We start from the raw sequence: 72,089 nt of genomic DNA on the forward strand, positions 1-72,089 counted from the left end.
CTACAGGGGGGGCAGGTCAGTGCGGGTGGAAGGCAGGAGGACCCAAGACGTGGTGGGGAAGGCCAGAGAGCCCAAAGTGTGGTGGGAAGGGCTCGCAGTTTGTAGGCCAGTGTGCAGCGGGGGAAACAGGACCAGCAGGGAGGACAGTGTCGGTGGAGGGCTCCAAAACTTGGGTGGTGAGGGCCTGCAGAGCTTGTGGGCAGGGATGTGGTCCTCCAGAGAGTGGAGGTTAGCTCAGGGTGCTGGTAAGTTTAGGTCCCTGAGGAGAGCTGGCTGGGCAGGGGGCCGTGGATGGGGAGTAGAGAAGCGAGCATGGGGTGGCAGCTGTAGCTTACCAGCGGGCCTCGTCGGTGCTCCCTCGTCAGTGCGGCTCCAGGATGTCTGCAGCTGGTGCTGGCTGTGTCGCTGTTTTGGAGGGCAGGCGGCTGGCGGATTGCTGGATGGAAGCCCGTGGGTGGCGCTGGTGCAGCAGCAGCAGGGGAACAGTAGTTGCAAAGTCTAACTGACAAAATAGTGTGCAAGTGAGTAGGGAGGCTGGCTGGTATCTTACTATTTTGGCAGTTAAACTGTTAAAGTATGGGAACCCCTTTAGTATTTTGTGGATCATTGAGCTTTCAAAGTTGCAACATCCTTTTAATATGGCAATGCCATACTGAAACAGTATTTCTGCATTGAAATTGCATTTTATTGAATTAACATAAAATACTATGCAATATATATCCTAACAAAATTAGACAGGTGCATACATTTGGCATCCCAATGGGAATATGAAATCAATACATAGTTGAGTCTCCTTTTGCAAATATAAACAGCCTCTAGTCACCTCCTATAATCATTGATGAGTGTCTGCATTTTGGATGGAGGTATTTTTCAAAATTTTCCATATAAAGTCTCTCCAGCTTAGTTAAATTTGATGGCTGCCAAGCACGGACAGCCTGCATCAAATCATTCCACAGATTTTAAATGATATTCCGGGTCGGGGACTGTGCCAGTCAGTCAATCTAGAACATTGTACTTTTCCCTATGCATGTATGCCTTTGGAAAAAAATCAACCTGTGTTTTGGGCCATTGTTTTGTTGGAATATCCAACTTCTGCATGACTTCAACTTTGCCACTTGATGCTTGCACATTACCCTGCAGAATTTGTTAGTAATGGGTTAAATTCATCAAGCCCTTGGCTTTAAGAAGGGTCCCAGTCTCTAAACTAGCTACAGTGATATTGTTTCCAGATTTTTGAAGAGTTGCTTTGAAGACCCCATGTTGTCTCTCTTCAGAGGGAGTCGAAGAGAAGAACAACTTGCAATTGGCCACACCTGTCTATGAAGTTCAAGGCCTAACAATTTGGTGTGGCACGTAATCAGTATTGAGCAAGTACATGCATTCAAATCAGCAAAATTACAAGGGTAGACAAATGTTTCAACAGCCAATTTTTCTGCATTCGATTAACCATAATTTCATACAGCTCAATCACTAAAATATTTTTGTTAAGTCACAATACACAGATGTTGCTAGGAAATAAAAGATATACCACTGTTATTCTTTTGATGACAGTAAAGAGTAAGTAATAAAGCAGGTAGAAAGTGGTTTCCATATGACTGTATGTGGCAGCAGGTCTTTGCTGAAAATGTGCAAGTATGCTTTCATAAGTGTAGTGCTGTATGTATGGGTCACAGAATTCATGTTGGTATAAAAAAAACAAGAAACAGAAGGTTCAATTTCACTGCATATTCGATTGATCTGCAGAGAATACAGGGAGTACAGAATTATTAGGCAAATGAGTATTTTAACCACATCATCCTCTTTATGCATGTTGTCTTACTCCAAGCTGTATAGGCTCGAAAGCCTACTACCAATTAAGCATATTAGGTGATGTGCATCTCTGTAATGAGAAGGGGTGTGCTCTAATGACATCAACACCCTACATCAGGTGTGCATAATTATTAGGCAACTTCCTTTCCTTTGGCAAAATGGGTCAAAAGAAGGACTTGACAGGCTCAGAAAAGTCAAAAATAGTGAGATATCTTGAAGAGGGATGCAGCACTCTTAAAATTGCAAAGCTTCTGAAGCGTGATCATCGAACAATCAAGCGTTTCATTCAAAATAGTCAACAGGGTCGCAAGAAGCGTGTGGAAAAACCAAGGCGCAAAATAACTGCCCATGAACTGAGAAAAGTCAAGCGTGCAGCTGCCAAGATGCCACTTGCCACCAGTTTGGCCATATTTCAGAGCTGCAACATCACTGGAGTGCCCAAAAGCACAAGGTGTGCAATACTCAGAGACATGGCCAAGGTAAGAAAGGCTGAAAGACGATCACCACTGAACAAGACACACAAGCTGAAACGTCAAGACTGGGCTAAGAAATATCTCAAGTTATTTCTAAGGTTTTATGAACTGCTGAAATGAGAGTGAGTCTTGATGGGCCAGATGGATGGGCCCGTGGCTGGATTGGTAAAGGGCAGAGAGCTCCAGTCCGACTCAGACGCCAGCAAGGTGGAGGTGGAGTACTGGTTTGGGCTGGTATCATCAAAGATGAGCTTGTGGGGCCTTTTCGGGTTGAGGATGGAGTCAAGCTCAACTCCCAGTCCTACTGCCAGTTTCTGGAAGACACCTTCTTCAAGCAGTGGTACAGGAAGAAGTCTGCATCCTTCAAGAAAAACATGATTTTCATGCAGGACAATGCTCCATCACATGCGTCCAAGTACTCCACAGCGTGGCTGGCAAGAAAGGGTATAAAAGAAGAAAAACTAATGACATGGCCTCCTTGTTCACAAGATCTGAACCCCATTGAGAACCTGTGGTCCCTCATAAAATGTGAGATTTACAAGGAGGGAAACCAGTACACCTCTCTGAACAGTGTCTGGGAGGCTGTGGTTGCTGCTGCACGCAATGTTAATGGTGAACAGATCAAAACACTGACATAATCCATGGATGGCAGGCTTTTGAGTGTCCTTGCAAAGAAAGGTGGCTACATTGGTCACTGATTTGTTTTTTTGTTTGTTTTTTTTTTGAATGTCAGAAATGTATATTTGTGAATGTTGAGATGTTATATTGGTTTCACTTGTAAAAAATAATAATTGAAATGGGTATATATTTGTTTTTTGTTAAGTTGCCTAATAATTATGCACAGTAATAGTCACCTGCACACACAGATATCCCCCTAAAATAGCTAAAACTAAAAACAAACTAAAAACTACTTTCAAAAATATTCAGCTTTGATATGAGTTTTTTGGGTTCATTGAGAACATGGTTGTTGTTCAATAATAAAATTATTCCTCAAAAATACAACTTGCCTAATAATTCTGCACTCCCTGTAGATTACCCAAAAATGTCAGGAGCTAGGTTGATGGGAGGCAGAGCAGGAGCGGTGGTAGATCAAAAGCCCATAGCATGCAACGCTACAGGTTCAATTACTTTTCATTAGATACCCTAATGGAATCTATTGCAGTGTGATAGTAATCGATTCCATCCTAAATCAATTCCTTTCAGAGAGGAATCAATCATCTGGCACAAGGGGTGGCAATTTATAAGTGTATGGGCAGCTTATGTTTTCTGAAAGCAGCCAAGGAAGGTGCATTATGTGGAGACTAAGGTATTGCCTGATAGGGAAACTAAACATGCTTTTATATTGATTGTGTGCTCTATAATATACAGGTTGGAGTGAGCTTGAGATGTCTCCCAGTGCATCACTGCTGAATATATGCAAATTAACCATTGTTGCCATTAGAAGCTAAACACACCTCCAGAACCGCTGGAATGCAATAATATGTCAGCTTGTTAACTACCTGCGGACCGGCGTAGTTGAAGTCTACGGCGGGCAGGGGGCGCTGCGGTTCTGACCGGACGTAAACTCTACGTCCCATTCACCACGCGCCCCCGCCGCGCTGTCCGCTCTGTCTCCGCCGCAATCAGCTGCCCTGCCGCCTCTATGACGGCAGAGCACTGTGAGCCAGGCACAAGCCGTTTTCATTGGCTCCTGGCCCTGTCCTTCATGTAAGCCGTTCCCATTGGCTTACATGGAGTGACAGGGTCAGGAGCCAATGAAAGCGGCTCCTGATCGGCGCACAGCGCTCTTCCGTCATAGCGACAGTAGAGAGCAGCCTGCGGCGGGGACAGAGCTACGTGACCAGCGGGAGCGGCAGATTTAAGCAGCGATTCGTCGGGAAGTGGCGGTTTACTGTACCAGCACCCTCTGATCCTTAAGGGGGCAGAGGGTGCTGGTACTCAAGTGGTTAATTTGTACAGAATCATAATAATCCAACATGCATACAGACTGTTTCGGATTGTTTGATCCTCATCAGTGCATGGCATTGATCAATTTGGCTCTATGCAGTAGGACTTGTAGGTGTGTTTAGCTTCTAAAGGCAACAATGGTTAATTTGCATATATTCAGCAGTGATGCACTGGGAGACATCTCAAGCTCACTCCAACCTGAATTATCGCAAATTCTGTTTTAAGAAAGCAAACTATTGTTTTCCTTAGTATTTTAGTAAGGGGGCTTTTAGGACCATTGTAGCTCCTCACACACTCCAATGAGTTCTGATTCACCATGAGCTTGCTGGTTGGTCTGTACCTATAATATACAGTACACCAAATGGAAGTTTGCTGGAAACACATTGGCCCTTAGTCAATTTACATTTCTCTCCAAGTTTTCTCCTAGGAGATACAGATTTCATAGTCAATTTTAAAATCTGCCATCTACAACTGAAAAAGTACTGAAAGTGAATGAAAAAGTACCGTTAAAATGATTTTTTCTTTCTTGCTGGTGGCTTAAAAGGCATTTTAATGATAAGGTGTGAAAATATCACTTAGGATAAAAAGTAAATTGAATAAGGGCCATTGTGTAGTAAATACGACTCCCCAGATAAAGAGGTCCTCACAAACAATGATCATCTTACAGCGAAGAGAATGCCAGCGCATACTAGGATGCAGGACATGCATTTTTCAGTCTGACAGAGGCGGTGTATGCCTGTGCAATTAACCATTCAATTGCAACATGTGTTTAGGGACGCGCAGCCTTTCCCCCCACCTTTTTTTTTTTTTAATGATCATCTTACACCTAACGATTTTCCCGCCGATATACAGCAGATTCGATCACTGATCAAATCTGCTGTGAAATCGTTGCGCAAATGCTGACAGAAGGATAGATTTCCATCTGAAATCAATCGTTCACGTCGATCTGTCCGAAGTTTTTGCTTGATTGCCGGTGGGTCGGGAGTGTATCGATAGCGGCGTTCGAATGCCCGACGACCGACGCTAGCGGCAATAAATTACCTGCTCCGCCGGCGCGACTCCCCAGGTCTCCGCTGTCTTCTTCTCCGCGCTGGGCTCCGGCTGGCTTGGCTTCACTGAACTTCCTGTCCCGACAGGAAGTTTAAACAGTAGAGCATCGAGGAGAACGCCAGCGCATACCACTAAGGCTGCATCTGAAATGACCACCAGCTCAGTGTGCAGCACCTAAATAGATTTTCTGCACACTTCACATTCAATTCAGATGCAAATCATATGCAAATCTGCTACTACTTATCGTGCAAACAGGAAACTCAGGAGGAGGGGCTGGGAGCAGCTAACCTGACAGTTACATAGTTACAAAATTAAGAAAAGGTGGGGGGGGAAAGGCTGCGCATCCCTAATCACATGTTGCAATTGAATGGTTAATCGCACAGGCATACACTGCCTCTGCCAGACTGAAAAATGCATGCCCTGCATCCAAGACAAGTGCTAACATTTATTAAACTAGGAGGAACTTTAGCTTCCAATATGGTTTGCATGCAAAGTATATTATACTTGACACTTGCGCCACGGTGAGGCAAACCGCCGGGCAAGTGACCTAACCTACATTTAAAACCTTGGGAGCAGCTAAGCAAAAAAAGTGTAACTTACATTTGGTTGAACAGCGAGGAGACCGCCAGCGCATACCACTAAGGCTGCATCTGAAATGACCACCAGCTCAGTGTGCAGCACCTAAATAGATTTTCTGCACACTTCGCATTCAATTCAGATGCAAATCTTTTTTTGCTTAGCTGCTCCCAAGGTTTTAAATTTAGGTTAGGTCACTTGCCCGGAGATTTGCCTCACCGTGGCGCAAGTGTCTAGTATAATATACTTTGCATGCAAACCATATTGGAAGCTAAAGTTCCTCCTAGTTTAATAAATGTTAGCACTTGTCTTGGATGCAGGGCATGCATTTTCCAGTCTGGCAGAGGCGGTGTATGCCTGTGCGATTAACTATTCAATTGCAACATGTGTTTAGGGATGCGCAGCCTTTTCCCCCCACCTTTCCTTAAACAGTAGAGCATTTAAACTTCCCCTAGCAGGAAGTTCAGTGAAGCAAGCCAGCCGGACCGGTGACCAGCGGAGAAGAAGTTAGCGGAGAACGGGGGAGAGTCACGCAGGCCGGATCAGGTAATGTATGCGGGGGAAGGGGGCGGCGGCAGCTCCACAGATGGTGAATCTATTTCATGCTGAAATAGATTCACAATCTGTTTGCCGTAAAGGCAGCCATACGATCCCTCTCTGATCAGATTCGATCAGAGAGGGATCTGTTGGTTGATCTGATGACAAATCAACCAGTGTATGGCTACCTTTATAGAAGTCCAGATCATTGACAATGTTAAGATCCAGACAGAGATTGATATATCACCCGTAGGCCTGGTGCACACCAAAAACCGCTAGCAGATCCGCAAAATGCTAGCAGATTATGAAACGCTTTTTCTTATTTTTCTGTAGCGTTTCACCTAGCATTTTGCGGTTTTGGGAAGCGTATTTGGTGTAGTAGATTTCTTATATTGTTACAGTAATGCTGTTACTGAACAGCTTCGGTTTTGAAGGAGTTTGTTACAGCTCTGAACTGCCGTTTTTCAGAGCGGTTTGCGTTTTTCCTATAGATTACATTGGAGGCAGAAACTCTTCCGCAATACAAAATCTGCAGCAGCCCGGGAGTATGCGTTTCTGCAAAACGCCTCCCGCTCTGGTGTGCACCAGCCCATTGAAATACATTACCCTAGCATTTCCACATCCGCAATCGGATCTGAAACCGCGACCGAACCGCTCTGGTGTGCACTAGGCCAAAGTAACCGTTTTGTATTCAGAACATTCAACCTTCAATTAATTAGGCTGGATTGTTTTTTATTTCCCTGCAACACTCTACACCATGATAAAAAAAAAAAAAACCTGGGTGGGGGGGGGGGTCGGGAGGGGGGATGGTTGATGGGCTAAGGGCTTTGGAGACTAGCTGCACAGGGACAGGACATCTGGGGGACCATTGGAAGCCCCAAGTAAGTTCAACTGTTTCTCCCCTAAACCCCATACAGTAGTCCTTTAACAGAAATATCTAAGCATGTTCATTACAGTAAATCACAGATTTGGGTTGGTGCATGCCTGCACATCCTGCCACTCAAATAGGGGATTTGAGCCTAATAATTGCTAATGATGCTGCACTAGTGGATATAGGTCAGTACAAAACACCTAAAATCCAATGAGAACACAAAATAGTATAAAATATTGCCAACGTGAGGGGGGGCAACATTGTAGGGGATATACTACAATCAGGGCGCTGGATTTCACAGAAATGCCCACAGAAGCCTGGGTTAAAGACAGCTGACACCCAGGGGTTGGCTGGACATGGAAATGAAGTTGCTCCTTATGGAAAAAGAAGTCTTCAAATGGGGACCACCACATGGAAAGAGGGAAGCTGCAAATAAGAGTCGCTGCTGTACATGGGTGTTACACCTTTATAAAAAAAAAAAAAAAAAAAAAAAAAAAAGAAGGGGTAGGTGTTGTGTAGAAAAGTAGAGCAGGATGTATTTTTAAAGCCATTGGAGGTCATTGTAAAAAACAACAACAACAAAAAAAAAACAAAAAAAAACAAACAGATACTTACCTAAGAAGAGGGAGGGCTCTGGGTCCTATAGAGCCTTCCCAGTTCCCTTCCAGCACCGGTTCCCCGTTAGCAGCATTTAACTAATTTGGTGAAATACTGCTGACTCTGGCTTAAGGAGCCCAAGTGCTCCCATAGTGTGCCTGCGTGAGCGCCCTCGCAGTAAGGAGCCACCTATCTTTGGAAGAACTCAGCTCCTGAAGACTTCCGAAGTCCCCGCAGTGGGGATTCAAAACGGGACAGCTAGCGCTGCATTGAGAGGAGAGAGAAGACCCTAAAGGAATAAACTGAATAACCTTGCATGCGAGGAATGTGATGAAGGCTAAGGCTGCTTTCACAGTGGGACGTTACAGGCGCACGTTAGAGCAGCCTGAAACTCACCCCCACCGCACAGCAATGAAAAATCAATGGGCTGTTCACAGTGCCCACGTTGCGTTACACAGTAACGCTTCACGTCAAGACAATGTACTGCATGCAGTACTTTAGACTGTTTGCACATGCTCAGCACGGTTGTTTTTTCTATTTTAGGGGCGGAGAGGAGGCGGGGAGAGGCCGCTACGTAGCCAAGCACATGGCTACTTTATATTCACTACACTTGCAGTGTTTACTTCCAGGAGCGGCCGCTGATTGGCTGGCGGGACCACGTGATGCGGAGAGCTCCGCTCACGTGGTCTCCGCAGTGCCTCCGACAGAGCAGGCGCACCAAGAGCTGCTTGTAACGCGGCTCTTGGTAGCGTCCTGCTCCAACACCGCCAGGTGTTGCGTTAGGGGCACGTTATGTGCCCTATAACGTCCCCTAAACGCAACGTCCTGGTGTGCAAGTAGCCTAAAACATTATTTTTTCTTATAATTAAGTTAATACTTGAGGACTCTTATAAGTAGTGCTGCTAACATTCAAACATGGAAATAGTAAAGCAGCATGGAGGAGAGATTAGTTTGGACTAATCCACTATAGTTTCAATTTGGATAAGGCTAACCTCTCACTGCGTAGTGTAATTACAACCCCCCTCCCCCCAAATATACAAGCCCACATGATTCAAACCCTCAAAAAACATGGTTCTTCATTGGGGAACAAAGTGATACGTGTCAAAAGGTGCCTAGTGCTAAGGAGCAAGGCTATCTAAAACCATACATTCATATATTGTCATATTTTAGTAAGCCTATCGGCTCAAGTAGCAGGCTGTAGGCTACTTGAGCCAACAAGCTTACCAAAATGGGACCATATGTGAATGTACTGTTTTGTAGATCGCTTTACACCACTAGGCATGTATCCCTTTGTTCCCCTGACAAAGAACCCCATTTTTGAGGGTTCGAAACATGAAGGGTTGTATATGGGAGGGGGGGTGTATTTACTACAAAACATGGCTCTCCACCATTTACATTTTTGTATGTTAGCAGCTCTACTTGTCAGTGTCCTCTCAAGCACCATTTAATATATTAAATTAAAAAGGTATGTTTTAGCATTCATCGCAAGCAAGGTTGTTCAGTTTATTTTAAATTCAGGTGTGTGTAATTTAAGGCTCTATAGGAACCAGAGACCCATTTCCTCCTTCCGGTTTGAAGCAGGAAGTGCTTGTAGTGAGGCTTGCAACGCATCCAATAGGATGCTTGCAGCCTCTCTGAAACACAAAGCGGACAGCAGAATTATAGGTAATTAACACCTTATATCCCCGCCGCGCACCTGCAGCTATGAATCTTCATTTGAATCACAAGTAACCACTGGTGGTTACACGTGATGAGCTTGCTTGATTATTAGCGTGCACCTCGAGAATTTGTATCCGTTTTTCCTACCTAAATAACCTGAAAATAAAGGAAGGAAGGATAAGGGCATCTGAGCCAATGATCGCCTCTCAGATTAAAATAGTGGGGTAGACAAATTATGATACCTACACATCTTTCTTAAATACTTTAAAAAAGGATAACTACTGCGAAAAAAGTAGGCAGTTAAAATCTGACAGAACCGACAGGTTGTGGTCCAATCCATCTCCTCATGGGGGACTCAGTGTTTTGTTTTCAACAGCATTAACTGAACAGCAGTTTAACTGCCAAAATAGTAAGATACCATCCAGCCTCCCTACCCACGTGCACACTATTGTGTCAGTTATGCTGGGTACACACGTTACGTTTTTCTGCTCAATTTTCCCGCTCAATTCTGCAGTTGATTCTCTTATCTTTCTCCATTCACTTTTATGAGAAAGCGAGCACAAAATTGATCGAAAGGAATATCGAACTTGACGTGAATTATCTATCGGATCCATCTATCGAGCGGAAAAATGTAACGTGTGTACCCAGCATTATGGTGGCCATACATGGTACAATTTTTTCATACAATCTTACCATTTCTATGTAATATAAAGGGAACTGCCTAAATTATCCTTTCAGTATATTCGCTTAATTTACCCCTATACTACATAGAAATGGTAAGATTGTATGAAAAAAAAAAAAAAATTGTACCATGTATGGCCACCATAACTGTTTTCAACAGCAAGTGATTAGGGAGGCTGGATGGTAGCTTACTACTTTGGCAGTTAAACTGCCATTCAACAGCCACACACACCATAGCTACTTACCTGGGGCTTCCTCCAGCCCCTGGAAGCCTTTATGTCCCTCGCCACAGCTTCGCTCCCAGCCACCAACCCAGCCTGGAAGCGTTCTGCACAGAAGCACATGATAGCCACGCTCGCTCAGAGGCCGATGACCTAGCCAGCTCGCAGCTGCTACGGAGGGGACCCAGGAGAGTTTTGGAGCAGAGCTGCGGCAAGGGACACGTAAGCTTCCAGGGGCTGTAGGAAGCCCCAGGTAAGTAGATCTGATTTTTTTTTTTTTTACAGTTGCGCAAGGTTTCCTTTAAAGAGGACCTGTATTGAGTAAAAATATTTAAAATAAACACGAGGTAACTTCAAATGAACATTGCATAGTTACCTTGCCATCAGTTCCTCTCAGAAGCTCACCATTTTCTTCTGACAATAATCCCTTCCAGTTCTGACAATATTTTGTCATATCTGAAATATATCAGTTGCTGTCAGTAAAATGTCAGTTGCTGTCAGTTATAGCTGAAAGGAAAACTGATGTACCAGGTAATGTCCATGTTTCCCTATGGCTCAAGTGGGCGATGTTACAGTTTAACTGTGTGCTGACCAGAAAGCTGGTATGGGTAATGGGCATTTTCAAAATGGAGGACGGAAAATTCCCTTGATCACAGTGAACAAACAGGACGCAGGACAGGAGAAAGACACTGAGGAGTAGACTACAATGAAGGCAAGTATGAGTTGTGTATGCTTATTTTGACTTTTAATTTTCAGTTCAGGTTTTCTTTAATAATTCCAATTACTGAAGGACTTCTGGGGGAAAAGGAGTTCAGAGTGCAGCAAACTGTACTGTCTTCTCAGCTGCACAGAATAAAAAAAAAAAAAAAATGTGAAAAATCCTAGCTGGTTGAAAATATAGGTAAGACACGTAACAAAAAGGGAACGGCACTTCAATTCTTTTGTACAAAAGGTAGAAAACAAACAAGAAAAAAAAAACACCACTTCAGTATCTGGACTGCCAGTCCTTATAATGCTGGACCCCCACTGAGAGCAGCCTGAGGTTATAGGACAGCCATAAATCAGAGGTAAGGATTGTAGGCTCCAATTCCATTTACATGAAAGCTGTGCTCGTGTTTGCAAGCATTTGTGAGATATTCTTAGAAGCCCATTCTCTGCACAGAGGGAGGCAAGGAAGTTCAGCTTTTCCCACTACACTACTTAGCAGCAAAGTAATTATAGGACTGGGAAGAGAACCGCACAATGCCAAATAAAACTGCAGGTATTTTGGGCAGTAAAATGTTGGAATTCTGAGGATTACTAACTCCCTGGGTGCACCCAAAGATCTCAAACACACAGCTACTTGTCCTATTCTAAATGGCAGCAGCTGCTCCTTAACAGACTCTAGAAGAAGCACCTGCCAAACCCTCCCCCCTACAGCTGCCAGAGAGCACCCCCACAGGTGCAGGAGAAGCAGTGATGAAAGGATGGACAGCCCAATGGGCACATGCTTTCATCTCAGTTCTGTTGCTATGAACTCCCAGGCAACACCAGCTTATCAACCTCTGAGATAAAATGCACCGTGTTTATAGAACATATCTGCATGAGCAAAAAATAGATTTTATTTAAAAAAATATAAATTACAGTTTATATAAAATATTTATACACAAACAAATTTAAAAATGTACAAACATTTTTCTAAATATTTCATAATACATATTTACAATGTACAAAGCAGTGCGAGATAGAGGCAGCCATTCTCCCAGAGAAAGTTCCAGTACAGTTTATGGGAAACTACCCACAGACAGGAAATGGCAGCTTTTGGCAAAAGTCATTCAAATGTACCGTATGTCTTTACCTGCCTTTGAAAAAAAAAACAAAAAAATAATAGTCACAAGGAAAGGAAAAAACAAATGCCAAGTGGAATTTTAAAGCAAAGCCCTCACACCCCGTGACCTTTGGCTCGAGTCACCTTCTCTAGAGCATTAAATTAAGGCTCGTCAACCAGATGCCAATAATTCTGAGATTATGCAATATATATTTTGTAACTATATGCAGCTTGAAAATGGATGGAATGCAGCCTCTACTACATTTCATTAGTTCATTTTCAAGCTGCATAAATTTGCCTCTGCTTTTATTGTAGGGAAGGAGAATAAGACGGCCATACTTAGCAAATTGTGTAATGCGCCCCTAGGAAGAAAAAAATAAAATATTAAAAACAACCCCTCTGTTGGATATGCCGGGGCTGCCTTTGTGGCACAGCCTGTGCAAGTTGAATTGTAGTCAACATCTGATTTTTATTCATGTTTTTTTGGGGTACATCCACTTTAGAGCATCAGGCCAGATGAGTCGTTGGATGTAACCAGATTACACAGCTGCACTCTGGATAGTTGGATAATTAGTACCTGCATTTCCATGAGATACTTAGAAGTACTACAGTACATTGTTTAGTAGTCAGCTGAAGTTATACTTGATCTACTTGCAAACATATCGTTCCACAGTCCGCTCACACTTCTTACACATGACATAACAGCACCAATAGTATTTGCACTGGCAGCGCTCGACAATTGTTTCTGTGTAGGCGTTGTATCCACGGCCACAACACATCAGATTACAGCTGTCACTGCCCACTGAGGTTTTGTTGCAAAGTCTGCAAAAGATATTAGAAAAAACAGCAATTAGGAGGAAGAATTTAACAGCAAGGCTATCCTTAGTTATCAAGTGGCTGAACTAACTTATACTATGAATGCTTTTGAACTTTGAACAGATGACCATACTTCTACTGTGCATGTGATACCATTGCATCTGTTTTGTAACAGACCACATTATCCAAATATAGTTTCTACAATGCGTTTCTGGATTATGTGTGAGAAGAGCAAGATGCATATCAATTCTTCAGGCTATGACAATAACATGCTTATTAGAAGATTTAGCGTTTGCATTGTGTTGTACCGGAGTTAGACCCAGTTCACACTTACGTTTAAAAATGGTCCATTTCCGGAACAGACCATATACTGTACATATGGAACGGAAGCAAATGGATCCAAATGTTAACCTATGGAACCGTTCACATGCGTCCGTTTGAAGGAATCCAGTCCGTCCTTTCAGCTGAATGGACCACAACTTTCTTGTAGGACCACATTTTCCAGACCGCTGAGCCCAGCGGATCGGAAAAGGAAGCTAAAACCCTGCATTGGGAGCAATGAGAGAACGGAACGTTTCTTCACACTAGTGAAAAAACAGACTGTTCTAAGGGCCAAAATTCACTGGGGTTGGGGGGACATGTTGGAACTGGGGATGCTAAACTGTACCTGAGTGGGCGGTTGAGGGAGGGAGGGTTTCTTACCCTGGCTTCAGTCTGACGTCGTGTCATGGGACTACCATTCTCCTCCTGTGGTAGTCACGTGACACGGTACGCAAGCGGAAGAGACTGGAGCCTTGGTAAGAAACCCTCTCTCCCCCACCCGCTCACCAGACAGGAGTGGCAAAGGAGTGAAAAGTGATCTGATCGACCAGTGATCAGATCAGTTTACATGGATCCATTTGCCAATGTGGACCAAGCCTACGGATCCGGTGAAGCGGAGACCGGATCCGCTTTACTGGATCAGTTTGGCGTTAAAATACCAGTGTGAACAGGGAGGTTATGCAACGCATAGTGTGTGAACGTAACCAATTCACTTCCTCTGACCTGCTGGACCATGCAAGGAACAAAGAAAAAAAATTAACTTAGAACATGAAGACTATACAGGTTGGAATGTCAGTTAGAATGCCATAGGTGACAAGAATAGTCAGAATTCCATCGGCAGCTATAACGGCAATCTGCACAGTAGGTACAGTGTTCTCCTCAGAATCTTAGCTGGGTGCTCCACCCGGCTAGTTTTGATGATGAGCACCCAGCTGTTATCGGCTCACCTCCTCCTATGCTGAAAGCAGAGTTGCACACAGAAGCACCGGCCCTGCATTCTCTCATCTCGCCCCACCCAGCTACTATTTCATGCTACCCAGCTGGAGAAAAAAAAAAAAAAAAAACACTGAGGTAGCCTTGGTGCCTGCTATTTTATTGGGAGCCTCTAGGATCCCATATTTCCAATCATTGTCGCTAATACCGTGTTTCCCCTAAAGTAAGACATCCCCTGAGAATAAGCCCTAGCAGGAATTCCTAGCATGCAAAAAAAAAAAAAAAAAAAAATCTTTGCACGCTTGCATGCAAAATGTTCAAACAAATGCATTCACAGATTCACTCATCCAGGCACTACTGTTATCCCTACAGCCAAATTAAAAGCCGGGGGTCTTAGATCACAAAGAAATGCAGTCTTTTGCTTAGTCACCTACACTGCGCAGAAGTACCCAGGTAAACGAGGTAAAAGAATGCATTCCTTTGTGAACTAAAACCCCGGCTTTTAATTTAGCTGTAGGGATAACAGTAGTGCCTGGATGAGCGAATCTGTGAATGCATTTGTTTGAACATTTGCATGCGAGCGTGCAAAGGGTTACTGATTTTTGCTATTTTTCTGGTCACACCTGCTTTAGCATTTCCCTTTCCTTAAATTACTTATTTAAATGTCCTAACTAGAGGCGATGTGCCTGGATTTATGTGTTTTTTTCTTGCTTGAAATAGAAGACATCCCCCGAATTTAAGCCCTAGGAGCAGCCCGCATGACCGCAGCAAAGCCTGGATACAGGAGAGCAGTATAATGTGAGTTTTACAGTCCTGTATATGCGGGTCAGGAAATTTGTGTTTTTGTTGGAACCAGCCCTCCTGATCTGTCGTGATAAGCAGCACTTCACCTTTTCCCAGGACACACAGCTCATCCTATCATAGCTCTGGGGAGCCTGACAGAGTTCTCTGCCTGCAAGAAATAGACTCTTACCCACATGATCAGCAGAATCAATTTCTTGTAAGTGAGAGCCAATATCTGCAAACCACAGGCTCTGTGTATATACATTTTGCATAGGAAAACTACCAGTGTTTCCCCCAAAAATAAGACATCCTCTAAAAATAAGCCCTAGTACATCTTTTAAAGCAAAAAATATATTATGTGTGTCTTATTTTCGGGAAAACACAGTATGTGGTGGAGATAAAGGTTAAGCCACACCAGGATGTTAGGCATCGGTAGAGGAAGGGTAAATAGTTATGTATTGGTAGAGGGAGGGTTTTGTGTGAGAGTAGGGTTAAGGCGTCCATACAGTGATCGATATGGCCAGGTAATAGATACCTCTCCAAGAGAGAGATCTAGAGGTGCTGTGACACTAAAGGCCCCTATGGTCTATCCTATAAATCAGGTGTTTGACATTGTCAGATCTGACAAGATTAGCTGCATGCTTGTTTCTAGTGCAATTCAGACACTACTGCTGGGGTCCTTCGCGATATCATTCCCGCCCCACACAAGATTTGTGACCATGTTTTTTCGGCTATTCCCTAGAACAGGGGTCCCCAACCTTTTCCGGCCCGGGGACAGTGGGGGGGGGGGGCATTGCATAGCTACCATAGTTGCCCCAGGATGGCTAGTATAGTTACCCCAGTATAGTCCCAGTATGTGTAGGTAGTGCCCCAGTATGGCTAATATAGCACCCAGTATGGCGCCCTAGTATCTCCCCCCCCCCCAGCCGGCGGCCGCTTAGTCTATATTCCTTCTCCTACCCGTGTAAGTGATTCCCAGCAGCGCTGCTGTAATAAGCAGGAAGCCGGCTGAGGTAACAGCAGCGGCGGCCGCAGGGGGTTGAAATCGGGCAGGAGGGGGGGGGGGGGCGCAAGAGGACAGTCCCGCGGCCCAACTGCAAATGTCCCATGGACTGGTGGTTGGGGACCCCTGCTCTAGAACACAAAATTGCACCTAAGATGTATATGTAGCCTTACTTTCTGTGTACACTAAATAGGAGCAACACAATTTTGACTAGGGGGGGGGGGGGGGGGAACCACAGACCTTGAACTAGCTACTCCATGTTATTTCCTACTGTTTAGGAGAAATTTTAGACTGGTAACTGACCTGTCTTGTGTTCCATATGATCCCAGCTTGGGATTTTTGGTGCAGTAGTCAGGAGAACTATTCAGGTATATCAGTTCCGATTCTCTTACAGGGCGTATGTCAAGCTCCTTATGAACAAGATGCTTGCGACTTCCCATTTGTCTATGGATTACTTTGGTAGCAGCCAAGTATTTTGATTTCAGCTCATCAGCAATATGCGGCAAATCCTGGAGCCCTTTCCAGCAGGTCTTCACAGAGCAAGACCCAGATACTCCATGACACTTGCACTTTGTCTCCATGGAATCCATCAACACCTTCAAACGATAAAAACAAATAACCACTACATCAATATACTCGACTACAGATGTAAGATCAGTATGCATGACTACAGATGTAAGAATATTAACTGTTTTGAATGGGGGGGGGGGGGGGGGAGGCATACCTTATAAGTCCACTGGCACAAAGACCAGGACGGATCTATTGCATCTGCAGGATATTACAGCTCAAAACCCTGCCACGGTACAATTAACTGGATTGTCCTGGTCACTGCGGACATTACCCTTATGCACACCTCTATACTGGATCTTGCAGCACTGGAAAAGGTTCAAGTAACACCCACATACAGGTTTTGTGAGCTCTGTCGAGGCTAGAGTCCTTTCGCAGTGCATTAGTTGTGTAGCAGAATAATTCTGCATGTCAACTCACTGCCCATACAGCTCTATGGGCCCGTTCACTTCTCTGCATTGTAAAGGATTGTGTTATTCTAACTCGCTGCATGCAGGTTTTAAATTGTCTTTGTCCATTGCAATACACACTATAATGCATGTTATACAGCTTTGATGTATTAACCACTTGAGGACCAGTCTTTTTACCCCTTAAGGACCAGAGCCTTTATCTCCATTCAGACCACTGCAGCTTTTACGGTTTATTGCTCGGTCATACAACCTACCACCTAAATGAATTTTACCTCCTTTTCTTGTCACTAATACAGCTTTCTTTTGGTACTATTTGATTGCTGCTGCAAGTTTTAGTTATTATATTCATCAAAAAAAAAAAAAAAATTAAAGAATTTTGTCAAATAAATGATTTTTTTTACTCTGTGCTGACATTTTTCAAACAAAGTGTAATTTCTGTATACATTTTTTGTCCAGATTTATTGTGCTACATGTCTTTGATAAAAAAAAAAAAAAAAAAATCCATTCAGTGTAAATTTATTGGTTTGGGTAAAAGTTATAGGGCTCGATTCACAAAGCGGTGCTAACCCAGTTAGAGACTTTAGGCATGATAACCATTGCACCACTCTGGTGAAAAGCCAGTTTAGGTGTGATAAGTTTAGGCATGCTAAGTTTAGATAAGTTTAGATCGCATGCAAAGTCCCGCACGCAAAGCAGCGCCATTAAACTTTATACGAAGTGCACCAGACTTTGCTGGCGTAAAACTTTTGATCAGCTGTGCACTGCGGTGCTAACGCAGTTGGCGCTTAAACTTATCATGCCTAAACTTATCACACCTAAACTTATCATGCCTAAACTGGGTTTAGGCATGATAAAGGGCTTTTCACCAGGGTGCTAACTGTTAGCACCGCTTTGTGAATCAGGCCCTTAGCGTTTACAAACTATGGTGCCAAAAGTGAATTTTCCCATTTTGAAGCATCTCTGACTTTGACCACCTCTCATGTTTCATGAGGTGCTAAAATTCCAGGATAGTATAAATACCCCCAAATGACCCCATTTTGGAAAGAAGACATCCCAAAGTATTCACTGAGAGGCACGGTGAGTTCATAGAAGTTTTTATTTTTTGTCACAAGTTAGCGGAAAATGACACTTTTTTGGTCACAAAAAGTTCCATTTCTTCTGACTTGCGACAAAAACAAAATGAAATCTGCCACGGACTCACTATGCACCTCTCTGAATACCTTGAAGTGTCTGCTTTCCAAAATGGGGTCATTAGTGGGGTGTGTTCACTGTCCTGGCATTTTGGGGGTGCCCAATTGTAAGCACCCCTGTAAAGCCTAAAGGTGCTCATTGGACTTTGGGCCCCTTAGCGCAGTTAGGCTGCAAAAAAAGTGCCACACATGTGGTATTGCCGTACTCAGGAGAAGTAGTATAATGTGTTTTGGGGTGTATAATTACACATACCCATGCTGGGTGGGAGAAATATCTCTGTAAATAAAACTTTTAGATTTTTTTTCTCTTCACACACAATTGTCCATTTACAGAGAGATTTCTCCCACCCAGCATGGGTATGTGTAAAAATACACCCCAAAACACATTATACTACTTCTCCTGAGTACGGCGATACCACATGTGTGGCACTTTTTTGCACCCTAACTGCGCTAAGGGGCCCAAAGTCCAATGAGTACCTTTAGGATTTCACAGGTCATTTTGAGAAATTTCGTTTCAAGACTACTCCTCACGGTTTAGGGCCCCTAAAGTGCCAGGACAGTATAGGAACCCCACAAGTGACCCCATTTTAGAAAGAAGACACCCCAAAGTATTCCGTTAGGTGTATGGTGAGTTCATAGAAGATTTTATTTTTTGTCACTAGTGAAAAATGACAGGAGGTGATTGATGGGTGTCTCAGGGGATGGTTAGAGGGGAAAATAGATGCAATCAATGCACTGGGGAGGTGATCAGAAGGGGTTCTGAGGGGGATCTGAGGGTTTGGCCGAGTGATCAGGAGCCCACACGGGGCTAATCAGGGCCTGATCTGATGGGTAGGTGTGCTGGGGGGGAGGGGGGGGGTGACAGGTGGTGATTGATGGGTGTCTCGAGGTGCGATTAGAGGTGGGAAATAGATGCAAGCAATGCACTGGCGAGGTGATCAGGGCTGGGGTCTGAGGGCATTCTGATGGTGTGGGGGGTTGATTGGGTGCCCTAGGGGCAGATAGGGGTCTAATATGATGGGTAGCAGTGGCAGGGGCTGATTGATGGGTAATTAGTGGGTGTTTAGAGGAGAGGCTAAATATGAGCAATGTGGTTGGAATGTATCGGTGTGGTAACTGTGTGGCGTGTGAAAGAATGACACCTACAAAGGTTTTTCATGATTCTCTGAAAAGAAGAGAATGGAGAATAAAAAGTTTCATAAATTGCAACACTGAATGGGTAATCTATAGACTGAAGTGCCCTTGCCAAAAACTTTATGTAGGACTGACCACTAGAAAATTAAAGACCCGGGTGATGGAACAGGTTTCTAATATATGCAGTGGATTACAGAAAAATGGTGAATATAAGAGTGCAGTGGCAGAGCATTTCTGCCTTGAACATAAGGGTGATCCAAGTGGTCTTACTGCAATTGGAATCGTTCAAGTACCAGTGGATAGGAGAGGGGGGGAGATCGTTTGAGGAGATTGAAACAATTAGAGAGTAGGTGGATCTACTTACTAGGAGCCCTGAATCCTGATGGTATGAATAGTGAATTGGACTTTGCTCCGTCTTGCCACAATAAAGTAATAAGACTATACACTCACCTTGAGGTATTGCAATTGAATGAAGAGAACAAATTTAATGGTTTAAATCGGATAAAGTGGATGAAAGATGTGCATCCCTGCTGTTAGTAGGACTGCTACAGGGATGTGCGCAGATATATGAAAAGAGGTCTAAGTAATGGCTCTGGCAGTAATGCTTCCACTGAGAAGGTATAAGAGAAATATGCTAGATGTGCCGAGTATACGCGTCTTGTTGACATTGGTTGCTATGGGAATGGTCCGGGGAGGAAGGAAGGAGATACGAAGGAACTCCACGCCCTGCAGGCCCAATAGAAATAAAGCTGGCAGTTCAGCCAATCACCAGCCACGCACATCCTGACAAAGCTCGCAAAGGGGCGGGCGCAACGCGTCGATGGGCGGGTGCAAATCCCATAGCCTTTGAGTGCATACACGCAGCTGCAACACTAACTGAACGAGTGGAGGTTGGCGTCCGCTCCCCGCTACAGCGTATGCGGAATGGGTTGAGCTGACTTGCCGACTACTAACCACGGAGGCTTCCCGGCTGAGTACTGCTGACCCTGATATCTGTGGGGGACCTGTTCGGAGCAGTCCGGAGTACTGGACGACTGGACGGAAGTACACACGTGTGGTGAGATCCTAAAATGCCGGCTTAAAAGTTTTGTTATGTGCTTGCAAGCTGAAGACTAACAATCACGCTTACTGCTGCTGCAATCCTTTCCCTCTCTGAAGATAGTGATATTGGTACCGGTACCAGAAGGGGTGAATGAGTGGTAATGCATGCATGGTGAGTGGTTGTTGTGTTGCGCTCCAAATGGCTAATTTTAATTGTTTTTAAGGTGTTCTGCCACACATATGCCAGCCCTAAATAAAGTCTATTTTCTACTTTTGATACCCAAGAGGGACCGAGTTATTTTTCATTTTTATAGGTGTTTAGAGGAGAGAACAGATGTAAACAATGCACTTGGGAGGTGATCTGACGTCGGATCTGCGGGCGATCTGATGGTGTGGGTGGGTGATCAGATTACCCGCAAGGGGCAGGTTAGGGGCTGATTGATGGGTGGCAGTGACAGGGGGTGATTAACAGGTGATCAGTGGGTTATTACAGGGGGGGAGCAGGGGGCAGTTTAGGGCATAGAAAAAAAATAGCGTTGACAGATAGTGACAGGGAGTGATTGATGGGTGATTAGGGGGTGATTGGGTGCAAACAGTGGTCTGGGGGGTGGGCAGGGAGGGTCTGAGGGGTGCTGTGGGCGATCAAAGGGAAGGGGGGGGGGGTCAGTGTGCTTGGGGGCAGACTAGGGTGGCTGCAGCCTGCCCTGGTGGTCCCTCAGACACTGGGACCACCAGGGCAGGAGGAAGCCTGTATAATAGGTTTTGTATACATTATACGCTTTGTCAGCGGCGATCGGGCAGCTAGTAACCCTTCCGAACGGCCGGCGGGTTACAGCGCGAGGGGGACGGAGCCTGTCACCGGCGGCTGATCGCGTCACGAATGACGCGATCGCCGCATAACCACGCCCGCCGCTGCCCCTGCCGATGGGGGGCGTATTGCGTTTTTTTGGCCCAGCCTTTGCCGCCGCCCATCGGCTAGGGGCGGTCCTTAAGTGGTTAAGACCAGTAACCCCCCCCTCCCCCCAAAAAAACCTTTGGTAAACCATCAACCTTCAGACTTAAGTTTAACTATGCACTACTTGCATTGCGTTTATCAGAAACGTAAGGTTCCACTTAGACCCCTTTAACACTTAATCAGTTGGTGTGCGTTAGTACGAGTTTTTTCCATAGCAGTGCATTGGGAAAAAGATTTCAGTTAAAATGCATTAAGTGTGAAAGGTGCAATAGGAAAACATGGGACTTACTTTGAAAATCAGTTTTCTTTCCGTTTTAACTGAGAGCAACTGATTAAAGGGAACCAGAGATTAACGATTCACACAAAATAAACATATCAGTTGATAGCTTGTAAAGAATAAATGCTCTACCTGATAATTTCGCCACTCTGGTGTGCCTTTTTGAGTGTTTTTTTTATCCATTATTGCTCCAGGAAATATCCAATATGGCCGCCGGCTCATACCTGTTCTGCTTCCGTGTTTTAAGTTGTTCTGGATGTGCTGTCTAGCTTCTATGAGACTATAGACAAGCAGGGCTGCTGCAGCCTTTCATCTGTCTGCTTTCAACTATTATTCTGGTATGCTGTGTGGCTGCCTGTAGGAAGTGTCTCATAGAAATGAAACTGCATACAGTAGATAATGACAGGCTGCACACTGCACAGAGATACACTGTTTCAGAGCTTCTTTCTCGGCAGCAGCAGCCCCTCCCATGTCAACAGCTCTGAGTATGAAATCTGATCCAGGAGGGGGGGGGGGGGAAGGCTTGGGCTTGAAAAGACTCCACAGAAGAGTGACTCAGCTATAATGATTCCAGGTCAAACCTCGACTGAAGTCGGTGGATTCTTATCACAGTTGATAACAGATAGATTAGACTGAGAAGAATAAAACTAAAAGCAGGGTAGGTGTTTACTGTCATGTTCCCACTGATAAATGTAATAAAATACATGAGGGTGCTTAGTCTCTGGTTCTCTTTAACCTCCTTAGCGGTCTGGACGAGCTCAGCTTGTCCATCACCGCCGAAGGCTACCGCTCAGGCCCTGCTGGGCCGATTTCTTTCAAATAAAAAGCAGCACACGCAGCCGGCACTTTGCCAGCCGCGTCTGCTACCTGATCGCCGCCGCAGCGCGGCGATCCGCCGCGTGCAGAGGCGAAAGAGGGTCCCCCCAGCCGCCCAAACCCAGCGCAGCCGGAACAAACAGTTCCGGCCAGCGCTAAGGGCTGGATCGGAGGCGGCAGACGTCAGCTGACGTCACTCCGCTCGTCGCCATGGCGACGAGGAAAGCGAAACAAGGAAGGCTGCTCATTGCGGCCTTCCTTGTTACTTCTGATCGCCGGAGGCGATCGGATGTACGCTACAGGTGCGCCCTCTAGTGGGCTTTCATGCAGCCAACTTTCAGTTGGCTGCATGTAATCGTTTATTTTATTAAAAAAAAAAAAAAAAAACCCTCACGCAGCCGCCCTGGCAATCTTAATAGAACGCCAGGGAGGTTAAGAGTAAAAGGGCCCTTAGGGTCTTTCACACTGAAGCCATTACATTCCATCACAACAGACAATATCATTGCATCCCAACACAATGTAATAAGATTTCTATGGTACCTTATCTTGGGCTGCAGTGCAGCTGGTATCTGAGTAATAAAACGTGCACAATAAGGAAGGACTCTAAAAACTCAAACCCACTAGAAGCCTTTTCTAAGCACTAGTGGATTTGAAAAAGCTCTTGCTAATGCAATCCTATGGGGGATTTTTATAAAAATCACATCCCTCAAGTAGGATCACATATAGGATAACATTAGGAAGAGCATTTCAAATCACAATGCGCTCAGAAAAGCAATCCTAGTGGGTTCCAGGACTACACTGCTCTGCGTCACCCAAGATTATTTAAACACACTGTGGCACATCTGCTGGCCACAATTCAATGCAGCCAAATGGCAACAATTTGACACACTGTACAGTTACCCAACAGCAAAAAACTGCCTCATGCCACATCTAGGTGCAACTGCAGCCACACTGAGATATGACTCCATACAAAGGATGCCTCTCCACTGCTTATTTTGAGAGCTAGCCAGCTCCTGGCTGGTGCATGGGAGCAACTGGGAGGCAGTGAATGCACTGTCTGCAGCTACCCGTGCCCAGGTCACTGACAGTCTCAAAAAAGTGCTGTTTAGGGATTGCAGAGTTCTGCATGGCTTATTTTCCCCTGCATTGAAAGATTCAAAGCCATTCTGCTGAGGGCCACAAAAAAAACAACAAAAAAAGTTGTACAGTGAAAGGAACATTACCTGTCTACCAACAGCATTATTGTGCAGGTTCATGAGTTTGGTTGCTTGGTTCCCGGACTTGCTTGACTTCATTGGGGCATCAACAAAAGCAGATCCCATTTGGAGGCCATAACGCAGGTTGTCGCCACATCCTCCCCATCGAAAGCTTGGTCCGGGTACTTCAGCTGGTGTAGCACCACAAGAACACGTGGGTAATTCTCCTGAAGCACAGGCCCGAGCAATGGTATGACTTATAGTCGCAGAAGCTAATGCATAAACGAAGGCCGACTCTCGAGTTCCTAGGGATGGAAAAAAAAAGTGTTTATGCAACCATAAACTAGGGGGAAAAAAAATATATACACTAAACCTGATGCATCCATGGTGAAGGGGCATCTTGTGGCTAATGCCCCTTTTGTACCTCATGCCCCTTGTACCTCGTGTCTCCCTGTGTCCATGTGTCCACCTCTATGCCCCTGTGTGTTCCCTTGTGTCCTCTGCATGAGCACAGTACAGGGAGTCCCCAACATTGCGGCGGGTTGGAGGTTCGTATTGGCAGGTGTTCAGGAAGTTCCTGCATTTGGACTATAAGACGCAGTGACTTCCATCTCCCCACACACACACTTTTGGGGGAGAAAGAGTGAGTCTATGGGCTGGTGCACACCAGAGCGGTTCTATAACGTTTTTAAAAACGCTTAGGGATAGAAAACCGCTTGGCTAATGTATTTCAATGGGCTTGTACACACCAGAGCAGTTTGTTTTTTCCACAAACGCTAACTCAGGGGCTGCAGCATTTTTTAGATTTCTGAGGCATTTCTGCCTCAATGTTAAAGTATGGGAAAGTGGAAAACTGCTCTGAAAAGCGCTAGATCAGAGTTGTTTTCCAGGCGGTTTTGTTACAGAAGCTGTTCAGTAACAGCTTTACTGTAACAATATTTGATATCTGCTACACAAAAACGCTCAAACAACAAAAAAAAAAAAACGCTAGGCATGTTTAGAAAACCCTCTCTAAACATGCCAAGAATCTGCTAGAGGTTTTTGGTGTGCACTGGGCCTTATAGTCCAAAAAAAAAAAAAAAATATACAGGATTTCCTTTTAAGCAGTACTAGTTGCCTATCCTGCAGATCTTCAGCCTCTGAGACTTTTAGACACAGACCCTGAACAAGCATGCAGCAGACATTGTCAGATCTTACAAGATTAGCTGCATGCTTGTTTCAGGTGTTATTCAGACACAACTGCAGTTGAATAGATCAGCAGGGCTGCCAGGCAACTGGTATGGTTTAAAAGGAAATAAATATGGTAGCTTCCATATACTTCTCACTTCAGTTTCCTTTTAACCAAACTGCATAAAGCTGCAGCTTGACAATGGGGCAACATCCCGAAACACCAATCTGTTGCTGCCTGAAGGGCTATGTCTTTACTTTATGTATTGATCCAATTAAAAGCTTTATACACTTTGGTTTCGCCAGTCCTGAGCTATATTACATTGAAGGGGTACATTGAAAGGGAGGACCGAGTCTAGACCCCTTGAATCCAGTATTACCATTTAAGTGCTCCAGAACTTTGATTATTGCACCTTGTATGCAGTAATTTTATAGAATCAGAAGAGAATCTGTCCCACAATGTGGCCGCCAAATTAATCTTTAAATCAATTTACATCCGAAATTGAATACATCAATTGGGAATGGTTTAGGGAAAAAAAATTAAATAAATAAATCTTGGTTGCAGGGGCTCGATTGGGTGCATGCCGTAATGCCAGTGTTTGATTTTGACAGACTCCCCCTCCCCCCCCCCCCCCCCCCAAGTGTAAAGCCCCCCGATCTCCTTCCTTGTACCCAGTGTTTTAAAGGAACCCTGACCTGTTGCCTGGCTGTCATGCATCATGACATTAACAGAACGTTAAAAAAAAAAAAAAAAAAAAAAAAAAAAAAGCTCAACATGGATCTTCCCACTTAGTGTATGCAAATTGCATGCAGTTTCCCTACAATGCTTTCATATGGGGGTGGGGAAAAAATAGAAGCGTTTTGAATGCCTTTTTTTACAAAATAAAGATACTATATTTCTCTCTATTGAAGAGGGGAGATCATTAAGCAAAAAAAACCCAAAACACAAAGCCAAAGTCGCAAACTGCAGAAAACTCCGGTTTTCCACAGACAAGCGAGACCCCAGCCAAAAAGAAAGTTTTTAATTACATTCACTTTAAAGTGGATTCGAGGCAAACTTTTGTGGCAAATTGTTGTGCCCCTTACATATAGTTTCTGGGGCATTCTTCCCCCCAAATGCTTATTTTTATTACACTAATAGATTATACATCTAAAAAAAAAAAAAAAAAAAAAGAAAAAAAAAAAACAAACAAAAAAAACACCTATAGGAGCCCCGCCCCCAATGACTCGGCGTTCAGTCCCATGCTGCAATTACTCATGGGAGCGGAGACTGGCGAGGAGGATCGTCTCACTTACATTTGCCTGCCCCACTGTGTGCTGATTGGAGGCAGACAGTGGGGCTGGAACGGAGGCAGGAAGCAGATGTGCGAGGAGGGGGCCATGGGCAGCGTACACTGGCATCTAGGTGGGCGGCAGATTCTCCTGTAACTGTCGCCCTCTGCCTCCTCTACTTAGACCGCATGTCACTGTCAGACCCGGTGCGCCACTATGACAGGACAGCGGGTCGTCTATTAGCACGTATACAGGCAGTCTTCCTGTATGCGCGCTGATAGGCGACCTGCTGTCATGTCATAGCGGCGCAGCGGGTCACTCTGACATGTGGTCAGAGTAGCAGAGGCAGACAGTTACAGGTGAAGTGGCCGAAGGTAAGACGATCGGTGGCCCCCCGGGAAGGGGGGGGGGAAACCACACCATACTACCTCTACAGACTGGGGCAACTATACGATCTATACTGGGGGGAAACTATACTAGCTATACTGACTTGGGAAACTATATTATCTATACTAGGGGCAACTATACTATATACTCTGCACACTGCTTTCAGATGCAAGGGGGTGGGGGTGGAGAGGAGAATGAAGTTCACAGGCTGAGGGGTGGAGATACAGAGCAGCTTTGCCTGTGTGTGATGATAAGCAAAACATGACCACAGTCAATGTATCACAAGAAGAAGTCATGTACGGTTGAAGCTGTTTGCAGCTGGATTTACTGTGTAAACCATCTACATAGACAAGTTTTTTGCTATAGTACATTTTTTCATCTCGGACCCGCTTTAAAGGAAATTTGGGGTGAAAATTTTAGTGCGTAGTTACATACCTGGGGCTTCTTCCAGCCCCCTAAAGTCTTCCTGGTCCCTCGCCGTCATCCCATGCTGCTGGGTTCCCTTGATGTCACCCTCAATGCTGCATGCATGGCCCCGTGCCTCCTCATCACAGCCCTGTCGCTAGCAGCATACTGCTTATGAGCAGTAGGTACATTTTTTACGGCACATGCGATCGAGTAGGCGCAGAGTCAGTACCACGCATGAGCAGTGGCAACTTGCCGAGTCGTGCAGCTTATGAAAAAGGGACACCAGGGCAATGGAGCAGCACGGAACATCAAGGGAACAGTAAGACTTCAGGGGATGGAAGAAGCCCATATGCTGTAAGTAACTTAACATACCCTTAAAGGGAAGGTTCAGGGACAATAAAAAAAATAAAAATAAAATCCAAATCCACTTACCAGCCCGTGGCAGGCAGGAGGTGCTGCGCAGTACAGCCCGGAGGACGTCCAATGACGTCAGCGCGCCGGCGTGAAACGCATAATGGAGCGCAGAAGAAGCCCGACCTGGCCGCCGGCCTGGCCAGGTCGGCCACCGGAGAACACCGGGAGCGGCGCCGAGGGCACCTCCTGCCTGCCACGGGCTGGAGGAAGCCCCAGGTAAGTGGATTTGGATTTTTATTTTATTTTATTTTATTTTTTTATTGTCCCTGAACCTTCCCTTTAAAAAGGACACCCGAGGCGAAAAACTAATGAAATAAACGATTGCATCTATCTTCCTTCTCCTAAAAATGACTTTTAAGATATTCCAGAGTGTTATTTTATGTTTAAATCTACTTAAGTTTAAACTGTTTTGTTGTTTTTGCTCAATGACACATTCATTGAAAGTATGCCAGAGCTTAAAATCTAGGAACTATTAACCCCTTTCTCTTTCCTGCTCTCATTTTATGCTAGGAAAGTGTTTTATAGTTGAATTTCTCATCAGTGAGGGTCACACTAATCACTTCCAGCCTGAGTCGAGACTGATGAGGACTGATGCTACGTATACACATGCGACGACAACGATCGTTCGTTGTCAACGACGAACGAACTTTTAATTGATGAAAGAACGACCTAAGTAAAGTTTTAAAAGGTGTGTAACGATCTGATCGTTAGAACGAACGTTACATCACGTAAAAGCAACTATTGCGCATAAATGAAAAGTTCCATGGAGAAATAGTGAAATGTGCATGTCAAGCCTAGTACGAACGATCGTTTACAACGATGTACTACTTTTGCAAATGATAGTCGTTGGGAAAAATCCACCAAGCTAGATCATTCGTTTTGAACGATCTAGCTCGTCCGTCGTTAGACTTCATGGTCGTTGGCTGCTTTTTTTCAAACGATCGTCGTTTGAAATGATCGGGGAACGATCGTTTCAAACGACTATAGTCGCATGTGTGTACGCACCTTGAGTCAGCCACTGACATACCTGATATTTAACCCTTTCAGGCAGCATAGTCATTTGTGTGCTAGGAACTGTACATACACGTTTATCTCATATCACATGTCACCTCAGGTATCCTTTAAAGCTTTTTTCACACTGCATTATGTTCCATTCACAACGGACAATATAACATGTATAGCGTGAAAGTAGTTACATGTTTATTTGCAGGGCTGTGGAGTCGGAGCAGAAACAATTTTTTGGGTACCTGCAGTCAGAGGTTTCAGTAAACTGAAGAGTCATGATTTTTTAACCAAATCCATAGCCTTTGTAAAAATTAGACTAAGGGCCTGTTCATACTTGCTGCGTTTGTAGAACGCGTATAAATTCAAAGAAACGCAAGTTGAAAAACGCATGCGTTTTTCTTGCGTTTGAATGCGTTTTCTATTGCGTTTTGCACAAACACGTGACCCAGGGGAAAAAAATGAATTATGGGAACCGCAGAGGAAAACGGACGCTAAAAACGCAATAGTACGCGTTTTTGATACGCGTCCATAGACTTTCATTGCGTCCGTTTCTATGCGTATCGCACAGAACTGCGTGCAGCAATGCGGATGAGAAACGTATGCGTCTCATACGCATACATGTGAACTAGCCCATTCAAAAGCATTAGGAGCCGTTTCTATGCGTTTTTTGTTCCAGTACGCGTTCCCTGAAAACTGCTAGGAACGCATATAGTGTGAACAGGCCCTTAGGAGTCGGACTCTAGGAGTTGGAGCAATTTTGGGTACCTAGAGTCGGAGGTTTCATAAAATGAGGAGTCTGGCTTAGTGCACACCAGAGCGGTTCGCAATCCGCTTGCAGGTGCCAATCCGCTAGGGTAATGTATTTCAATGGGCTGGTGCACACCAGAGCGGGAGGAGTTTTGCAGAAACGCATACTCCCGGGCTGCTGCAGATTTTGGATTGCGGATGCGTTTCTGCCTCAATGTTAAAGTGACTCTGTAACAAAAATTACAACGTTTTTTCTACCATCCTACAAGTTCCTAAACCTATTCTAATGTGTTCTGGCTTACTGCAGCTCTTTCTACTATAACCATCTCTGTAATAAATCAATGTATCTTTCCCCTGTCAGACTTGTCGGCCTGTGTCTGGAAGGCTGCCAAGTTCTTCAGTGTTCAACTGTTCCTCTATGCACACTCCAGTGTGTGTTTTATTTACATAAGCCAGCAGCTTCTCTGCTATCTTATCAGTGATAGAAGAGAGCTGGATAAAAATCCGCCTCTGGAGGCTGTGAAAGGAGCTGGTCTGTCACATACTGAGGAATTAACGACATAGGCAGAGCTGTCTGCAGGAAGCCTGTAATGTTCAGTGCATGAGAGAAGCTGGGGACAGAAGGTAAACACACACAAGTGATCTCTTGAGATTCAGAAGTAAGGCTGTATACAGCCTGCTTGTGTATGGATGTATTTTCTATGTGTGGACATGCTGTACATCAACCTACTTCCTGTTTTGGTGGCCATTTTGTTTGTTTATAAACAAACTTTTTAAAACTGTTTTTGACTACTTTTAATGCGGCGGGGAGCGGTGAAATTGTGACAGAGGGTAATAGGAGATGTCCCCTAACACACTGGTATGTTTACTTTTGTGCGATTTTTCTCTTTAAAGAGAATCTGTATTGATAAAATCGCACAAAAGTAAACATACCAGTGCGTTAGGGGACATCTCCTATTACCCTCTGTCACAATTTCGCCGCATTAAAAGTGGTTAAAAACAGTTTTTAAAAGTTTGTTTATAAACAAACAAAATGGCCACCAAAACAGGAAGTAGGTTGATGTACAGTATGTCCACACATAGAAAATACATTCATACACAAGCAGGCTGTATACACTCTTCCTTTTGAATCTCAAGAGATCATTTGTGTGTTTCTTTCCCCCTGCAGCTATCTTCCACTGAAGTGTCAGGCTGTTTCTTCCTGCAGAGTGCAGACAGCTCTGCCTGTATGTAATTCCTCAGTATGTGAAAGCCCAGCCAGCTCAGAGGATTTATCCAGCTTGTAAGAGAGAAGAGAGAAGCTGCCCTAATCTAAATAATACACAGGCAGTGTGCAGAGAGGGGCCTGGAGGGGGGAGATGCATCACAGAACCACAACACTGAAGAACTTGGCAGCCTTCCAGACACAGGCTGACAAGTCTGACAAGAGAGATAAGTTGATTTATTACAGAGATGGTGATAGTAGAACGTGCTGCAGTAAGCCAGAACACATTAGAATAGCTTTTGGAACTTGTAGGATGATAAAAAAACAGGATGCAATTTTTGTTACGGAGTCTCTTTAAGTATAGGAAAAACGCAAACCGCTCTGAAAAACGGCACTTCAGAGCGGTTTGCCAGGCAGTTTTTGTTACAGTAGCTGTTCAGTAACAGCTTTACTGTAACAATACATGAAATCTACTACACCAAAAACGCAAAATGCTAGCTGAAACGCTACAGAAAAGAAAAAGCGTTTCAAAATCTGATAGCATTTTGCGGATCTGCTAGCGGTTTTTGGTGTGCACCAGGCCTCTGAGTATTTTTTGTACTGGCTCCACAGACCTGGTTATTTGGGTTGAAAAAACAAAACAAAATATATACGTCCATTGAGTTCAACCAGAAAACAAAGCACAACACCAGCCTGTTCCCTCACATATCCCCATTGTTCCAAAGGAAGGAGAAAAACCCTTACAAGGCATGGTCCAATTAGCCCCAAAAGGGAAAAATTCCTGGATCAACAGCACTGGGCATTACCTAGTAATTATAGCCATGGATGTTTTTCAATGCAAGGAAAGCATCTAAGCCCCTTTTAAATGCAGATATAGAATGTGCCATAACTACTTCCTGTTTAAAATGCATTCCACATCTTAATCACTCTTAGGGCTCTTTCACATTAGACAACGTGTGCAGGAGCCGTTCTCCTGCACGCGTTGAATAGCCTGCGGCGTGTCGTTGGGAATCTGCGGTGCGACGCAATCAGCGGCGGTAACTATAAATTGAACCTGACAGGAAAACACCAGTTCCCGGCGTTTCAATGCTCCCGGGTGCGCCGAACCGCAACGCAGCGTCGGGTGTGAAAGTCTATGGACTTTCATTTTACCTTGGTTAACGCAAAGAATTGCCTTTGCGTTGAAAAGCAGGAAAAAGGGCTCTGGCGTGAAAGAGCCCTTACTGTAAAGAACCCTTTCCTAAATAAATGGCTAAAACGTTTTTTCCTCCATGTGCATATCATGTCCTCTAGTCCCCTGTGAAGGCCTAGGGAAGGAAATCTCATCTGCCAAGCTTTTATATTGCCCTCTGATGCATTTATAAATGTTAATTAGATCCCCTCTAAGGAGTCTTTTCTCTAGACTAAATAAATCCAGTTTAGCTAACATTTCTTGGTGAGACCTTCCATCCCACGTATCAATTTAGTTGCTCATCTCTGCACCTGCTCTAAGGGCTCGTTCATACTAGGGGCGTTTTTGCCCTATTTTCCAGCGCAGGCACATAAAATTGCTAAACGCTTGCGATTTTAGATGTGAATGAGGCCTGAAACTGGTGTTTTAGATGAATCCATTCAGCTATGTATCAGGACTTTATAGAACAAACAATTTCATGTAAATAAGGCAAGAGTGATGCAGGCTAGTGATGAAAGCCACATTACCTTTTACCAAGTCTGGTGTGAAGTGAGGGGCTAGTTCAATGGATGAGCAATTCCACCGCATGTCAGAGAAGGCCATCTGGCAGGTTAGTTTGGTCCTTTTTGCTGCTGCAACCACACTCTGCATAAGTTCCATGTTTCTTCTGCACAGCTGTGTCTGGTCAGGAACCAGTCCTTCCAACAGTTTGCAGTGTGCACTTTCATTCCAAGCTACAGAACTGCCATTTATTGTCAGACCCCTGTGAGGCAAAAATACATAAATAAATAATTATAGACTGAATTAATAGCAATGGTGTGACAAGAGATACCACTAAAATTCCAAAAATAAGCTATAAAAATGGAAACGCTCTAGCATACCAGGTGATCATTCTCTAAGGCCCTGTTCACAGTGGTCAGTTGCGTTGCACAATAATTCTGCATGACAACTTACTGCCCATGGGGCTGTTCTCAATACTGCCTTGTAACTGAGCATATTCTAATTCGCTGCATGCCGGCTTTGTATTAAAGTCTATGTCCAACCTCCATTGCTATGCAATAAAGAAGGTTCATGCACGCATGTTGAAGTAGGAGTGTGCTCAGTCACTGCAAGTAGGAAGATTCAAAGGTTTATGACCAAAAGCAGCACCACTCCTATTAGTCTCAATTCAAATAAAGTTTATTTAATATAGCTTCAAAACACACCATCAGTAAAAACATCTAAAAGTACAAAGGACACCTCATGTAATAAATAACAGTTCATGATCATAGTAGGTCACCTGAAAAAATATATAAGTGGTAATTAGTAAAAAAAATTCACCTGGATAGCTCAATATCAGGACCCCCCACTCTTGACAAAGCGGCGTGACTGCCGCGATACCGGTAGAGCAGTCTACCGGGGGCCTCTCCTCCTCCTCGGACACCTCGTTGTTATACTCCATCCTGGGTCACGTAAGCCTGCTCCATCTGTCACTAATTGCTGCGTTGTTCTCAGCATCAATCACTCAGGTCTCCCTATCCCCTTATTGGGGGCTTATTTATTCTAGCACGTTGACACTTTATTGTACTTATCACTGTTTTTTGCTATTTATTGTTTGTTGTTCTACTCAGTTATGGGTTATCACAATATGCACTTTATTGAGAGCTGACTTTCAGAACCCGGGTTCTATCCCTGTGGTAGCTCTGATATTGAGCTATCCAGGTGAATTTTTTTTACTAATTACCACTTATATATTTTTTCAGGTGACCTACTATGATCATGAACTGTTATTTATTACATGAGGTGTCCTTTGTACTTTTAGATGTTTTTACTGATGGTGTGTTTTGAAGCTATATTAAATAAACTTTATTTGAATTGAGACTAATAGGAGTGGTGCTGCTTTTGGTCATAAACCTTTGAATCTTCCAACCTCCATTGCTGTTAACAGTCATAACGTGTGCATTATGTAACTGACTACTGTGAACCTAGTCTAAGGCTTCTTGCACACCAAGACGTTGCATTAGGTGCCACGTTAAGGTCGCATAACGTGCACCTAACACAATGTATGGTGCTGCAAGAGCCGACGGTAGAGTGAGCTGCGTTAGGCGGCTCGATTCCTATAATGTCTCCCAGAGTGTCGCTGATTGGCCAGCGGGACCACGTGATGCGGAGCGAGACACTCCGCATCACGTGGTCCCGCCGGCCAATCAGCGCCCGCCAGTGCAGTGAATATTAAGTAGCCATGTGCGCAGCTACTGTAGCTGGCTCTCCCCGCCTCCTCTCCGCCCCCCACTGCGCATGTGCAAACAGTCTAACGCGGCTATAGCCGCTCCAACGCCGTAGCATGCTGCACTTTGCGCAGAACGTGCAGCGTTACATGTAACGCAACGTGGGCTGTGTGAACAGCCCACTTGTGTTACATTGCTGTGCGTTGGGGGAGCGTTACAGGCGCACTAACGTGCGCCTGTAACGTCTTGGTGTGTAAGCAGCCTAAGGGTTTGTTCACACTAAGGGCGCTGTCAGGATTTTTTTTTTAAGCACCAGCGGTTTTGAAAAATTGCCCTAAAAGCACTTGTGCAATGATTCCCTATTAGGCTAAGTTCACAGTGGGACGTTAAAGTCGAGCGTTAAAACAGCATTTAACGCAGTATAACTCACTGCAATGAAAAATCAATGCCCTGTTCACAGTGCACACGTTGCGTTGGTGTCTAACGCTGCACGTTAAAGGAGTTCTTTCGCGAAAAAAGTAGGCAGTTAAAAAATGTGACAGATGACAGGTTTTGGGCCAGTCCATCTTTTTAAGGGGGATTCTCGGGGGTTTCTTTGTTTTCAACAGCATTTTCTGAACAACAGTTGCAAAATCTAACTGACATAATAGTGTGCAAGTGATTAGGGAGGCCGGCTGGTATCTTGCTATTTTGGCAGTTAAACTGTTGTTCAGGAAATGCTGTTGAAAACAAAGAAAGCCCTGAGAATCCCCCTTAAAAAGATGGACTGGCTCAAAACCTGTCATCTGTCACATTTTTAACTGCCTACTTTTTTCGCGAAAGAACCCCTTTAAGTAAAAGTGCTGCATGCAGTGCGTTATACACGTTATTAGCTGCGTTGGACTGTTTGCACATGCTCAGTAATGACTTGGAAGCATACTTTTCATTGCCTGTATTTTTTACTGTATCTGCTGTATGCGACGGTAAAGCTGCGTTGCCACTTTTTGGGCGCGTTGCAAGCTTGCGGTGCGCCTTTAACGTGGCATCAAAACGCAACGTCCCACTGTGAATCTAGCCTGAGAGTGTTCCAATCTGAGCGGTTCAATTACAATCCGCTCACCAAAGCACTGCCTGTACCATTTTGGGGCGATTTACCTATAATGGCTGCGTAATATGTTGGCGCTTTATAAATACAAGAAATAAATGGCAAGTATAGGGAAATCACAAGATGCTTGAAAAAGCGCTTGGTATAGCAATTTCCCAAGCGCTTTTGAGAATACATACATTGAAGTCAGGAAGTGCGTGTGCGCGCGTGTGTGTGTGTGTTCAGCCAAAAACACTGGCGTCAGCGTTTTCGATTTTAGATTTTGCTCATCGCTAAAGGCACTGCAATTACCAAAGCAGTGCCCCTTTTCCGTAGGTGTGCTGCAATTTTCAGCCAATCGCAAACCCTATGCAGACCTATAATTTTTATCTCCCGTTGAAAATTGTGGCTAGAAAAGAGATGGAGAAAATCGCATTCACATTGCAGCAGGTTTTATGTGGGAAAAACCGTGAAATTGTCCATACACTGGTCATTGTGGCCATCAGATAGAGCCCTCTCAGATCATTATCAGAGCAGGATCTGCTTGACTAAATCCCTATACATCTTCCATCTTGTGCGATCAACTGATTCCAGCCAGAAATCGATTGTTTGGGAATAGTTTGTGGCAGGGTGGATAGAAATCAATGAAAAAAAAAAAAAAAAAAGTATTTTTTAAATAAAATGTTTGAGGAAAACATTACCATCCAAGGGTTATTACATCATGAAATAAAGCTTCATTTTTGAATACTGTAAAATAAGGGTCAGTCCACACCCGGTTGCATAACGTAACCCGCAGTTGGCTGAGGGGGTAGCAGCCAGGACGGGTGGCAGCAGGCACAGCAGCAGGGAGGGTGTTGGTGGAGGTCGCCCACTAGAGGGCGGCATTGCAGGAAGTCACGGGCGCATAGGAAGTAAAGTGCTTCCCCGCTCGCTTATATTACTTTTGCCGCACATAGCTGGAGAGGGAGCAGGGACAGGGGGGACCCAGTTGAGGGAGGGGGGGGTCCGCCCCCTCCCAGCCGCCCTGGCTGATACCCCCTCAGGCTACCTGGGGGGGGGGGGACACTTATAGGGTGAAGGAGCAGGCAGTAGGCAATGCGCATCTCCCTTCGTTTTGTGTGCAAAGTTCTCTGTGTAGCGGGAGATCCGTTTTTGCATTGTCCATCACTACCCCTTCGTGTATCAGGGATCGATCCGGGTCCGCGAAGAATTAGTCTTTATGTAGAATTACTGACAAGTGTATGGCCATCTCTAGAATACAACATCCATTTCCAGATGTACAGTGGTTCCCTTATCCAAGACACCCATTCTTCTCCCCATGCAATACAATTCTATAACCGGTCAGATCCTAGAAGAGAGCCTCATCTACACGGTACAATTTTCCGTCAGATTGGATCCATTAATAGCAGAGATCAGCAGCACCACGTGGATGTATTCAAGCTCTTTATTGCATAAAGATAGCGCCCAGGGACAGCGACAGACACTGTTTCAGAGACAAGCTCCTTCCTCAAGCTGTATAGGCTCACTCAAAAGAGATAAACAGAAAAGCATTTATATACAGTTTCAGTAGGGTCACATGGACCAATCAGATAACATTATAATACAAAAAAACATGAATATCCAATCACAGGGCAAAACATAATGAGAGGACCTGATGGGAAACAGATATGTAAATCAGCAGCCGTTATCACAGCATGATTTAAAAAGTGTCATAACTCCAATGGCCAATCAGCACTTACCAAGTCAAGAGGACCTGATGGGAAACCACAGCAAAGTCATAACGCTCCTCCCAATCTCCCAGAGGGCAATGCAAGAAGCGTACTGCCGAAAAACGGAGCGAATGACGTCATCCGTTTCCATGCGTAAAAGCGTCCTGGCAATGCGTAAAAACGTACGCATAGGATTTCTCAACAGCATCCATGCGTAAAAGCGTCCTAACAATGCGTAAAAGCGTACGAAAAACATCCATGCGTAAAAGCGTCCAAACCACGCACAAAAAAAACGCGAAAAAACGTACGCATAAAGTCAAATGCAGAACCATATAATAGCCGCTATGCCAAATGCAAAAAAAAACGCAAACTGGCGCATAAAACGCATATGATGCAGAACATGCTGACAAAGTCAGCACCATAAATCATCAAATGATGACCAAAAGCAAAAAATGCTAGTGCTGTGGTAAAGTAAGGCTGAGTGTGCCATAAGAGATAACCACCCTTATAGATAATTCGTTGTATTAGATGTAAAAAATACAACAATAAAGAGACCTGCACATCAAAAAATAGCAACCCCCAGAATACTCAGAGTGTAACCCACTAGGTTGGCCATTGGAGTTATGACACTTTTTAAATCATGCTGTGATAACGGCTGCTGATTTACATATCTGTGAGCCTATACAGCTTGAGGAAGGAGCTTGTCTCCGAAACAGCGTCTGTCGCTGTCCGTGGGCGCTATCTTTATGCAATAAAGAGCTTGAATACATCCACGTGGTGCTGCTGATCTCTGCTATCGATGTTTTGGGAGCTGCTGGACTACAGCGCCATATCAGCTTAGCACACGGATACCCTCACTAGGGTGCCTATCGACTGTGGTGTAACATAGATTGGATCCATTAGACAGATCATTTCCAATCAGATGGCGTTAGATGTTGCAATAGATTTGGGGTATTTATCAAAGCAAAATATAGCAACATTGATCTGAAACAATTTGGACATTACACACAATGCAATTTCTCATTGGATCTATCTAGTAGATCCGTCTATCTGATGGAAAATTGTACCATGTAGATGAGGGTTTACTGTAGGTGTTGAAGTACCGCAGTTCAGTTCTCTCACACTACTACTGTTAGGTGCTTTCAATGTTGTGAATGCTTTTGAATTTCCAATATTTCTGCATATAATATGACTAAGTGACCCTGTGTAACGATTGGTGTCAGCACGCAGAGAGAATCTGATTATTGGTGATCTGCAGCATCACCAAGAATGCAGATATATACCCGATTATTGATTATCTGCAGAATCACCGATAATACAGATATATTGCTAACCTCTGGACACCTATAGGTATGTGAGTGTTTGGTGCAACAGTAGTACTTTGAGTAATGCACCTGCTGAGAAGATGATCATAGGCAGTAAAGGAATACTGCTCTTGAGGACACAGGAACCTTCCAGCAGCCTGAGACTCTTCAAGGGGTGGAGTCAGGCTGGAGATAGGAAGGACCAGAAAGTGAGCTACACCTGAAGGTGGATGTCACTATCTGATCTGGAGACTATCTCTTAAAGGATACTGCAGCCTGCTAGCTTTATAGTGGAGCCGCTGTAGCGCACACGCAGGAGGCGGGGGGAGTGTCCGTACTTCTGGCGTCATGATGTGACGCCAGAAGCGAAGATTACAGGACATACTGCGCATGTGCGCCGCAGTATGTCAGGGGTCAGGAGAGTCGGCCAGTACCGGGAGCTGTGGCTGACGAGCGGGACCCGACAGCAGGGAGCGGTGAGTATGTCCTTTTCTTTACCTACACAATGCAGGTTTTATCTCTCTGCAGCCTTTCGGCTGCAGTATCCTTTAAGAGGAGAGATAGCTCTCGAGGTCGGGCACGTCTGGTCGGTAACACACGGACAGATAAAGTACAAAGACAGAAGACTGATTCGGTATCCAGGGCAAGCAGGGTTTGGCAACGAAGTATCAGATATGCGAGGTACCGAATCAGAGGACAGAGGAGTAGTCAGGAAAGCAATAAGTCATAACAGATATCAAACAATGCCTAGTCTGGGTGTGAGGTCTGTGGTCTCAGCACCCTGGAACTAGTCTGGAGTATAACACAAATGATAATACAGTTCCCTAGTCTGGGTGTTAGGTCTGTGGTCTCTACACCCCAATAGCCTTAGCATAAACAGAATAACGGTATAAGTAATCTGGCTCAGTGTGAATTCCCAGGTCCACCTGGTTCAAACACACTGCTGGATCTGACTAATGCTACGTACACACATGCGACAACGATCGTTCGTTGTCAACGACGAACGATCTTTTAATTGACGAAAGAACGACCGAAGTAAAGTTAGTTGTAAAAAGTATGTAACGATCACATCGTTAGAACGAACGTTACACCACGTAAAAGCACTTAATGCGCCTGCGCATAAAATTGTAAAGTTCCTTGGAGAAAAAGTGAAATGCGCATGTCCAGCCTGGTACGAACGATCGTTTCCAACGATGTGCCACTTTTGCTAACGATCGTCGGTGGTAAAAATCCGCCAAGACAGAACTTTGTTTTGTAGCGATTTGCCTCGTTCGTCGTTTGCCTTAATAGTCGTTGGTTCGTTTTTTGTAACGATCGTCGTTGGTAAAGATCGGGGAACGATCGTTACAAACGACTATAGTCGCATGTGTGTACGCACCTTAAGGCCTGAGTGCTTCCACATAGTGTTCGCAACGGCAGACAACTTGCAACTGGCCAGCAGTAACTATATATGGAGTAGAGCTCTCCAGCACCACCCTTAATTGATCAACCAATAGTATCCTGCTCTGGAGTCAGCTGATCGGCGTGATCAGCTGATCTCTCCATGCCCAATATTATTATTATTATTATTATTATTATTAATTTATAAAGCGCCAACATATTCCGTGGCGCTGTACAAAGTATGAAACAAACATGGGGTACATAATACAGACAATGCTATACACCAGAATACAAGATACATAATTAGTGACAAAATACAAAGAATAATACAAAGTACAAATTATAGAAATGACAGTGATAAAATTAACATGATGAATTAAATGTATAATGGTTACCAAGACACAAAAGGGGGAGAGAGCCCTGCCCTTGCAGTATAAGAGTTCTGCCTCTCAGCGCGCGTATTCCTAAGCCTGTGTGCACTAACAGACTCAGCCACACCAGACACACGCTGCCGCGTGCAAAACGCCGCGCTGGACGCGGAACCAGCCGCCTTACTGTTATTACATGCGGCGGCTTTTCTGCGTTCTGCCGTTACAAGACGCACGCTTCCGGGTGCAAACCACTGCAGTGGACGCAGAATCAGCCGCCTCCTCAGCAGCACACACGCCGGCTTTTCCGCGTTCTCTCACACCCTGTAGTGCATTCATCCTTACATACACTGAAGTGGACATTTTGGCACAAAAATTAAATAAATATTTCAGGTAAGTTTTAATATACACAGTGCTTGCTCATTTCAGTAAAATAAGCTAAAGTTACATACTGCACCTCTGTGACAAAAGTATGTAAACCTCTAAGATTGTCAGCACATTAAAAAGGGAAAATAAGGTGGCCATACGTTGATTTTGTGGCACGATCGACCATCCAATGAGATATTTTTATTGAATCAAAATCAGTGCACAACAAGCCAGCCTGATCGAAGATTCTACCGATTTTAAATGTATTGCCTGAGCATGCTGGAAAATATTGGGCCAACATGGTCAATCAGGTGTTCAGCGGTAACAGCATGAGATATTGCAACGACCAACAATATCCCGTGAATCTCACAAGCTGCCAGGCTATATGCAACTACCATGCAGTGACTGACAGCAGTAGTTCATAGTTACACCATGGTCTCAGTCCAATCACACACACAAAAGCCAAAGTGAAAAAAAAATTACAGATCACAACATGTTAAAGTGGACCTGAACTCATAAGTCCTCTCTGCTCTAAAAGATACACAACAGCATACTAACCTTTAAACAAAAAACATCTTTTTTACAGCTGATACAAAGCCTAAAATAAGTTAGCACAGTTTCTACTTTCTGATTCATGGGAGCAGACATATGTTTTACAGCCTGTGCTATCAAATGGAAGCGGAGAAATGTGAAACGGGAGGACCAAATTACAACTTCTGATTAGACACAAATGAGGGGGAACTAAAGTGGATCTGAACTCTTGCACAGGACAGAAGGAAAAATGGAGAGAGAAATGCACCCTGTATATATTTAGAGAGTTTAGCCTGTCTAATTCCCCCTCATTTGTGTCTAATCACTAGTTGTAATTTGATCCTCCCCTGTGTCACATGACTGCCTATGGCAGAGATGGCAGATAAGCCCATTTGAAAGCACAGGCTGTAAACAATATGTCTGCTTCCGTGAATCTAAAAGTAGAAACCGTGCAGATTTTTTTTTAAAGATTTATATCAGCTGTAACAAGGAAATGTGTTTAAGGCTGGTTTCACAGTGGGACGTTAAAGTCCCAGGTTACAGCAGCCAGTAACGCAACCTAAACGCCCATACACACGTCGGATTTCCGCGGACGGGTCGTTCTAAATGTCCCATCGTTCGCCCGCTAAATCAGGCGTGTGTACAGACTATCGTTCGCTTGATAAGAGTGAGTTTGAGCGATTCGCCGGGCGGATCGCTCAAACTCACTCTTATCAAGCGAACGATAGTCTGTACACACGCCCGATTTAGCGGGCGAATGACGGGACGTTCAAACGACCCGTCATTCGCGGAAATCCGACGTGTGTATGGCCTTAACTCACAGCACTGTAAAATCAAAAGTGCCCAAGTTGCGTTACATAGTATAACGCAGCACGTTTAAACAAAGTGCTGCATGCTGTACGCTATACTGGGCTAAGCAGCGTTAGACTGCTTGCACATGCTCAGTAATGTTGGAGTAGGTCTCCCCTCCTCTGTGGCCAGCCACATCGCTAATTAAGATTCACTGCACTGCAGAGACTCGTGGTAGGACTGTAGTGTTGTTCCGGATCATGAACGATCGTTTCAAATGACTATAGTCGCATGTGTGTACACACCTTCAGTGAAAAAAAAAAAAAAAAAAAAAAAAAAAAAAAAAAGTCTTGTACCCAGCTGCCAAATTAACCAAAATGTCATGTCAGCAGGTGCCTGTAGATGCTTGCATGACTATAATCTGTTAAATAAAGCATCCGGTCTGTGGCCAACAAAACCTACTTTAAAAACGTAACTTTCAGATCTTACGTTACCCATAGACCTTAGAGTAAAAGTCTGAAAGGTAGCCTGCAGATGCTAGCATACCATCTGAACAAGTATCTATAGACAGAAGATCAGAGGTGAGAGGCAGGTTAAGCAAACTGATGCTGCCATTTGTACTAAAACTCTGAAAACTTGTACACATGCTAGAATATTTTCCCCTAAATGATCTTAAGCCCCATCTACACAATACGATTCTTTGTGCGATTGTATTTACGATCTGATTAAATCCGACATGTCCGATTGAATCGGATCGTAAATAGAATCGTAATCGAATCGCACAAAGAATCGTATCGTGTAGATTGGGCTTTAGGGTCTTATTACAGTAGATAGTTTATGAACAGTCTACAGCTATCCTGATCAACTCACTACTGAGCAGCCTGTTCAGTTCTATGGAAAGAATAGGAGGAAAACAAGCAGGAAAAATACAATAGCAATCTGCAAAGGAACTTCCAGTATAGCCGCTCACTCAACAGTGGGGGAAAGTCACCTTTACAAAGACATTTGCCTGACATAATGACAAATCATAAATTTTAGTGACAAACGTATCTCTATGTGGCTTAACCTGGCTGTTGAAGCAATCCAAGCAAAAACTGTCAATATTGGCTTATGGATTTACCATGTATATGGGTGGGGCAGAAATACAGAGGCAGAATGTCAGAGAAGAAGTTAAACATTGTATTTAGGGAATAAATGGTCTGACTGTTGATAATTGTTTTTTTCTCTTTTAAATTCCAGCTTATGCATTATATAAATGTAGGCGTCATACACAGTAGATTTCTAAGTTAAGTAGGTACGGGGGGGGGGGGGGGGGGGTAAGGGGTTATGGTGTTCATGTTAGTAGCCAACTGGGGAAGGCAAGACTCCCTGCTACTGCCTATAGAGTGCGCCCTAGAGGCTGCAGCTCTGGCGCTTGTCTGCAAAGAGTAAAGCACAAACGTGGGTGAACTATGGACATGGCCAGCTCTAGGACAAGACAATCCGGTAGTAATGATCACTCGCCCACTCTTTCTCCACTGATCACATGCCTAAAATTACCAACCAGGCACTTTATCTCATGTATGTAGGTACCTTTCTGTACCTTAATTCATCTTTAAACAATTACTGTAATCTATAAAAGCCAACTGGGAGCTGAGGGAACAAACATCAAATAGATAAAGCAGATTATCTAGGACTGCAGCTGATTGTAGCTCAGCATCATATGGCAAGTAGACCGATAAGGAATGTCTCCTGTAGTGATAAGGAAACATGAGGTAAAGTTAACAAATACAATGCAGCTTAAATGCTTAATTGGCAATTTGTACAGACAAGGGTTCCAGGCTACTCCAGAACAATGCCCTGCATCCCACTTTTCAAAAACATTTTTCACCCTCCCATATAAAAGACAGTGGTGGCTAGTAGTAGATTGGAGCACACCGAAATAACTGCATAAGGGCCAAACTAGAGTCTGTGGAAAAAGGTTGTGCCATGGCAGAAGCCAGCCTGATGGCAATAGGAAATTGCACCCATTTGAAAGGAATAAACAAAAAATGCATTACGTGGTGTGTTTTTTTGCATTGCGGGAAATCACATGCAAATCTTACAAGTGTGACCTCTGTCTAAGGACCCTTTCACGCTGAAAACTGCAATCACAATCATGTTGCACTGTGATTGCAGGTGCAATCTGTGTGCGCGATTGGATGTTTCAAATGGGAAAATCGCTAAATTTGTGATTAGGTAAAAAAATAAAATAAATAAATAATAAATTAATTATTAAGACTTATTATTTACATTGCTCTGGGCATCACGATTACTGTGTTTATCCTGGTGCCCGGCAACCTGCATGTACTTCTAAAATCAGACCAAAGCGCATACAGTGTGGAAGGGCCCACGATGTTGGTAAACACAGAATCAAGAAGTTGATGGGCTTCACAACCCAGATGGTGTAATCAGCAAGAACCATTTCCAAGAACACAAACTCTGTTTTGACTAGATCTTCCACATATAGCGCATTTACTACAAAACTGTAGCAGCATACGTGCTACCCACAAATTTGCAGCTCGGAACACACTAGACAGAAACCCTTGCGTTGTGGAAAACCATACATTTTTTTGCACACACTGAAAGTCTATGGGTCGCATTAAAATAAATAAATAAATAAAAAATAAAAAAAATGCATCTCATTGCGTTTTTCAGTGTGACTTTTTCAAAATGTACAACTTGCTGCATGAGTCTCTGTTCCCATTTGCCACCGACCACATGCGGTCAGCGGGAGCGTGTAGTGTCCTCTCCAATGGTCCGCTGTGGTCAGGATGGATTGGTTACCACCATAGGATATATGGGAACGCATCCACCTGTCTGGGATTATCGCAGATGGCACAGAAGTACTGTCCACTTACTGCAATGCCCACTTCCACTAGGGCCACAAGGCACACGGCGGCACTTCCTGGTCTGTGGGAACGCTGACGAATCCCATAAGCTGTGCCATGCACGGCTATGGGATTCGCAGCCTTCTGCACGGAAACTAATAGCAATGTCGGCCAAATCGCTAAGGTAAGTGATTCAGCCGGCAGCGCCATAGTTTCCTATGGCAGAGTTTCCCTGTTTGCCTGTGGGGAAACTGCGAATTCAGCCCAGTGTTTGCTAAAATGTTGGAACACCGGTTAACGCGCTAGTGGAAACGGGCCCTTACGCAGTCTGAGTCTGTAAAAATGCACATGATGTATTTCAACAGAAATGCAGAAGATTTGCATTTTTACATGAATTTTAAAAAATGAAAAATATTGAAAATAATGCAAATGCATAGAAAAGCGCACAAGGCAGAGAACTCATGGTTTTCTGCACAGCCAAGTGTGCTCCCAGAATTAGAGAGAAAGAGTTGGCTGTATCTAAACTTTATGAACTAGTGTGACCTTAGATAGACCATATACAGGAATATCAGTCGTTTCAGCAAATAAAGTAGTGTTGTAGCCCAATAATAACCCTTTTTACTGTCAGATCTTACGAAAAGAAATGAAAAATAGTGAATAGTAAGATCACCGTTTTAACACATTAGGTACAGGTACAAGCGCTAGAGCCATCATTAACCACAGATATGGATATACTTACAGCCAATGGATGGCGCCGCAAGATACGAAGCAGAAGGAAAGTAGAGTGATCCCAATGTGAAATGAAGCCATTCCAGGTAATCGAATACACCAATAAACGTGAAATAAAAATCAATATGAGCGGGTGTATAGAGGTGGCATCCACCAGAAAGCGTGTGATTCCAAATACTAGTGATCAATGCAGTGTGCCCGTCTCAGCAGCGTCCATCCTATAGCCCAGCTGTCACTTCCCCTCAGCGGCAGACCTCCAGCTAATAAGCTGCTGCAGCTCTCTCTTGCTTTTATGCCTGAGTGATGTCAGCCAGCCCGCCCCCCAAGCAAGCCCAGCTCTATTCAGGTGAGACTGAACAAGTGTGAACTCCCTGCTGTACATAACAATACAATATAAGGATGCTTCTGTTTCCTGTACTTACACTGATGTCCGCTTACCTTTATTTCTGGAAAATGCTTCAGCAGATTCTCACATCATTATCAAGTGAGCGCTAAATCCACCCGGGAGTCGCCCAAACTACTACTCCACCAGCAGAGCCCATATCACCAATACTGTGACAGAAATGGGATTATAGCACAAACTGTGTCAAATGTACATTCATTACAGGGATAACTTCGGTTTCGATGACTATATTGGCGTGACATCTCCTCCCATTTGCAGTTACTTGTTAGAAGTTGAGTAAAAACTGGCAAATGAGCTGGGGGGATAATCCCATACATACCCAGAAGCGTGTCAGTTGTGTAGAATCGACTCTGCTGAGGAATGAGGTATAGGAGCTCCTCCACACGTTTGAAAATTATTCAGGTTCATTTAATTACATTTTATTTTCTATGCTTATGCTAGGTACACACAAGTCAATTTCCTGTCAGATCAACAGGTCGAACCAATAATTTCCGACATGTCAGTCCTGATTGATAACGGGATTGTTTTTGTGATCTGAAAATTGATTCTGTTATCGATCTGTAGCAGATCGGACATGCTGGAAATAATAGTTTTGACCGTGGATCTGACAGGAAATTGCATCGTGTGTACCTAGCATTTCACACTTTGCACAATTAATTACGATAGGATGGCATCAGGTGTTAGGAGTGTCGTGCAATGCCTACAGAGAAGTATAGAATATGAAATCGCTGATGGCCGCGTTTTGCGTTTTTTTAATGCTATTTTTTTCACTGTGCGCTGCAATTTTGTACAAAGCAATTTGTAAGCACTTTTGCAGGTCGATTCCTTTTTTCACTTCCTGACGTCAGTATTTATTCATAACAGCGTGAATGCAATCGCCGGATAAAGCAATTTGTTTGCGTTTTGAGCATTTCCTATACCTTCCATTGTAGCAAAATCGCCACTGAAAATGATACATGCAGCTATTTGCTAAATGGAAAGTGGATGCAACGCACTGATATGAACTATCCCATAAGGATTAATTGCACAAGCGTCACACTGCTGATGCACTGATGTGAATATACCACTGACTTATAATCACTTATATTGTCCATTGCACTGGAATGCAACAGGTGCAGTGTAAAGGACGCTTTAATCAAGCTCAGTTAGGCCCGGTTCACATTAGCGTTTCGAGCCAAAAGGATCCGGTTCACCGGATCCGGATGGCTCTGTCCGTGGCCCAATTCACATTAAAATGGAAAATAATCCGTTTTCATTCAATTTCGCCAGCAAATACACACCTAATCTTCTGTAGCAGTCGGCGGTAGAGGCTTCCTCTTCTTCCACTGTGACTAAACACATGACGCGGAAGAAGATGGAAGCCTATACCGCCGGCTGCTACAGAAGATTAGGTATGTATAAACCCTCCCTCACCCACCGCCCAGCTGCTGCACCCTCCCGTCGCTCAGGTTCGCGTCGGCACATGCCCCATCCCCGTGAAACAGTCCATTTCTTCACTAGTGTGAAGAAACGTTCGGTTTTCCATTGCCCCAATGCTGCAGCATTTTTTGTCCGGATCTGTTCCGTTGGGCAGAAAGGTCCGGAAAATTAGGGCCTGCAGCAATTTTTTAGATCCGGGGACCGGAACGTATGGAATGTATCCGTGCCAACGGACGCATGTGAATGGATCCATAGGTTAACATTGGATACTTTCACATCCATTCCATTTGTACAGATCCGCAAAAAAACGCTAATGTGAACCGGGCCTTATTTTGCTTCCCAACAAAAATTACCACAGTTTTTGAATATCCCACAGTGTTAACCCAACCCAAAATATGAACAATAATATTCTGGTGGAAATTATTACTTTATGTGATTTTTTTTCCCTTTTTTACATCAATTTAATGGGATGGTTAGGAGTACTTGTAATTTTTTTAAAATCATATGATTCCATTATGTGATATAATGCCACGCTTTGTATGGCTAGATAGTATATAATAATCCAGCTTGTGTACAACAGCCTTGACAAGCGACCGACGCCCGGCTAGCACTCCACCAGGCAGAACAACTCAGCCGAGCGACCACCGGTTCCTTTGTGCATGACGCTCTCCCCACTTTCTCTGAGCACTGTATGACATCACTTCTGTGCCACTCAGTCATACCCCCGCCTCCCCGCATAGCAACAGAACTCTTCATCAGCTGTACAGGCCAGCTCAGCGATGTTGCCTGAGTGATCGGGTCCCGAACCCGGCGGACGACATGTATACGGGCCACTTTATGTGGCAGTTGGTCACAGAGGCAAAATTCAACACTTTGCATGGCAGATTCAGGTTTAATCCAGCATTTTGTGTGGCAGCTTGTCACAGAGGCAGAATCCATCTCGTAGTAGAACAGTTGGCCATGCAGGCAGAATCCTACACATTTTATCAGGGCTTTGGAGTCAGAGTTTGAGTCAGAGCAATTTTGGGTACCTGGAGTCTGAGTTGGAATCAGAGTCGGTGGCTTCATAAACTGAGGAGTCTGAGTCGGGAGTCGGAGTAAGTATTAGACAAGGTGGCCACTAACAATCCAATTTATAGCGAAAAATTGTTCAAACGATCAGGTAATTCTGGGCGGAAGAAAAATCGTTCACTATACCATCAACGTACCAATCTTTGCTTCCTATCTATCACAACCAACAAGATAATCCAAATTTTGGTTTGATCAAAATCCAGTCGGACGACTATTTTTTATAATCGTTCATAATCGATTGTGCCCATCAATGGAGATTATTTACAACCAATCCGATCAGAATTTCTGTTCGCTCAAACAATTTTTTGCTAGAAATTGGACTGTGAGTGGCCAACTTAAGGAGTCAGAGTCGAGGAGTCTGAGCCATTTTTAGTACCTGGAGTTGGAGTCGGTGGTTTCAGAAACAGAGAAAGTTGTAGTCGGATGATTTTTGTACCGACTCCACAGCCCTGCTTTATATGGCAGTGAGTCACAGAGGCAGGATTCAACACTTTGCATGGCAGTTGGTCATACAGGCAGAATCCAACACTTTATATAGCAGTTGGTCTGTGTGTTGCTGTGCATGACTGGTAATGCCTGTGTGTTGCTGTGCATGACGGTAATGCCGGTCTGTGGCTGTGTATCACTGGTAATGCCTGTGTGTGGCTGTGTATCACTGGTAATGCCTCTGTGTGGCTGTGTATCACTGGTAATGCCTGTGCAGGGCTGCAATCAGAAATTTTGGCGCCCCTAACATATCATCAGACCTGCCCCCCCCCTCTTCCTGGGCCCACCCACTGGTTGCTGTGCCCACCCACTAGCCACCCCACCCACGTGTCCGTGCGCGAAGTGCGCTGCGGTGAAATATGTGCATGGCTCCGACACTGAAGAATGCGGCATGCACAGCGTGATGCGGCAAAAAGTGGGCATGGCCATGGCATGTTGTGGGTGGAGCCAAATACTAGCAAAATACAGGTAGTAGTCCCAGGTTAATGAATGAGATAGGGACTTGTAGGTCCATTCTTATTTATCTGTTCTCCTTTGTCCCCCTCTTTTCTTCCTTTGCCTCTTTTGTGTCCCTCTGTGTGACCACATGTTCCCGTCTCATCTCTTTTTTCCCTGTGCCTCTTTTGTCCGACTCTGTTCCCCCTGTGCCTCTTTTATCCCCCTGTGGTACCTCTTGCCCCCTTCTGTCTCAGCTAGTCTCCCTGCCCTAGCCAGGTATAGGTATCCAGGCATAGGTGCCCCCAGTATAGGTAGCCAGATATAGGTCCCCCCCAGTATAAGTAGTCAGCTATAGGTGGTGCCCCAGTATAGGTAGCCTGCCCCCAGTATAGGTAGCCTGGTATAGCTGGTGCCCCAGGATAGGCCAGCAAGATACATGTGACCCAGTATAGGTATTCAACTATAGGTGGTGCCCTGGTATAGGTTGTCAGGTACAGGTGGTGCCCCAGTATAGGTAGCTAGGTATAGGTGGTTCCAGCCCCAGTATAGGTAGCCAGGTATAGGTGGTGGCCCAGTGTAGGTAGCCTGTAGCCAGCTATAGGTGGTGCCCCAGTATAGAATGTCTGCTGTTGTCTGCTCCCCACGTTCAAGCGCTGATGTCACTCTTCTCTCAGTGTTGGAACACGGTGTGCTGGTTAGTTAGCCACAGGCCCGCAGCCAGCACATGCGGCCCTTCCAGCACTTTGGTGGGGGGCCCAGAGCCCCCAGAAGCCCTGGGTTGCTCACTGCAGTGTCAGTTGTCCCCCCCTGATGGCTGCCCTGTGCCTGTGTGTGGCTGTGTATCACTGGTAATGGCTGTGTGTGGCTGTGGTCACTGGAAAAGCCTGTGTGTGGCTGTGTATCACTGGTAATGCCTGTGTGTGGCTGTGTATGGCTGAGTATAACTGGTAATGCCTGTGTGTGGCTGTGTATGGCTGAGTATCACTGGTAATGCCTGTGTGCAGCTGCGTATGGCTGTGTATCACTGGCAAAGTCTGTGTGTGACTGTGTATCTCTGGTAATGCCAGTGCGTGCCTGTGTATCACTGGTAATGCCTGTATGTGGCTTTGTATCACTGGTAATGTCTGTGTGTGGCTGTGTATCACTGGTAATGGCTGTGTGTGACTGTGTGTCACTGGTAAAGCCTGCGTGTGGCTGTGTATCACTGGTAATGCCTGTGTGTGGCTGTGGTCACTGGTACAGCCTGTGTGTGGCTGTGTATCACTGGTAATGGCTGTGTGTGACTGTGTGTCACTGGTAAAGCCTGTGTGTGGCTGTGTGTCACTGGTAAAGCCTGTGTGTGGCTGTGGTCACTGGTAAAGCCTTTGTGTGGCTGTGTATCACTGGTAAAGCCTTTGTGTGGCTGTGTATCACTGGTAAAGCCTGCGTGTGGCTGTGTATCACTGGTAAAGCCTGTGTGTGGCTGTGTAGTATCACTGGTAAAGTCTGTGTGTGGCTGTGGTCACTGGTAAAGCCTGTGTGTGGCTGTGTATCACTAGTAATGCCTGTGTGTGGCTGTGTATGGCTGAGTACCACTGGTAATGCCAGTGTGCAGCTGTGTATCACTGGTAAAGTCTGTGTGTGACTGTGTATCTCTGGTAATGCCAGTGCGTGCCTGTGTATCACTGGCAATGCCTGTCTGTGGCGTTGTATCACTGGTAATGCCAGTGTGTGGCTGTGTATCACTGGTAATGCGTGTGTGTGGCTGTGGTCACTGGTACAGCCTGTGTGTGGCTGTGGTCACTGGTAAAGCCTGTGTGTGGCTGTGGTCACTGGTAAAGTCTGTGTGTGGCTGTGGTCACTGGTAAAGCCTGTGTGTGGCTGTGGTCACTGGTAAAGCCTGTGTTTGGCTGTGTATGACTGTTAATGCCTGTGTGTCACTGTTAATGCCTGTGTGTGGCTGTGTGTCACTGTTAATGCCTGTGTGTGGCTGTGGTCACTGTTAATGCCTGTGTGCGGCTGTGGTCACTGGTAGAGCCTGTGTGTGGCTGTGTGTCACTGGTAAAGCCTGCGTGTGGCTGTGTATGACTGTTAATGCCTGTGTGTCACTGTTAATGCCTGTGTGTGGCTGTGGTCATTGGTAAAGCCTGTGTGTGGCTGTGTGTCACTGGTAAAGCCTGCGTGTGGCTGTGTATGACTTAATGCCTGTGTGTGGCTGTGGTCACTGGTAAAGCCTGCGTGTGTGGCTGTGTGTCACTGGTGAAGCCTGTGTGTGGCTGTGTATGACTGTTAATCCCTGTGTGTCACTGTTACTGCCTGTGTGTGGCTGTGGTCATTGGTAAAGCCTGTGTGTGGCTGTGTATCACTGGTAAAGCCTGTGTGTGGCTACGACTAAGGACCCGGCAGGGTCAGAAACGCGCCAGCTTGTATGCTGCTCTATTTTTTGCAATTTTCTACAATGGTTTTGTTTTAATCGATGGAAGGTGTGCGGAGGAATCCTTGAACATTTGTGTGTGTGGCTGTGTATGACTGTTAATGCCTGCATGTGGCTGTGGTCACTGGTAAAGCCTGTGTGTGGCTGTGTGTCACTGTTAATGCCCATGTGTAGCTGTGTGTCACTGTTAATGCCTGTGTGTGGCTGTGTATCATTGTTAATGCCTGCCTGTGGCTGTGTGTCGCTGTTAATGCTTGTCTGTGACTGTGTGTTGCTGTTAATGCCTGTGTGTGGCTGTGTATCACTGGTAATGTCTGCCTGTGGCTGTGTGTCACTGTTAATGCCTGTGTGTGGCTGGGTATGACTTAATCAGTAGCAAGTCACAGATTAGCATTGACACCTCATCCCTCACACATCAGAGGTGTTAAATGTCTTCCACTCCCATTTCCCTTCTTGCTTTCAAAGGAGACTTCAGGCACATTACACCTATTTACATGTAAACAAGGTTTGAAATTCTGTACTCAAAACTACTGTGACATGGCAATTTTATGACTTATATGACTCTTATCTAAATCATATAGTTACAGATTGCTCAGCAAGCTCACAATGAACCAGAAGAACTCCTGAGAGTGTGTAAAGGGCTAAAACAGACCAAAAAGCCCTCTTACTAAAAAGCTACAGTGGGATGCGAAAGGCAACCTTGTTAATCGTCATGATTTTCCTGTATACATTTTTGGTTGTTACGATAAAAAATGTTAGTTAAATATATCATATAGGAGACACACACAGTGATATTTGAGAAGTGAAATAAAGTTTATTGGATATACAGAAAGTGTGAACTAATTATTTAAACAAAATTAGGCAGGTGCATAAAAAATAAATTAAATCAATATTTAGTAGATCCTCCTTTTACAGAAATTACCGCCTCTAAATGCTTCCTGTAGGTTCCAATGAGAGTCTGGATTCTGGTTGAAGGTATTTTGGACATTCCTCTTTACAAAACATCTCTTTGACCGCAAAACATCTCTATTTAATACAAGTTTGATGGTTTGGACACCTCTCTTAAACTCACACCACAGATTTTCAATTATATTCAGGTCAGGGGTCTGAAATGGCCATTCCAAAACATTGTACTTGTTCCTCTGCTTGAATGCCTTAGTGGATTTTGAGCAGTGTTTAGGGTCCTTGTCTTGTAGAAAGATCCAGCCCTGGTGCAGCTTCAGCTTTGTCACCGATTCCTGGACATTGGTCTTCAGAATCTGCTGATACTGAGTGGAATCCAGGCGACCCACAACTTTGACAAGATTCCCAGTCCCTGCATTGGCCACAGAGCCCCACAGCATGATGAAACCACCACCATATTTTACTGTAGATGTAGGTGTTTTTTCTTGGAATGCTGTGTTATTTTTCCTTTATGCATAACGCCCCTTGTTATGCCCAAATAACTCGATTTTAGTTTCATCAATCCTCAGCACCTTATTCCAAAATGAAGCTGGCTTATCCAAATGTGCTTTAGCATACCTCAAGCGGGTCTGTTTGTGCCGCGAGTGGAGAAAAGGCTTCCTCTGCATCAATCTCACATATAGCATCTCCTTGTGTAAAGTAAGCCAAATGGTTGAACGATGCACAGTGACTCCATCTGCAGCAAGATGATGTTGTTGTCTTTGGTGCTGGTCTGTGGGTTGACTGACTGTTCTCACCATTCATTGCTTCTGTTTATCCAAGATTTTTCTTGGTCTGCCACTTCGAGCCTTAAAGAAAACCTGTAACATAAAAAAGTTCCCCTGGGGGGTACTCACCTCGGGAGAGGGAAGCCTCAGGGTCCCAATGAGGCTTCCCACGCCATCCTCCATCCCTCGGGGGTCTCGCTGCAGCACTCCGAACAGCGGCAATGTCAAAATTTACCTTCCCAGCACCTGTGCAGGCGCTGTGGCGGCTCTCGGCTCTGAAATAGGCGGAAATACCCAATCGCCGTCGGGTCTGCTCTACTTCAGAGCCGAAAGCTGCAACAGCCCCCCCCCCCCCCCCCCCCCCCCGCTTGAGCCTGGAAAGGTAAATATTCAACAAGCTGTCGGGCTGCTGTTCGGAGGGCTGCAGCGAGACCCCCGTGGGACAGAGGACGGCGTGGGAAGCCTCATTGGGACTCTGAGGCTTCCCCCTCCCGAGGTAAGTACCCCCCAGGGGAACTTTTTGATATTACAGTGTCTCTTTAACTTGAATTGAACCTAGGGTCTTCCATTTCCTCAATATGTTCCTAATTGTGGAAACAGACAGCTGAAATCTCTGAGACAGCTTTCTGTATCCTTCCCCTAAACCATGATGGTGAACAATGTTTGTCTCCAGATCATTTAAGAGTTGTTTTGAGACCCCCATGTTGCTACTCTTCAGAGAAAATTAAAAGAGGAGGGAAACTTGCAAATGACCCCCTAAAATACTCTTTCTCATAATTGGATTCACCTGTGTATGTAGGTCAGGGGTCACTGAGCTTACCAAGCCAATTTGAGTTCCAATAATTAGTTCTAAAGGTTTTCAATCAATAAAATGACAACAGTGCCCAAATGTATGCACCTGCCTAATTTAATTTAAACAATTATTGCACACTTTATGTAAATACAATAAACTTCATTTCACTTCTCAAATATCACTGTGTGTGTCTCCTACATGATATATTTAACTGAGTTTTTTAATTGTAACAACCAACGATTTATACAGGAAAATCCTGACGATTAACAACATTGCCCAAACTTTCGCATCATTTTCTGAGTACTTAGGCTTCCTGGGACTAACTGAAAACCATTGGCAAAGCTACGAAACCATGGGGCCCCCTTTCCAGCACTGTATGTAGAATTCTTGATGAAAATAGATAAAAATTACAATCCACCTGTTGCAGGATACATTTCTGGCAAATATGATCAGAGTGACCAAATATGCTGGGAACTGACTGGGATAATCAATAAATGCATGCCTATAAGAGTTCCACCACATGACATGAAGTTACATAATTACAATCACTAGCTGCTGTACACACTGTCATGAAATGATGAGTTGTGGATGTTGCATTTTGGACACAAGAAAATGATCACAAGCACTTACCATCTATTTTAAGGACACAGCACTGATATTTATATGGTTACTTTGTGACACTCTCTATATGATTTTTAGCCTTCTTAAAACAGAATGCATTTGCGATTATTCAGATTGGAGTGAGTATATGAGGTGTCCCAAAATGCACCACTGCTGAATATGCAAATCTTCTCTTTTGAATATGCAAGTCATCCCAAGGGATGATTTGCATATTCATTAGTGATGCATTGTGCAACATCTCATATACTCACTCCAACCTCAAAGGGATTCTCTGGTACCTTTCAAAAAGCTAAAACTGACATTTACCTTGGGCTTCTATTGGCCTCCTGCAACTGTAATGTCCCGCGCCATCCTCCTCCGATGCTCCGTTCCTGCCGCCGGTAATCTGCTAATTATTTGTCTAACTAGAAGAATAGAACTGTGGCTGCGCGGCTGTGACCATGCGTGTGCTCGCTCCTGTGCGCGTCATCGGGAGCTTACTGTGCAGGCGCAGTACAAGAAAACTTAGCACTGCGCCTGCGCAGTAAGCTCCCGATGACGCGTGCGGCCTTGGCCACGCAGCCGCAGTTCTATTCGTCTAGTTGCACAAATAATTAGCAGATTACTGGTGGCGGGGAACAGAGCATCGGAGGCGGACATTACAGCTGCAGGGGGACGATAGAAGCCCCAGGTAAGTGTCAGTTTTAGCTTTTTGACAGGTACTGGAGAACCCCTTTAAAAATCACAAATAAGGTACCTTCTGTTTTAAGAAGGCACATTTCTGTTTTACATACAGTACTTACAGTGGTTATTACAGGACAGAGAGGGAGCACTGATTAGCCTTGTCGCTAATCTTCCGAGGGCCGCGCTCAGCGACGGGGGACATTAGAATACAGAGGGAAGCCTCAATAAGATCCTGAGGCTTTCCTCTCTTTAGGTAAGTATCTGATTTTGTGTACACAAACTTCGGCTCTGGTACACTTCAAGGGCAAGGCCGCACTCACTTTTTTGTTGCGGTTAACCATACATCTGAACATATTCAGCACCATGGAAAGCTTGTTAAGCTACGATTGCTGAGCAAATTAGAATCGCACATAAGATAAAGTTTCTGCTAGTTTGTCAAACTGGGCATGTCTTAAAGGAATGGTCCAAGCTAGTAAAAAAAAAAAAGATCCACTTACCTGGGGCTTCCTCCAGCCCGTGGCAGCTGTCCTGTGCCCTAGCCGCAGCTCCCGGTCTTCTCCGCTGGCATCATCAGGATGGTACCGGCTTGATGACGTCGGAGAGACCACGTGACCCACGCGGTGGAGCGCAGAAGAAGCCGACCCGGAACCCGACCTGGCGAGGTCGGCTGCGCCAGCCAGCGGAGATGACTGGGAGCCACCAGAGCTGTGGCGAGGGCACAGGACGGCTGCCACGGGCTGGTGGAAGCCCCAGGTAAGTGGATCTTTTTTTTTTACTAGCTTGGATGCAGTACCCAATGGTAATATATGCACAGAGTTCCACAACTTACTGCAAGCTTGTTGCATTGAGTTCTCTGTGACTATACCATCACTTCCAATCTCACAAACATTTTTAACAAATTCAAAACATACCCTCTGTATATACAGGTGGTCCTCTGCTTACAAACAAGTTCTGCTCCGGGAGGTTGTTGTACGCTGAATTTCTAAGTTGAGTCACGTGTTATACATGATGGTTCATAATGGAGAAATTACTTACTTTGGGCGGAAAATCAGGACCTGTGTATGTACCTTTAGGCTTCTTGCACACCAAGACGTTGTGTTAGGTGCCACGTTAAGGTCGCATAACGTGCACCTAACACAACGTATGGTGCTGCAAGAGCCGACGGTAGAGTGAGCCGCGTTAGGCGGCTCGATTCCTATAATGTCTCCCAGAGTGGCGCTGATTGGCCAGCGGGACCACGTGATGCGGAGCGAGCCACTCCGCATCACGTGGTCCCGCCGGCCAATCAGCTGCCGCCAGTGCAGTGAATATTAAGTAGCCATGTGCGCGGCTACTGTAGCTGGCTCTCCCCGCCTCCTCTCCGCCCCCCACTGCGCATGTGCAAACAGTCTAACGCGGCTATAGCCGCTCCAACGCCGTAGCATGCTGCACTTTGCACCGAACGTGCAGCATTACATGTAACGCAACGTGGGCTGTGTGAACAGCCCACTTGTGTTACATTGCTGTGCGTTGGGGGAGCGTTACAGGCGCACTAACGTGCGCCTGTAACGTCTTGGTGTGTAAGCAGCCTTAGAGGTAATCCTTAACTAAATGTTTCCCTCCTCTTATTAGCACTCTCTGACACTGCAGCTGTCCTTGATAGGTTTTAGGACTTCATATCAGTAGAGTGCATGGGGCCCCATGTAAAACTCGCATTGGGGCACCAAGCTCCTCAGCCACGCCACTGTTCTGATGGATTTCCGCAAAAAGTGTTGTTTTTTTGCCATCTTTGTTAATTAAGTTAGGTAATTTAAAAAAATGGGTTTTTTTTTTAGTTTTGCTTTTTACGGAATCCGTAACATAGTCTGACTCGGAAATACTCGGTAGTATTGGACCAATCATAGAATTCAAAACTTTACCGCAGAAATTGGAAAACCACAGAAATGTTAGACCAATCACAAGACTTGGAAAAATGCTGTAGTATCCGAGTCTTGTGATTGGTTTAAAATTACTGCAGAAATCAGATTTCAATGGAAAAATTCTGCATTCTCTGATTGCTCGAATGCTTCTGATTTCTGTGATTGGCCTAAAATTTCCAAGTTGCGGTAATTGCCATGTTTCTGATTACTGAGTGCTGATTTTCCAATTACTGCTGCAGAAAGCTGATTTCCAATTGGAAATCGTCATTCCACCAGAATTTTCCAACCATTCCTACTCAATGCAATAGTGTGCATACAGCTAGTAATTTACTACGTTTTAAGCAACCCCACAATGTTATGACATTACAAAGGCGAGGGTTGTACATTTTTTGTCACTTTACAGCAGAAATCTAGTTGTTCATTCTCTAATAAATAATGCCAGTTTCCTAATGCTTCGCCTCAATTTCCCATCAGATCGACAGGTCGAACCAATTATTTGACATGTCCAATCTGTTCCCGATCGATAACGGGAAATATTTTTGCAGTAGTTATCCGAAAGTAGATCCAGTTATCGATCGGGAGCAGATCACAAGTCGGAAATTATTGGTTCGACCCATCAATGTGATGGAAATTGAGTGGTGTGTACCTAACATTATACTTTAACCCACTGTCCCAGAATAAGCATGCAGATCAGGTGCTCTGACTGTGATCTGACCCCACTGGCTGAATGCTTGCTGCAAGTGTGTGACTCAAAAACATGCATGCGTTTGCAGGCTTTTTTTTCATGCGATTTCGCATGCATACACAAAAAAATTTTTATGTTATTTTACCGTTGCCATTCATTAATATTGACTTAAACGCGTATGCGAAAATGCGTACGCGGTAACTCAAAAACGCTTAAACCATGCGGAAAATTGTGACAGAGGCAGCTGGGGTTTTTTTCCCCTGCGGGACAAGCTAATTTAGTCTGTAATGGAAACAGGCCCATTGATTTCTATTGTCATGCGAATCTGCATGCAGAAATGCATGCAGATTCCTGTTAGTGGAAACGGGCCCTTAAGCTCAGCACAACAGTCAGATAACTGGCATTGTTGACTGACTGTTGTGCTGATTGTCAGCAAATGATAACACGCATTGGGCGATAAAAAGCAACTGTTTCTGCTTTTTTTCCCCACCGTGGAAAGCTGCAGATTGCTCCCAGAGCACTGTGATTGTGCATTGGGAAGCATTATGTGCCTGCGCTTTTTGGAAAGTTTGACCTCAAACTTAACCTACTCAGGTACATGACAGGCAGCAGTGTTAATGTTATTGTTCCCATGTAGACATATCTTGAACTATTGAACTTGCTATTTCTTCTCTGAACTTAGATGTGTTTTCCTCAGCCACACAGTTTCTCAACTATGTTTTTACTGCAGTCTAACTGCAGAGAAACTGTCAGTTCCCTGAATTCATACCGTATACAGTGAGGAGGAAAAAAAAATAGGAACACAGACTAATTCTAAGTAGGATTGGGACTATACATACATCATGTCACACTGTGAAGATGCCAATAACAATCCCGGTGAGGTCCTGGAAAAAAAGTGACACCTGATTACTCACCAAATAATCTTGCACTCTAGAAAACTTGTTTTGTGAGTCTCCCTCCTTTCTCAGGTGAATAATTGGTGTCAGTTTGGCAGTCCACTGAAGTCCGAGCATGACTAAAGTCTTTGGGTTTTCTCTATGACCCCTATCTTCATAAGCTCTGTTCTTTTTTCTAGATCTCTGTGCAGCGTGTTGCTAGCTTATTAAGAGGGTCTGCAGGGAAGGCTATCCTCTTCAAGCTTTTCTGCTAAACTAGCTTGCCGCTTGCTCCTCCATTTTAAAGACTCGCGCGTGAAGCAGCTCAGAAGAAGTTGTGGACACTTTTACATAGCTTTGCATTGTAAATTTTCTGAAGCTATAATTTCTTCAGTAAATATTTCACTTGCTTGTAATTCATTTGTCTTAACCAGCTTATTTCCTTTTCCACACCTGTTTTGGCAAAATAGTAGCTGCACTCAATCTATGGTTATGTGTGTTAGTCAGTAGAATGAGGCTTCATTTAGCTGTGAAAGGGATGGATAATTAACTGCTGTTCAGAATAACAATACTTTGCTATTAAAGACATTACACTAACTGACTTTTATTACGTTAATCAAATGTACCATTCTCAGCCCAATCAAATCTGGTACATACACTTCTGTTCATCTCTATAGTGCTCCTCCCATCTTGAAGTGCTGTTTGAGCAAAGCTAGACTATTTGAGTTGATATTGTATATGTGGAAATACACAAAGCACTGTAATATATTTATGTGAATAAGATTGATCTTTTGTGGCTTCTGCCTCCAGGAGAAAAAAGGGAATACACTGTCTAGCCTCAATACACAGATCCATTGTCCCTAAAGCCAGGTGACACCTTGGACAGTGCAGGGTAGCATTGGACTATGTAATTAACATAGCATATGCAGCTGCAGGTCCCAGAGGCACTGCATTGTTTTACCCTTACCACACAACACTTTGAAAATCAGTCAGGAAGCACTGCAGAGAGGTGTGCTAACACTTTCATTTGTTTGCTCACTTATAGTTATTCTAACCACTCCATTCTGATGAGGCTATCTGTAAAAAAATATAGTGCTTTGATTTGAGGGTTTTTTTTGGAATAGGCATATTGGTCCTTATGTTTAATATATTGATCTTGAAATATTTTGGAGTATAGAAAAAAGTTAACATATTCCAAATGACAATAATTAACTTGGTTGTGTGACAAATTTAAGGCTTAAATTTGGGCCGACTCAACAGCATATTTAGCTATCCCCCTTCCTCTGCATGTTGCTAAATTCATGCGAAGCCTAAAGGCAATGTGTTACCTGGAATTAAAAATGTATACAAGTAACCTCCCCATAAGGAAGGCTCTGTACTTGCATATACGGACTACATCTACCAGGCATGCATTGCAGCAGTCGCAAGAGCGCGACTTCACCAAGGACTGTGAAATGTGGCACAGTGGCGGTCTCTCCGTGGAACATGGCAGATCTCATACAGACAGTAGTTCAGAGGAGCCCCCCCAACAGTACACTCTTTTAAGAACCTCCCTTATGGGGATTTTCTTGTTAAAAAAATATAACTCCAGGTGCTCAGCTGCCTTGCTTGAAAATAGCTTTATGAGCAATGTAAGAAGAAACTGGCACTACCAGTGTGGCTGAGGTGCTTCAAAACAGGGCTTGATCCCACGGTTTGCAAAAAGTGTGCTCTGGAGAAGAAGTATAGTGCAAACATTTGTGGCAAGTAGAGGAAGTCTCTGGCACTAATTAGCTGCAAGACAAGCTGATGTGGTGTACATGAGTACCAGTGGGATGAGCGGGTGGTGGGTGCAGGACACTGGCTCTGCTGTCTGCTTGTTCTGTTATATGGAGGGGGAAGGGGGGGGCAAGTAAAGCCTGGTACACTCTTTCAATTATGATTGGCCAACCACTGACCGATTTAGCTCCTCCATGTAGAATGAGGGTCAGTAGATATTGAATACTATAAGCAGATTGTTTAGGTAAACCCTCATTCTACATGGAGGTGGTAACATTGGTGAGTGAAAATTTGGATGTGTGTACACAGTTTAAGAGCTATAGGGCCAAATTAACAATAATGTAATTTGGGGAAGTTGCCCCGAGTTCCTGTTCCCAGGGAAGCTCTTTATTTGTCCTTTTAGTACTTATTATTTCTATGTCTTCTAACGCAGAGTATTGTAGCCACCTGGCTGTCCTGGCTGCTTCGGTATCCTCAGGCTCCTTCAGCTGTCAAGACTGATCTCCATACCAGGTATATGTGTCGGCTGGCAGATGAGTGAAGAGAAAGACTTGATATGATCGGCTTCCCCTGGATGGAGTTTTGTATTCTTTATACATACTTAGTACAGCTGCCCTGTGGTGATATTGTGGGATCTATAGTTTTTACTTTAATGTTTGATTTTAATAAAATAAGTCCTCACAGTGTGCAGGTATGTTTTTACTTGCTACCCAATAGTATACTTTTGTGGAAGGACAACTTTGGTAACATTAACTCCTTCCTCACACCTAAATCATCACCAACATTAACACCCTCCTGGCATATTACACTAAAAACTAATGCTGGCCACTCCTTACCCCATCTGCTAACACTAAAGATAGGATCACACATAGCCTAAATTGGTACATTTCATTGAACGAACCACAATGAACATGTTTAGGGATCCCATAGTAAGCATAGGATCAGGTCAGACATGTGCTGACATGTCCATTCATTCCTTTGTCAGAGACAGAACACACAGTGCTGACCTGCATGAGTTTTTCAGACATTGGATGGAATGCGCTCAGCGCCAAAGAAAAGTATCCATCTGGGCAATTAAATAAATATCACCAAATGTTGCAAAATTATCAAATGTTTATTAGGAAACGTATCCCAAAAACCACCATAAAAACAATTAAATCCCATCAATTCACAGGAAGACAGGCGATTCATACACTAATATATTGAATTGTATACAAAAATAATCTGAAACCAGGACATGGGATTAAATCCAAAAAGCATTGGCGAACAATAATAAATAACCTCTTTCCAATGTAACAAACGCTAAAGTCCTGCAATCGGATTGAGTTGTCATAGAAGAAATAGCTACTAAGCCAAAGTCAATAATCTCTTACCCAGTCCTGCAACTCCTAGTGTGATCCACGCTCCTTTGTGCAAAGGATGGGAATTTGTTTTTGTGGTAGTTTTGGGACACGTTCCCTAATTAACATTTGATATTTTTGCAATATTTGGTGATATTTATTTAATTGCCCAGATGGATACTTTTCTTTGGCGCTAATTGTATAACATGTCCATGGCAATAGCCCTGCTTAGGGGCATCTTGCTCTTTATTGGTTGTTTAATACTGGATGGAATGCGGACATAGATAGCAAATAATACATGGTCATTGCTACTGACACAATGTAAGTATTGTGAAGATAGGGATTGCGCCATGGATGCGTCACATCAGATCTGCTGTCACCGTTTATGGCACAAACCCCTAACCTAACTGTAACCGACAGATAACAGATACTCATCTTCTATAGTCCGTATTGGCTATAGCACCCCAAATTAGAGCATGTCATGGATACTATTTACCTGGGCATTGGAGCCCTCCAATAACTTAGTTATTCTGAAACCAAAGTGATCACCATATTTTGATCTGTTTGGGCAGCACACAAACATATCAGGACAGTGAGTTGAAACGAACTTTGGTAGCTTTAGCTTATACTCTTTCCAAGTGGAAAAATGAGACTCAGTCATAAAATAGCATGACTGATATTAAGTTTGACACAGTATTATTATTATTATTATGATTATTGATTTATAAAGCACCAACGTATTCCATGACGCTGTACAAAGTAAGAAACAAACATGGGGTACAAAATAGTACAGACCAATGTATACACCAATATTGAAAATACAGAGTTGGTACAAAATACAGAATTGGTACAAAGTACAGAATCGGTAATAACAGTGACAGAATTAATATGAATAAAGGTGCAACAAAATCCAAAACACAAAGGGTGAGAGAGAGACAGTCTAAACATTCACCAATATAGAAAGCTGCTATTACTATTCTTAACATTTTCATGCCAGATTCATTCAAGGGTTACAAGATAAAATGTTTGATCACAGACAATACCCATTTGTACATAGCAAGATTTTATTGTTGAAGTTTTGCAGAAAAATTGGCTCTACTCTAAAGTTGCGTACACCCACACAATACTTATAGCCTGTAAGAATCAGGATTCTATCTCCCAGGTGACAGTTTGGTGTACAACTGCCTCATTCTGCCGTTCTGCTATAGGAGAGGGACATACACTGTTTCTATAGTTGGGAGAGTAACCAAGCAGCTCAGGGTGACCCAAACTACTAGGAATGTATAGTTGAGAGAGGAGGGATGATGGCTTGGCACATGGTCGAGTTTAAGCGAGTGTAATATTCTTGACGCTATGTACACATTTTTCCTTACATTGAACAATTGTGCACAATGCTGCCTAATATGCCCTGCCCCCCTCCCCCCATAAAAAAGCCCATTTCAACAAGAATTTGCTATTTGGAATCTAGAGAAAAATTTACGACCAATTAATGTGGCTTTTTTCAATCCAAATGACATGAATTACCCAGTATACACATGTATGGACAACTCAGTTGCTTATTTCAAACCCTAGAAAGTCTAGTATAAACCAAGAGAAATAAGGGGCATTATTCAATTCACTTTTTCCCAGGAGATTATTTTCATCTTCTTATTTTTAAAATAACTTTTCAGCACTCTGCAAATGAAGAAGTACCAAAAAAAGTAGGTGGAGAGTGCTGTTAAAGAGAACCCAAGGTTGGAATCTTAAGGTAGCCATACACTGGTCGATTTGCCATCAGATTCGACCAACAGACAGATCCCTATCTGATCGAATCTGATGAGAGAGGGATCGTATGGCTACCTTTACTGCAAACAGATTGTGAACCGTTTTCAGCCTGAAACCGTTCACAATCTGTGGTGGTGCTGCCGCCGCTTCCCCCCATCCCGCATACATTACCTGCTCCGCCGGCGCGACTCCCGGGTCTCCGCTCTTCTTCTCCGCTCTGGTCTGGTCTCCGGCATGCTTCCCTTCTTCCTGTCTGGGGGAAGTTTAAACAGTAGAGCGCCCTCTACTGTTTAAACTTCCTGCCGGGACAGGAAGAAGGGAAGCATGCCGGAGACCAGAGCGGAGAAGAAGAGCGGAGACCCGGGAGTCGCGCCGGCGGAGCAGGTAATGTGTTGCAGCTCTATTGCGTCGGTCGTCGGGCACTCGAACGCCGCAAGCGATGCGCTCTTTACCCGCGGGCGATCGACGGTTATTTTCCGCACGGCGCGATCGACGGGATCGGACGGAATGGATCGAAATTCGGCGTGTAGCGCGAACGATTGGCAGCAGATTCGATCCCAGTGATCGAATCTGCTGTCGAAACGGTGGCAAATCGGGCCAGTGTATGGCCAGCTTTAGAGTTAAATCTATACACAGAGGCTGGGTCTGGCTATAGTGCCCAGCCTCTGTTGCTAGTTGAATATTCCCTAAATCCCCCCTGCGCTCTGCACTAGCCCATAAATTACAGCCACGCTGTCTGGCTCTGTTTACCTTTCTATTGTCACTCACGCTGCTCCCCCCGCCTCCTGCAGAGCGCTGTTCCCTGCCCAAGTCCCTTCTCTCTAATCAGCGGTGAGGGAAGGGACGTGGACGGGGATCGGCGCTCTGCAGGAGGCGGGGGAGCGGCGTGAGTGGCACTAGAATGGTAAACAGAGCCCGCTGCGACAGGCTCAGTGTCGCCAGTGCGGCTGTAATTTATGGGCTCGTGCAGAGCGCAGGGGGGATTTAGGGAATATTCAACTAGCAACAGAGGCTGGGCACTATAGCCAGACCCAGCCTCTGTGTATAGATTTAACTCTAAGATTCCCACCTCGGGTTCTCTGCTGTTAAATTATTCAGAGTATTTTCTGGCTTCCTGGTAGGTTAAAAGTAGTGCTGCTCGGATACCCCTTTTCAAAATCCGGATCCGATTCGGATCCGGATACCCAGATATCCAATCCGGGTCGGATATCCGATTTCAAAATTTTCCGATCCGAATCGGATATCCGACCCTAGTATCCAGGATATCCGGGAAAATTCGGATATCCGGATAGAAAACCGGAAGCGGCCTTTAAATTGCTTTAAAAACGTTTTTTAGGGTATATGAGGCATGTAGCATCATTATTTTGTAAAGGGGAACACTGATGATGTTGGGACTTAAAATCCCCCCCCCCCCCCCCCACAAAAAATGGCTGTCAATTAACATTAGGCCTAGGTTCCAGACAGCGGTCGTGCAGCCCACATTGTGTCTAAAGTCCAACCGCACAACTGGGACATGACAGTTTTCAGCCAGGACACCTCCCAAAAATTACGCAGAAATTGTGTTTTGGGTTAAATATAGGTGGTATCAGTGGCCTGTGACACCCTGGCCTAGCGGTGGGAGCTGCACAGGCAGCAGGAGCAGGGCAATGCAGCAGCAGCAGCAGGTGTAATGTGTGCCAGGAGCATGCCGGATGTGGCAATTGGCACTTAGCATGTGGCACTTGGCACGTGTCACATCACGTGGCACGTGTCACGAGGCAAGTGACACATGGCGAGTGACAGTCAGACAGCAGAGGAGAAGACACTAGTGCACACTAACTGTCACACTGGCACTGCTCACAGCACAGCAGTTTTGTAGAAAGCTAACACAGTAGTACTACTACTCTAACAACTACTAGCACTGACTGCAGTACTACAGTACTAACTAGTACACAATAACACAATAATCCTATCCCCTAATCTCTAACCTATACCCAAGGCTAATAGCTGGCCAGCAGGCAGCAGCTGGCCTGGTCTGTGCACAGCACACACATACAGACACATAGCAGCTGCGTGCAGCATACAAGCTGACTGTCGCACAATGACATCAAGCTAATTAATGATTTAACAATAGTGTAGTGATAGTGAAGGGGTTAATCACTGAACAGCTTTCGGTTTATCACTGTGTACAGCCCTTGCTAGGCCAGCAGCACTGGAGCACACACTCTGACTGTCATACAATGACATCAATCAAGCTAATTAACGCATTAACAATACTGTAGTGACAGTAGTGAAGGGGTTAATCACTGAACAGCTTTAGGTTTATAACTGTGTACAGCCCTTGCTAGGCCACCAGCACTGTAGCATGTCTCTCAATGAGCATTCAGCAAGCTAAGACGATATGTCTCATCATGGCAGCCCTCCTTATTATACAGGGGGCTGGCCAGTGTTCCTTTCTCCTCTGTGATTGGTTGCTAGGGCTTCTGCTGGGAGCCCTCTGATTGGCTCCAGGACGTCATCTCCTTAGTTACAGTATTTTGGATCTGGATATTCGCAATATCCGCGTTATGCACCCAAATATCCGCAGATAGCTATCCGGATTTAAAAAAAAATCCGGAATCTGAATCGGATAGCGGAAAAAAGTTTGGATATCCGGGTTACCTGGATATCCGGAATGCTGATGAGCAGCACTGCTTAAAAGGCATTTTATTGATAAGGTGTAAAAATATCGCCAGGAGAAAAATTTGGAGAAAAAGTTAATTGAATGAGGGCCAAGATGTCCAAGTACATCAGTTAGGTATATAATGGCAGTATTTGTATAGCGCCTTTCTCCTGTCGGACTCAAAGCGCTTGCGAGGCAGCCACTAGAGCGCACTCAGTAGGCAGTAGCAGTGTTAAGGAGACTTGCCCAAGAAACTCCTTACTGAAATAGGTGCTGGCTTACTGAACAGGCAGAGCCGAGATTTGAACCCAGGTCTCCTGTGTCAGAGGCAGAGCCCTTAACCATTACACTATCCAGCCACTGCTGGATATATCTCAGAGTTAGGTTGTGTCCATATACAGGATCTTCTCAAAAAATTAGCATATTGTGATAAAGTTCATTATTTTCTGTAATGTACTGATAAACATTAGACTTTCATATATTTTAGATTCAAATATTCACAACTGAAGTAGTTCAAGCCTTTTATTGTTTTAATATTGATGATTTTGGCATACAGCTCATGAAAACCCAAATTTCCTATCTCAAAAAATTAGCATATTTCATCCGACCAATAAAAGAAAAGTGTTTTTAAAACAAAAAAAGTCAACCTTCAAATAATTATGTTCAGTTATGCACTCAATACTTGGTCGGGTATCCTTTTGCAGAAATGACTGCTTCAATGCGGCGTGGCATGGAGGCAATCAGCCTGTGGCACTGCTCAGGTGTTATGGAGGCCCAGGATGCTTCGATAGCGGCCTTAAGCTCATCCAGAGAGTTGGGTCTTGCGTCTCTCAACTTTCTCTTTACAATATCCCACAGATTCTCTATGGGGTTCAGGTCAGGAGAGTTGGCAGGCCAATTGAGCACAGTAATACCATGGTCAGTAAACCATTTACCAGTGGTTTTGGCACTGTGAACAGGTGCCAGGTTGTGCTGAACAATGAAATCTTCATCTCCATAAAGCTTTTCAGCAGATGGAAGCATGAACCCACTTTTGAAACAGAAACAGCGGCAGAAGCGCCTGACCTGGGCTACAGAGAAGCAGCACTGAACTGTTGCTCAGTGGTCCAAAGTACTTTTTTCGGATGAAAGCAACTTTTACATGTCATTTGGAAATCAAGGTGCCAGAGTCTGGAGGAAGACTAGGAAGAGGGAAATTCCAAAATGCCTGAAGTCCAGTGTCAAGTACCCACAGTCAGTGATGGTCTGGGGTGCCATGTCAGCTGCTGGTGTTGGTCCACTGTGTTTTATCAAGGGCAGGGTCAATGCAGCTAGCTATCAGGAGATTTTGGAGCACTTCATGCTTCCATCTGCTGAAAAGCTTTATGGAGATGAAGATTTCATTTTTCAGCACAACCTGGCACCTGCCCACAGTGCCAAAAACCACTGGTAAATGGTTTACTGACCATGGTATTATTGTGCTCAATTGGCCTGCCAACTCTCCTGACCTGAACCCCATAGAGAATGTGTGGGATATTGTGAAGAGAAAGTTGAGAGACGCAAGACCCAACACTCTGGATGAGCTTAAGGCTGCTATCGAAGCATCCTGGGCCTCCATAACACCTGAGCAGTGCCACGGGCTGATTGCCTCCATCCCATACCGCATTGAAGCAGTCATTTCTGCAAAAGGATTCCCGACCAAGTATTGAGTGCATAACTGAACATAATTATTTGAAGGTTGACTTTTTTGATTTAAAAACACTTTTCTTTTATTGGTCGGATGAAATATGCTAATTTTTTGAGATAGGAAATTTGGGTTTTCATGAGCTGTATGCCAAAATCATCAATATTAAAACAATAAAAGGCTTGAACTACTTCAGTTGTGTGTATTTGAATCTAAAATATATGAAAGTCTAATGTTTATCAGTACATTACAGAAAATAATTAACTTTATCACAATATGCTAATTTTTTGAGAAGATCCTGTATATTGAGTAAAGTGGAATAAACTTCCGGAAGGTCCAGAGGAGCGATCAGAGTTGTGCTGTGTATAGTTGGTGCAGCTCTCAAGTTCTGTGAAGGACGGATAGGATATATGGAGACAAAGTGGAAGAAAGCGCACTCAGGCCCATATGCAATTATTTTTTTCACTTGAGTTATCTCCTAGGAGATAATTTTCATCTCCTCTGTAAACTAAATTTTCTGTTTTTTACAATTGAAAATGTATCCAAACGTTGGCGAAAAAGTACTACCGGTACCAAATTTATTTTGAGTATTTTCTTGCTTGCTGGTGACTTCAAATGCATGTTATGTCTTAAAAATATCACCTTGCAGGAGAAAGACTGAATTGCATATGGCCCTCAGTGTGTGTATTATGAAAAGTGGCCAGCCAACCGTAGAATTTTACATTACACGGCTTCCCTGTGTATTGTTTGCACAGACTTGCACCTCACCCCTACCAACTTCTTTATACACCACTAGCTAACGAGCGCCCGCAGAGTGCAGGTACCGCTTGTGCTGGAAGGTGGAAGACAGCTTGCACACCGATCCTTCCACAAAAGGGAAGATAATTACACAATTGGCACCCGCCATGGAGCAGAACGCTGGTGATTGTAAGGCGAGTGGTGCTATCCACAGCTGTGAGAGGAGAGGAATGAAGGCATACCCGCTGCCACGAGCTTGGTCCCTGGCTCAAAGTAGTGTTGGGCGAACAGTGTTCGCCACTGTTCGGGTTCTGCAGAACATCACCCTGTTCGGGTGATGTTCGAGTTCGGCCGAACACCTGATGGTGTTCGGCCAAACCGTTCGGCCACATGGCCGAACTAAGAGCGCATGGCCGAACGTTCCCCGAACGTTCGGCTAGCGCTGTGATTCGCCGAATGGGTCACGTGGTTCGGACCCGAACGCGCTCTGATTGGCCGAACTGTCACGTGGTTCGGGTAAATAAATACCCGAACCACGTCATATCTCCGCCATTTGTCTGTGGGTTTAGCTTTGTTTAGGCAGGCAGGGTAGTTCGCGCTCCAGCCACGCTAGCCAGGGTCCCCCCAGTCATTGTGTGTCGCTGCTGGGAACAGTAGTACACCGCTCGCTCAGCCACACTATATAGCATTGTGTTTACTGCCACTCTGTGTACCTCGCTCAGCCACACTATATAGCATTGTGTTTACTGCCACTCTGTGTCTACTGGGAACAGTAGTACACTGCTCGCTCAGCCACACTATATAGCATTGTGTTTACTGCCACTCTGTGTACCTCGCTCAGCCACACTATATAGCATTGTGTTTACTGCCACTCTGTGTCTGCTGGGAACAGTAGTACACCGCTCGCTCAGCCACACTATATAGCATTGTGTTTAAGGCGTGGCCTTCTCCTCCTGCGCCTCCTCCTGTTCCATCACGTGTGCTGCTGCTGGCCTGGGTTAGCGTTTCCGGTCCCTGTTTATTGAACCTCTCATCTGTATTACATTTATGACTGCATGGCGGCAAAAAGCATTGCTATATCCGCACGCTTTTTGTCCTCATGCAAGGCCTGGGTTGCGTCTCAAAAAGCGTGGCCTTCTCCTCCTGCGCCTCCTCCTGTTCCATCACGTGTGCTGCTGCTGGCCTGGGTTAGCGTTTCCGGTCCCTGTTTATTGAACCTCTCATCTGTATTACATTTATGACTGCATGGCGGCAAAAAGCATTGCTATATCCGCACGCTTTTTGTCCTCATGCAAGGCCTGGGTTGCGTCTCAAAAAGCGTGGCCTTCTCCTCCTGCGCCTCCTCCTGTTCCATCACGCGTGCTGCTGCTGCTGGCCTGGGTTAGCGTTTCCGGTCCCTGTTTATTGAACCTCTCATCTGTATTACATTTATGACTGCATGGCGGCAAAAAGCATTGCTATATCCGCACGCTTTTTGTCCTCATACAAGGCCTGGGTTGCGTCTCAAAAAGCGTGGCCTTCTCCTCCTGCGCCTCCTCCTGTTCCATCACGTGTGCTGCTGCTGCTGCTGCTGGGTTAGCGTTGCCGGTCCCTGTTTATTGAACCTCTCATCTTTATTACATTTATGACTGCATGGCGGCAAAAAGCATTGCTATATCCGCACGCTATTTGTCCTCATGCAAGGCCTGGGATGTTGTGTCTCAAAAAGCGTGGCCTTCTCCTCCTGCGCCTCCTCCTGTTCCATCACGTGTTCTGCTGCTTGTGCTGGGTTAGCGTTACCGGTCCCTTTTCCTGGAACCTCTTCTCTGTATTACATTTATGACTGCATGGCGACAAAAAGCATGTTACCTGTGCAAAGAAACATGACATTTTCCACATTTAAAAGACAGTTTTTCCTTTGCAATCAATTTTCTCAAAAACTATAAGCTCTTTTTCAAATATTTTTTTCCTCTTGTACCCACTCCCAAGGTGCACATACCCTGCAAATTTGGGGTATGTAGCATGTAAGGAAGCTTTACAAAGCACGAAAGTTCGGGTCCCCATTGACTTCCATTATGTTCAGAGTTCGGCGCGAACACCCGAACATCGCGGCGATGTTCGGCGAACGTTCGCGAACCCGAACATCTAGGTGTTCGCCCAACACTAGCTCAAAGGGACAAAGCCTGCGAGCTAGTACGGGCTAACCAGCACTTCAATAAGGTGAGATCATTCTACGGTTGGCTGGCCGCTTTTCATAATCCACACACTGAGTGAGCTTTCTTCCACTTTGTCTCCACATATATATTGAGGACCATTTGACCTGTGCTGAAGAAACAGTAAAAAAGTAAATCTAGACATATTAATCAAAAATTCAGATATGTGGCTGCTTGGTCATAGTTTAGAAACAGTTGGCTTGTGCATGTAAAGATAAGTGGCCACCAGATGTATGTCATGTGACCTTCTAGCAATCACTTTCCAACTCCCTGCAACCCACACATTCCTCTGATAGCAATAGATCTAGGGTTTACTGGAGCAACCTCATGCTGTGAGCTCAATGATAATCCTAGCTCAGCAGATGGGACACATACCAGAATGTTATGTCCTCTTCCCAGACTACCCATTCACACATGACACAGCTTGTCAGACTTGTAGCTAGTTTTGTGGTCAAGCAGGATTAACATAAAAACATTATTTCACGAACAGTAAAAACATTATTTACCAAAATATGCTTTACTTGCAAAGTACACATTCAGTGTTGTCAAATCCAGTCTATAGCTTTTTGGTTCCACAATCGTGGACACCAAATTTCTGGTGCAGGCAGAGTACTTACATAAAAAGGCAAGTTTCACACTGGGGTGTTGCATTGCGTACCCATAAAAACAGGATCGCAATGCTATTGAGGGCAAAGGTTGTATTGCGCCGTACAGGTGCATAAAAAGCATGGCACACACATAAAAAGTGCCCACCTCCCCCACCCACGGGAATGGGAGAATCACAAGCAGAATGTGAATGAGACTTTTATCATCTGGCTGCTGGGATCTCTGTTCAGCCATGATGCAGTGTCCCCTCTCTATGACTCCTAAATATAAGAAAACAGAAAATCAGGGTGCAGGATCTAAAGCCCAATCTACACGATACGATTCTTTATACGATTCGATTACGATTCTATTTACGATCCGATTAAATCCAACATGTCCGATCGGGATTCGATTCGATTCAATACGATTTGCCATTGCAAAACAATGGCAAATCGAATCGAATCGAATCCCGATCGGACATGTTGGATTTAATCGGATCGTAAATAGAATCGTAATCGAATCGTATAAAGAATCGTATCGTGTAGATGGGGCTTAAGATAGTACATGTATAGTAATACTGCAAGGTAAAAATAAAAACACAAGATGATCATGGTGCAAAGGTGATTGAGGCAATGGACAAACTTTACATAAAATGGACTAGAAATAGTTCATCTATAAAACGCAATTGTGAAAAAAACATCATATACCCTATAATTAGTATGGATTCACAAGAAATAGTGTAATTATAACCCATATAGTTGCCCATATACATATGTGAGATACAATGTCTATCTGTCCCTGCAGGAAAATCTCTCTACAGGGATATAAAGGATCAACATTTTCTCAGCAATAAAATGAATGCTTAATACATATAAATTAGGAAGTCACAATGTGTCTCTACAGTATATCCATAATGACCAATAACAGACAACAGTCAGGCGCTAGTTGTGTGGTGCAGGCCGCCTCCGGAGAATCAAAGCCCCTTTCATATTACCCTGCGCCAGACAGCACCAACGGGGTAATATGCATAGGCCCGCCCCAGGCTCAGTGGCATATTCCCTCCTGGACAGGAAGTACATCACCGGGATTCCCATCAGTCTGTGCATGTGCACCGCGTTGCACTGTGCTCTGTTGTTTACACTTACTGAGTCACTATACACTTGCATTACTTACTGCATAATCCATATAGTAGACATGGATCATGCAGTAACGCAAAGATGACTTTGCTACGGG

General features: G+C 44.5%; 1 protein-coding gene and 1 long non-coding RNA gene across 3 annotated transcripts; one reads left to right on the top strand and one right to left on the bottom strand.

Moving 5' to 3' along the window:
* The first annotated feature begins 10,471 nt into the window (after nucleotides 1–10,471).
* Nucleotides 10,472–16,678, top strand: LOC137527176 (uncharacterized). Its single transcript, XR_011023158.1, has 3 exons — nucleotides 10,472–10,674; nucleotides 15,019–15,096; nucleotides 16,479–16,678. It is a non-coding gene; the product is annotated as an uncharacterized lncRNA (long non-coding RNA).
* LOC137527174 (protein Wnt-11b) lies at nucleotides 12,047–45,415 on the bottom strand. Of its 2 annotated transcripts, none has more exons than XM_068247647.1 (5): nucleotides 45,179–45,415; nucleotides 31,973–32,208; nucleotides 23,698–23,975; nucleotides 16,388–16,680; nucleotides 12,047–13,050 (listed from the first exon to the last, which is right to left on the bottom strand). In XM_068247647.1, the coding sequence occupies exons 2-5, from the start codon at nucleotides 32,103–32,105 to the stop codon at nucleotides 12,876–12,878; spliced, it is 879 nt and encodes a 292-aa protein (XP_068103748.1). In that variant the 5' UTR covers nucleotides 32,106–32,208; nucleotides 45,179–45,415; the 3' UTR covers nucleotides 12,047–12,875. The 2 variants fall into 2 exon arrangements, with proteins under 2 accessions (XP_068103748.1, XP_068103747.1); XM_068247646.1 differs by lacking the exon at nucleotides 45,179–45,415 and adding an exon at nucleotides 44,751–44,979.
* Between the last annotated feature and the right edge of the window lie 26,674 nt (nucleotides 45,416–72,089).

This window comes from Hyperolius riggenbachi, chromosome 8 (assembly GCF_040937935.1).
Source record: "Hyperolius riggenbachi isolate aHypRig1 chromosome 8, aHypRig1.pri, whole genome shotgun sequence".
In the NCBI taxonomy this organism is placed as follows: Eukaryota; Metazoa; Chordata; class Amphibia; order Anura; family Hyperoliidae; genus Hyperolius; species Hyperolius riggenbachi.

What these genes read in the sequence shown, in the direction of transcription:
- LOC137527174 (XM_068247646.1), bottom strand. Translation starts at nt 44,821, where the DNA reads ATGGCTTCATTTCACATTGGGATCACTCTACTTTCCTTCTGCTTCGTA. An exon ending in ATAATGCTGTTGGTAGACAG is followed by an intron (nt 16,681 to 23,697) that starts GTAATGTTCCTT and finishes TATCGTTTGAAG; the next exon opens with GTGTTGATGGATTCCATGGA. An exon ending in TCATATGGAACACAAGACAG is followed by an intron (nt 13,051 to 16,387) that starts GTCAGTTACCAG and finishes TATCTTTTGCAG; the next exon opens with ACTTTGCAACAAAACCTCAG.